Below are 72089 nucleotides of genomic sequence, written 5' to 3' on the forward strand. Positions count from 1 at the left end.
TAACACTTTTGTGCTGTTTTGTTGACCTCATCACTTTCTAGCTGTGCAGCCTTGAAAAACTTACTCCCTTTGCTTTAATGTCTATCTTTTAAAAATAGAGATCATAATATTTGATAGGATTGTTTTTGAGGAAAAAATGACCACATCTATGGAGTACACTGGTGAACTGGCTTTTAAATGGGAATAACATCTTTAAGTGAAGTGCTCAGCCCACTGTCTTGGTGTGTATTAGGTACTTGAATCAGCAGCTCCTCAATTTACTGCCTTTTGTCAATATACAAAAATACTTAGTAATTGTTCATCAAAATATTTATACTATAACAGCTTTTCTTAGAAAACTCAGAAGTTAAAAAAAAAAAAGCAACAAGGAATTCTCAATAACAGGTAATGGTTATAATCTACATTTTAAAGCTTTTGTCATCCCTATAGGATTTTACCAATACCTTAAGTATTTTATTTTTTTTGTTTGTATATTGTTTGGTTGTTGGACCTAGTTAGAATTTTTAACTGGGGAGTAGAGGATGTGATGGAGTCAAGGAGTACAAATCAACTTTAGTGTAGATTTATGGGTCTAAAAGCAATACATCTTGGTTCAACCATCTTTACTCAAATTCCACGGCAATAGTTGCTTCTTCACCAAATTCATATGTTGAACTCTTAGTTCCCAATGTGTTAGTATTAGGAGGTAAAGAATTTGGGAGATGATTGGCTCAGGAAGGTAGAGCCCTCATGAACTGTAGTAGTGCTCTTAGACCCTAGAGAGCTCACTTGGTCTTTATACCATGTGATCATACAATAAGGAGATGTCCATGAACTAGGAAGTAGGCTCTTACCAGACACCAAATCTGTTGGTGCTTTGGTCTTAGACTTTCCAGCCGCCAGAACTGTGGGAGACAAATATTTGCAGTTTAAACCACCCAGTCTATGGTATTTTGTTATAGCAGCTCAAGTGAACTTAAACTATAGTTTAAGGATTTTTGATAATTCACTCACATATTTTTCCCAAATAGTTCCTCTTATTTCTCAAGGTACCTCTTTGTGGGAAGGCTGGCCCATAACAAGGTTATAATCTGCAGTTAACTAAGAGAACAAGTTATACAGCCAGCCCAGAACATATTAAATTCATAACTCTCAACTATGATCATATTTTTCTAAATGAAGATTTTTTAAAAACCAGCATCCAGTTACTCCTCTCCTTGTGATTTTCTACAGTACTTTGGCATTCATTAAGTACTTCAACATTTTGCATTTTATTTACCTTCACTTTTGACATAAATTTCTAGGTTGCCTTGTTCCCTGCCCATCCCCATTCCCAGCTCTTAACTTTGCCTTTAAGTTTTTGTGTTCTGATTGATTTTATTGAGAAGTCATCTTTGACTGTCTTTAATTTATAGCAATCTGATTATGATATACTAAAAGTGTGGTTTCATGTATATTGATCCTGCTTGGACATTCTTGAATCTGTGCCTTGTTGATGCTGGACAGTTTTGGAAAATTTTGGCTATTACCTCATTCAGTATTGCTTTTGTTCCATTCTCTTTCTTTCTTTCTTCTCCTGAGATTCCAAATACATTTCTTACATGTGCTATATGTACTTTTCTGTATTTCTCACCTTTTGTTTTTCCCCTTTTTGTTTTAACCTTGATATTTTCCAAAAACTTATTTTTTTAAAGACTTTATCTCTTGAGAACAGCTTTAGGTTTACAATAAAACTGAGAAGAAGGTACAGAGGTTTCCCCAACACTTGAACCACCCCCCCAACACACACATGCATGCTTCTCCCATTATCAGTGTCATTCACCAGAGAGGTACATTTTTTACCAAGAATGAACCTACATAGACACCATAATTATTCGAAGTCAATAGCTTACCTTAGGGTTTACCCTTGGTGTTGTTCTGTGGGTTGAACAAATGTACAATGACTCATATCCATCATTAAAATATCTTTGAGTATTTTCACAGCCCTAAAAATCCTTTCTGTTCTGTCTCTTCATCTCCCTCCCCTAACCCTGGCCACCATTGATCTTTACACTGTCTCCAGAGTTTTGCCTTTTTCAGAATGTCATGCATTGTGGATTTCTTAGATTAGCTCCTTTCAAGTAATATTATGCATTTAAGTTTCTTCATCTTTTCATGGCTTGATAGCACATTTCTTTTTAGTATTGAATAATATTACATTGTTTGGATGACAACAATTTATCAAATAACTTACTGAAGGACACTTTGGTTGCTTCCACGTTTTGGCAGTTATGAATAAAGCTGCTATATCCATCTACACACAGGGTTTGTGTGGACGTAACTTTTCAGTTCCTTTGGGTAAATATTAAAGAACACAATTGTTGGGTTGTGTGGTAAGAATATGCTTATTTTTGCAGTTCCTGGGTGGTTCAGTCAGTTCAGTGTCTGCCTTCGGCTCAGATCATGATCCCAGGATCCTGAGATAGAGCCCCGAATCAGAATCAGAATCTTCCTCTTCCTCTACCTGCCGTTTCTCCTGCTTGGGCTCACTCTTTCTCTCTGTGAAATGAATAAAAAAATCTTAAAAAAAAAGAATGTACTTATTTTTGTAAAAACTTTTAAGGTGGCTTTATCATTTTACATTTCCATCAGCAATGAATGTTTCTGTTGCTTTATGTCCTCACCAACATTGGGTGTTGTCAGTGTTTAGATTTTGACATTCTAATAGATGTATAGTGATATCTCATTGTTGTCTTAACTTGTAGTTCATTGTTTACATAATATGGATCACTTTTTGTATTCTTACTTTCCATCTGTATAGCATCTTTGGTGAGGAGTCTGTTAAGGTCTTTGGCCCTCTTTAAAATAAGGTTATTTTCGTCTGCTTAAGTTTTAGGAGTTCTTTGTATACTTTGGATACTAGTCTTTCGTTAGATGTGTCTTTTGCAAATATTTCTCCTGGTCTATGGCTTGCCTTCTCATTTTCTTGCTATGTCTTCTGCATAGCAGTTTTTCATTTTAACCAAGTCCAACTTATAAATAATCTCTTTCATGGATTCTGTCTCGGGTGTTTTAGCTAAAAAGTTATTGTTAAACTCAAGGTCACCTAGATTGTCTCCTATGTTATCTTCTAGGAGTTTTATTGTTTCATGTTTTACTTTCCATCCTGAGTTAATTTTTGTAATGGGTGTAAGGTCTGTGTCTAGACTGATTTTTTTTTTTTTTGCTTGTGGATGTCTAGTTGTTCCTACACCATTTGTTGAAGAGACTGTCTTTGTTCCATTTTATTGTCTTTTTTCCTTTAGCAAAGATCAGTTGACTATTTATGTGGGTCTATTTCTGGGCTCTCTGTTCTGTTTCATTGATCTATTTGTTCTTTTGCCAATACAATATTGTCTTGAATAGTGTAGCTTTATAGTAATTCTTGAAATAAGGGAGCATCAGTCTCCCAACTTTGTTCTTTCCCTTCAATACTGTATATTGGCTTTTCAGGGTCTTTTGCTTCTCCATGTAAACTTTTAGAATCAATTTGTTATCCATAAAATAACTTGGTGAGTTTTGATTGGGGATAACCTATTTTTTCATTTACTCTTTCCTTTGGCCACTCTTTTATTAAACCCAATGATTGAATTCTTAATCTCAGTTATCTCATTTTTCAGTTCAGTATGACCACTTTTTTTTTTTTTTTTTTAAAAGATTTTATTTGTCAGAGTGAGAAAGCGTGTGCACAAGCAGGGGAGCAGCAGGCAGAGGGAGAAGCAGGCTCCTCACTGAGCAGAGACCCCGATGTGGGGCTCCATCCCAAGACCTGGGATCATGATCTGAGCAGAAGGCAGGTGTTTAACTGACTGAGTCATCTAGGAGTCCTTCAGTATGTCCATTTTTAAAAAATAAATTCTAATTATCCTGTGAAGTTTCCTGTATTTTACTTACTTTCTTTTTAGTTATAGCTATTTCAAAATCTCTGTGTGATAATTGTAATATTGGAATATCCAATGAGTTGATCTTTTGGTTATTTTTTATCTTAGTTTTGACCTTTTGGACCTGTTTTGTAGCATATTTGATGGTTTGTATTGATTGTATATGAAATATTGTAGAAACCCTGGATGATGTTACCTGCTTCCAGAAAGAAATTACTTTTTTTTTTTCCCCTGACAGGTAGATGAAGTATAAACAGATAGGCTCTTAGTCAATACTGGGTTTTAGACTTTGTTAGAACTGATCTATTTTTTGTTTGCCTTTACTCCTTGGATGCAGTTATTATGCTTTCTAGAGTAGAGATAGCGCTTTTGGAGTCTCAGTAGAAATACTGGATTATTTATCTGAACTTCTACCTATATTAACTTGAGATAATTGACACATTTGCTCAGCATTTTGGTTTCCTAGGTGTTGTTTTCCACTTGATTTCTTAGTGTGTCAGCTTGGAACATGCACAGTTTGGGAATTGGCAAATATCTGAAGAAGAAATTAGACACAGAAATTTGGGCTCACTTCTCTTGAATCTTGTCCTTCAAATCTCAGGTTACTTGGATGTTCAGAACTCCAGTCTCTATGTTCCCAACTCATTGAAATTGTTGCAAACTCTAGCCCATTTCATTCCACTCAGCTTCCATTTCCAGTACACAAAGAACCGGCAAATTCCTAAGTAAACTGCAGACAAGTATGGAACTCACCTCTCTGTGTTTCTTCCTCTTTCTGAGAAGGTGATCCCTCAAGTCCCAGCTGCCTTGACTACTTACCTTGGAGTTCAGATAAATACTCCTTAAAAAGGGTTGTTTTTCATCTTATTCATATTGTGTAATTGTCCCTCTAAGACATTACGGTAGAAGCTATTGCATCCTGGCTGGAGGCAGTAGCCCTAAGATCTTGCATTTCATTTGATCCTCATCAAATTTGTGAAATGATCCTGGCATGAAATGGAGTCTTAGGAAGTTTAGGTAACCTGCCATGGCACAAACCAAGTAAGATAAATAGGTGGTCCTAGAGTTCAGGTCAAGGTATTTTTACTCTTTACTCTTATACTCTTACTATCAGCTAAAGCCTGAAATACATTTTGTACTCAGTTTTGGATTCTGAGAGCCACTAAACTACTTCTTTTTCATTCTGTTGGCTGAAACATTCATTTTATTTCCTTGTTAGTATGGTCTGTGCTAAAAAGGAAATTCTGAGCACTTAATGATGTAACAGCAGTACTTATGTTCCTTAAATTGACACAAATTTGATTATAGCTTGTACCTTTTTCCATTTTATTTCATTTGAATAACATAAAAACCTGCTGATTCATTTTTTATAGGTATGTTGAGCATAAGCTTCCTTCCTAAATAGATGTTAAATAATCATTTATCTAGTAGCCTGGGACTCTGCTCTGTACCTGTATTGTCACACTCTTTCTATATTCTGGAATTTTATAGTCACAGTGTTGTAGCTATGAAAGAAGATTTTCAACCTATACATTTATAATGTTCTATGTTTCTAAAATCTTAAACTCATCTTCAAGGAAGCCATTTTTGAAGATGCATTGAAGGACGATCCACGTAAGGCACCTTATTCTCCAGTAAATTCTAGCAATATTCTTTAGGAATACTCTCTTTAGGAAATATATGGTATTTGGATACGATGAAAACAGAAGGCAACAGAAGGGTCCAACTTCGTGAATGCCACAAAATTCCACTATGTGTGTTAGCATAATGTTGTAAACCCATGACCTCTATGGGGTGGGGCAATGATAATTTTATATCATCAGACTTCGAAAGATTGTTTCCACCGGTGGATTTTATTAGCACACTATTCCTTAGAAAATATTTGTCAATCTCTTAATGTTCTCAAAATACTTTTACACTCATTATCCCACTGAATTCCCTTAAGTACCCTAACAAGTAAGCAGAACACGTCTTATTCTCTATTTTACAGATGAAGCTGAAGACGTTGTTCCCTTCTAGTGTAACACTGCTAGGAACTGAGTAAACTGGGACTTGAACACAGGTCTTGTGACTTTTTTACCCCAGACTTTTCTATTAGACCCAGTCTGCGATATGTATGGGAACTGAGCAAGGGCTCTCTAGAAGCTGTACTTTGGTCTAGGTTCTAAAAGACCAACAAGAGAGATGACTTTGGTCATGGAATCTTTTCCATGTACTACACACCTGACGTTTTACCTCTCCCCCTACTTCCATTCCCTGTTTTAGTAATGGGAGATCCTGGAAAAATTCCTGTTTGGCCAAAGTGCTAGTAAGTCTCTCTCTGACTTTTCATTTCAATAAGTCTTTCCCTGAGGGAAATTCAGAACAATCATTTGCCCTCTTGGAGCAAGTAGCAGTAAGATTCTTAACAATTCTTGTTTTCCTCCGAGACAATGCCCTGCAACTACCTTAAAGAAACCCAGTGTTCTGTGGGAGAATAATATTGAACAGGGCGAGGGAAGTACAGCTTGTGAGTCATAAATATTTACATTTCGTGGAGGCTTTGGGTAAGATTAAGAGGGTTGAGCAGCACGACTTTCTGTGAGGAGGTGGCAGCACATTCTCTGAAATAGCCGAGGTGATACTGCTCAGGCCTCCAGCAATAATATAAATAAAGTTTCTGAAAGGTACTTTTTCCATTGTTCAAGGCTCTGTGGGTTCATTTAAATCTCTACTTTTCCAACTTTGATTGATTCTGCTTTTGTCATTTAAGGGCTGTGGCTTGACCCACTCTCATCATTTGGGGAAATTTGCACAAAGAATGCATACACCACATACATGGAAATCAGAAATCTCAAGACACACATTAACTCTTCTACTTCTCTTAAGCTGAATTGCTCAAAAACTGATAGCAAACACAACATAGGATGCTTTGCAACATAGCATTCTGCCATTTAAGAATGCTTTTTGGGGGGTTACTTTGATTTATTAGGGTTTGACTAGAATTCTAATATCTTTGTTTTATTTGCATAACAAGGTTATGAATGATGAGGCAGCTAGAGCCAGACGTGTTGGCTCCAAGGTTTGCAATTTAAGTAGGAGTATTTTGCAAGGGAGGGCCAGAGGGAGGGAGAATTCACCCTTATAATATGCATAGCTTGCTGAAACCTGAGTTTCCCAGATTGTCTTCTTTGAGCTCCCATATCTGTAAGAATAAAGGAAAAGCAGGAGGGGGCCCAGCAGACTTGGAGAGTGGATTAGCTTTCTTAAGTGGGGTGAATACATCCCAAAGCAGGAACATTCCCATGATCCCCAGCTGCTGGCTAGTATTTCCCGTTGCTGCATGCTCTCTGCAAGAAAAATATATACCGATGCCGGAGAACACCGTAGGATAATATTTTCTAACATTCTCTTCGTTCGAAAATGGATAATAGCTAGAAATTGTTCTCTGTTACCATGACTATTGCCTCAAATATAGAGACAAGTTTGTATAAAGTAGGGGAAATTTCTCCTCAGAAATCTCTTATTCCCACTTAGGTCTCCTGGCCACATCCTCATGAGAGATCTCTGACCCAACAGTGGTAACCTGTTGGCTGTCTTCACAGGTCTATGGAGGCAGAATATCTGGGCTTGGGTATTGGGCATGTATATTAAAACAAACAAACAAAAAAACCACAACAATTTGTAGGGGATTTTGATATGATCCTTATAGTTTACTGTTGTCCACATTTACTCGTCTGAACCCCCTAGCTTTAAGCCCTAGCTCTAAGTGACTGAATGTCTAATTCGAACATTTAATGTGTAGTTGCCGCTTTGAACTCACCCTGCTTTAATGGGTTGCCCTTTTGGATCAGCATTTGCTCTTTATCAGTGACCTTCATAGCTTTGATTCCAAAGAAGTAGCCAGGAGTTTCAAGGACATGGAGGACCATATGGGGACTAAATTTGGGATGAAGGATCATTTGAGGAGTATTCTAAAACCTCATATAGAGGCGATCACCTATTCTAACTAAGTATAGGATTGTCTTTGTGCATAAACTTTGTGATGCTTAATGTATTGATAAAATTATTGAACGAGCAAACTGAAATGTGATTGCCTTGTTTTAGCCCAGCCTAAGGCAAGGGACCTATCTGGAAATTGCCATTTGGTTTTCCAATCCATTAAAGGCCTCCAGATTTGCCCTTTGCTGCCAGTTTCACTTTCAATTTCACCTTGACACTTGAATTAATTTTGTTTAGGAAACCCAGTTACCACACTGCAGATGAGATGGGGTTAGAAGTAGATGTGCTTAAGCTATATTGAACCTTAGAAAAGGAAAAAACTGATGCTCATCAGGGACTCTCTGGGGGATGACAGACCTGACTTTTTCTGTTGTTTTCCAATCAGCAGCCACAGTGAAGAGTCACGGTGGTTCTGACTTCTGCTCTCAGCACCACCTCCCCTCCCCCCTCCCCCAGTGGCTGAGGCAGGCCTCTTACAAAGCATCTCAGATACCAACCGAGATAGCTCAGGTATCAGCAGGAAAGGAAAAGGGGAACAATTCCTCTGGGCTATCAGAGTACTGTTTTCTTTTTCACCTTGGTGAGCATCTGAAAGACATGCCTAAGCTTTCACTCTCGGGAAAAGTGATCCTTTATGCTGATCTCACTTGAGATAAGGGAAGACGCTCTCCCTTGCCCATCTGTGCTCTCCTGTTTGCTGGGGGTAGTTCTGGGGAAACAAGGAGAGGCATGGATGAAAATCCAGTTTATTGAAGAATGATACACAAGCAACTGGTGGCATGCAAGAGGACTTTAGATGGTACAAAAGAAACTCATATATAATGTTTAAACAGATATGCATTATTTTTATAGCAATCTCTAATATCTGGCAAATTAAGTGAATTTGTCATTATAATTGCACTGGAAAATTCTTTTTAAAAACAGATTTATTTAGTTTATAAAAGCAATCACTTTAAGGAAAAGGATTAAAGATTTAATAGTGCAGTTGGTTTGCAGATAGTCTAACTTTCATGGTTTAGTATGGGAATGACTGCAGTTTAGGAAATGTCGGCTCACACGGGCCATGCCAGACTGTACCTAGTGCTAGAAGAGTAGGGAACTTCTTAATTAAAATTTTTAAAAATCTGTAGGCCATGACTATTATGTGGAGGTTAGCAGTTTGATCCTTCATGGTCTCTCAAAATTTTAGCTCTTGAAAAATGCCATTATTAGACATAGTATTATAAACTTAAAGCATACAATGTGGATTTTAAAAGGAACAAGAGGTCCTGCCCAACTCTGAGCTTTTAACGTTCATTCTTGATTTGTTTGTTGAGTCCTGAAAGCTAATTCTAAAACACTGAACTGTGAGAGCCCATTGGTTTCCTCATTTAGTGCCTCTAAATCCTTTCATCTCCATGCCTAGTGCTAATACTGCTTTCCTACCCTGAATTCAGCTAATTCCCTGGGAGCTCTTCTGAAATCACAAAGAATAAAATGTAAATGCTATTATTAATTGATTAGAAAAGATTTGTAAAGAAGAAAATAGAAATTTAAGATCTCAAGATCTGTATTTATTTATTTATTCACTTAAAAATAGTTCTAAAAGATTTTTACTTTTTTGGAAGATACTCAGATTGAGGAAGACATTAGGGTTGATGCACTAAAGCATCTCATTTCCACTATAGAGTATGTTACTAACAGGATCCAAAATACAATGTTATCATGGTTTTGTGAGAAGAGCTTTGGAGTTAGATGTAAGTGTGATTTTTAGTTTTTCTTCCTTCTAGTTATAATCTTGTATATGTCCCCTCTAAACCACAATTTCCTAAGGTACTAAATGGGGAAAAACAGTATTTATTTTATGAGACTGTTGTGGGATTAATTTAGAAAAGTATAAAAAGGGCCTGGCATGTAAGCAGTATGCTTTTTTATCTTTATCTTTTCCTATAAGTAGAATCACCCCATTTAGCACTTTATTTTAAACTGATCTATTATATGCTTTTATTTAATTGATTCTTAGTTCTGTCTCCATAAATCCATTATCATAGGGGCAATGTCTTCCTGTTTGTATTATCTGGAGTACTTAGGTCAGAGTCCATGCTTAGTATTCACAGATTAGAGAAGGGTAAGATGACAGGTTAGGAAGCAGCATGCTCATAGCTTCATGGACTGAAGGAGACCTCTGAGTTGAGCAGTGTTCTGTCTCTGGAATGCATCACAGTGGCAGACAGTGAAACTTTCTAATGGAGATGACCTCACCAGGCAAGGAAATTCACCAATGTTTCTTATGGTGCGCAGTGTTTTCCTGCCCCCAGGCAACTGGTGACTTCTAGATATCTACCTTCAGTCACATCTGTTGCAATCTGAAGCCTTCTCTCATTCTTCCATGGAGATAGGGAGCTTTAATTTGCAAAATGTTTCCTCTTCTTGAAACCTATTATTGTTACCTCACCTTCTCTCATTTTCCATGCATTGGAATTCTCGAGAAATAAAGAGTATTGTATCTGTTTTCTGGAAACTCAATATCTGATTCAGGATTTATTTCTTCTTGAAAAAGGCTACAATAAAATCAGCAGTTCCAGTACAAGGACATAATCACAACTGTGGATCTTTTGAGCATTACTTGAGTGAGGGAGGTATTGTCACTAGGCACTTGGAATAGTTCGTTTTTGCTATAGATCTGAAATTCCAAAGTCCTCTTGTAATTAAACTTCAGTTTGCTGAGATTTTACAAATATGAAATATTTACTAGAATGGACTTTCTAGATTTGCTAATTTCATATGAATTTAAAGTCCTATAACTGATTTTAATCTGGTAGTTCTGAGTAGTCCTGTAACTTGTTCTAAAATCTCCAGTCTCTTCTTTTAGAATTTAGAAAATGATTTAGACAAATCATTTTAGCCTCTAGAGTGGCTTATCTACCAGATGTATCTGGAACAGGTATAGCTTTTCTAATTTCACAAATAAATTATCCTAGAACCCTTCTTGCATTCTGTAAATTGATGTAAATAACTTAAAATAAGTGTTTACAAAAATTACAAATCTAAAGTTCCATTTCCACCTGTCACTGTTTTTCCTGATGGCCCATACTCTCCATAAGGGTAAGAACTGTGGCAGCTATTTTAAATCACTGCTGTATACAATACTTGGCTCTAGTAGGCACTGAATATTGTTGAGTGAATAAAAGAATGAAGTAAGAGATGTTGAAGCATCTGAAATGAGTGGCTCCTGGTGGAGAGATTCCTCTGAGTATTGGCTAGTTATGTATGTGTCCAGAGTTTGGAGATATGAGTTGATTCTGAGTCAGGGTGCTTAGATTAAGGGAAGTAATACAAGTTTAAGATTAATCAATTGTCTTTCATTCATGAAATCTTTGCAAATAGTTAGAACTTTGGGAGGAATTATGAAATTGATTGGACTCCTCAAATAACCAGATCCAATAAGGCCTACAGTGTTTCTAACAGTGGGTCAGATATTAGCACCAATTGGGATATGGACTGTCTGTGACCATCCTAGTCCTAAATTGTTCACTTCACAAATGAAGTATATTTCTACGGGTCCAACTATCCTGACATAGGTTTCTATGCAAGATCTGGTTCAAATGGATCATGCCTTAAACAGTAGATTCTAGATGGAAGAATCTTCAACCACCTAAACTCAAATTTTGGCTTTACCACTCTTCAGAAAACAATCTTGGTCAATTTAATACACTTTTTGGTGTTTCTTGTGCTGTATTTTGAAAAATTGTGAAAATTTCTTTTTTTAATCTACATCATAAAATTTTTAAAGGTAGTATTAATCCATAGAAAACATTTATTGGTCTATATGGCACATAACACTTCAGTAAGTATTAGAAGCTATTGTTATTATTTTTACTGCATCATTGAGTTATGAGTTATGAAAATAACCAAGTTGTTATTAGTTGCATAGAAAGTGAAGAGTTTCAATACACTTTGAAAACCAGCAAATCTTATACTATTCCATAATCAATGTATTGATGGTCACTCTCTTCCGTCAGAGTATATGTTTCTTAAAGACCTGCCAGATGTTATATTATTTACTTATTTGTATTATGTTTGATTAGCCAGCATATAGTACATCATTAGTTTCTGATGTAGTGTTCAATGATTGTGTATAACACCCAGTGCTCATCACCACACATGCCCTCCTTTATACCCATCACTTGGTTACCCCATTCCCCCATCCCAGGATGTTGTTGTGTATAACATCCAGTGCCCATCACCACATGTGCCCTCCTTAATACCCATCACCTGGCACCTCCCGCCTCCCTCTCTTCTGTAACTCTCAGTTTGGTTCCCAGATTCCAGAGTCTCTCATGGTTTGTCTCTCTTTCTCTGATTTCTTCCCATTGTTTTCCCTCCCTTCTGCTGTTGTCTTGCTATTTCTTATGTTCTACACATGAGTGAAAGCATATGATCATGGTCTTTCTCTGCCTGACTAATTTCACTTAGGAGGAGATTATTCTCCTCCAGTTCCATCCATGTCTGTGCAAATGGTGGATATTTGTCCTTTCTGATGCCTGAGTAATATTCCATTATATATATGAACCACATCTTTATCCATTCATTTGTTGAAGGGCATCTTGACTCCTTCCATGGTTTGGTCATTTTGGACATTGCTGCTATGAACATTGGGGTAGAAGTGCACCTTCTTTTCACTATGTCTGTATCTTTGGAGTAAATACCTAGTAGTACAATTGCTGGATCATAGGGTAATTCTATTTTTAACTTCTTGGGGGAACCTCCATACTGTTTTTCAGAGTGGTTCTACCAGCTTGCATTCCTGCCAACAGAGGTTTCCCCTTTCTCCACATCCATGCCAACATTTGTTGTTTCCTATCTTGTTAATTCGGGCCATTCTAACTGGTGTAAGGTGGTATCTCACTGTGGTTTTGATTTGTATTTCCCTGGTGGCTAGGGATGTTAGACATTTTTTCATGTGTCCATTAGTCATTTGAATATCTTCTTTGGTAAATGTCTGTTCATGTCTTCTGCCCATTTCTTGACTGGATTGTTTTTTTGGGTGTTGAGTTTGAGAAGTTCCCTATTGATCTTAGATGCCAGACCTTTATCTGTAATTAGACTTGCCAGATTTTGATGTCCTTCTATTGCCCCTTACCTGATATAGTGATAATTTTCAGACGAGATCGGGCGCGTTCAGGGTGGTATGGCCGTAGACTATAGTGATAATTTTCAATAAATACATGGTGAGTAAAGATTAAAACTTACAGAGCTATAGACTGTTACTGTACCAGCAAAAATACCCATGGTCCTATTTAGCGTTGGATTTTGTTCTATAAGATTCAGAACTTTTAAAAACATTTTTAAAAATTTTTTTGAAAGTAAGACAAAGGAAAATCTTCCCCAAATATAATTGGCCATATTTATTTTTAGAATAGAGACTACTACTGTGTTTGGAATAGGGACAATCTGTACTTTTCCATAAATATGTCACATTTTTAAACTATAAGGAAAAAACAAAAGAACAAAAAATTCAATCTCCTATTATTTCAAACTTCATTAAATCAAAATGTTTGTTTTAATTTTATTACCCCTGGTAAGTGTCATTTGGAACTGTGATACTTGGTGTGGTGGCAGCTGGAGGAAAGGATTAGATTCATGCATCCATCTGTAGTTAGTGTGCAGTACCTGGCAGGTGCTCAGTGCATTTAACTCTCCATCCTTAACAATTCCACTTCTTCCTGGTGGGTTCAATGTGAGAAACTCTGGAACAAAACATTTTAATTCCCCTGGGCTACCTACTTTTAATAGAGAGTTCACATATAGCTGCATATATTTTCTCCAAATTCTCAGGGATAATAATTTCAGACACTCCTTTAGCATATCTTTCTTAAGTTTCTGTCATAAGCGGAACCACCTGATTCCAAACCTCTTTTCAGGGCTTAGATAGATTTTTATCTCTTCTGTCCTATCCAATTGCTCTCCCCATTGCTCAAAGTCTCCTTTCTTATTCTGCGCTCCTACAGCTGCCATTTTTTGGTTTGGTTTCTCTGTTTCTGCTCTTTCTCAGACCTTAATTTCAGATTTGGAGAAGTGGTCACAATGAACTCCCTAGACTCCTCTGACTGGCATTGGAGATTATTTTCTATCCTCTGTAATATAAAAGGAAAAATCACAAAGAAAATTCCCATATGCTGATAAAAGTTGAAATGAATACAGGAAAAATAGTACATTACATGCAAATAAACAGATAAAATAGGAGAGAAAAAAAGAACAGCTTCATGGTTTCTGCTTTTCCTGAGTATGCAGACACTCCAAACACATGTGATATAAACATATTTGAAAGCTTTCATTCATTGATAGAGTTAGCTCCCATGTTATTTAGCATTCAGAAAACACTAACCTTAGGATAAACCCCAAGATTTTAGTGATTAAAACAACAGAATTTCTTTCTCACTCATTATCAGTCCTATGTGGGTGTTAGTGGTCAAAGAATTTGAGAGCTAAGGCTCTACGGAAAGATGTCAACCATGAAACCCTAACAAAACCCATGCAAGACTATCATCTTTCGTGTGTGTTTTCCATTAATTAAGAGCATGGAGGAAATTGCATTGGGGATTTTTCTGGATCTATTTGGGAAATAGTGACTATCAGGGCCTTCTATTTACATTCCATTGGATGGTACTCACTGAAACAAAAACTGAGATGTATGGGAAGAACAATAAGCAAATACCTGTTTGCTTCCAAGTTAATTCCAGGTATCATTTACTATCCTCAAAGTTCCTTTTTAAACATAAATCTCAAATCCAGTTTATTTCTTTATCATTTTAATGGTAAGCTAAGAAATGCAGGACACATTTTGATAAATAGCATTCTGATTCTGTTTTCTATGCAAAATCTATACTTAGCCCCTTTCCAAAGGAGAAAATTGATAGTACTATTTATTGTCCACAGACCAAAGTCCATAATCCTGAATGACAAATTCCTCTAATCAGGTACAGATAAGGCTCCATGAATTCCAGGCAGTTCTATAAAAAAGGGGAAAAAAAAATCTCTCAGCCCTCCCATCCCCACCAGCAGATATACAATACTTAGTCAAGAACTGGATAGTTGCAAGATGCAAGAAAAGGAAAAAAATAAGAAATTCACTGAGTGGACATGTCCATTTCAAGAATGGACTCTTGAAAGCATTGTGAGGACCCCTCCACCTCCTCAGAGGAGGACATCATGTCTCAGCAGACCCTGGATTTACTCTCATTCCCATTTTTACTATTTTTCTTCTGCTGCTCTTGATCTGCCTTGGAGGTGGTCTCTTTTGACTTGAGATTACTACCTTTTCTGTTGATGTGAAGTCCTCACTGGTAAGGCTTGCTTCCTTGGAAACAGCACACCTTTTGCAACCTGTTCTCTGCTGGTGAAAATTAGGGGTGCCAAGACTTCTACAGTCATAGGACTATAAACTAAAAACTAGTTCCTTATTTTAACCAAGTCCATGATTTATTTTTATTTTTTATTTTTATTTTTTTTTTTTTTAGTAATACAACTCTTTAAAAAGCTCACTAGATCTATGTGTTTCAAAGCTGGTTTTATGTGCCCATAATCATGAACCAAAGTTCTTTCTTGGATATTTCTCAAACGTGCTATATTTCATTGCAACCTCCTCCTAGTGCCTCTTTCTCTCAGATTAATAGAGGCTGTTTCGAGGTCTCTGTAACAATTTGAGTCTTTTGTTCATTTCCACTTAAGGTCCTTTTTCCATTTATTTCATATTTTTGGGGGAGTTCAGAAGCTGTTGATTTTTCTAACCCTGTGAGCCTTCAAATTTCTAGACTGATTTTAATCCTGGGATTTTACTCGATAGTTGTTATTTCTTGCCTTAGCTGCAATCTTCCCCATAATAACTTGCAATAAACAGCATACAACAGCTAAACACACTAACATAGCCTGTCTTTTCAACTACTTTCCCTGTTGCTAGTCTCAGTAGATACCTGGTTTCCCTTCTAGACTGCTGCAGGCAGCCCTTTTTGTCAACCATTTTGCCACAACAAAACAGCATTCTCCAACCTTCTAGGAATCTACCACCAGAGTGCTACCAAATGCCAAATATTTGGGGTTTTGTTCTAACAGTATTTTAGTTCAAATAGGATAATGTTAGTATTTAGAACAATGTTAGTTGTTGTAACAAATCAGTCACAAATTTCACTGACTTACTGTATCCTAAATTTATTTTTTCTTACGTAGGGTCCAAAGTAGTTGTTCTGCTGGTGTGGGTGGGTTCTGACCCACAGAGTCTGTCAGGGACCTATGCTGATGGAGACTTTAATATCACTTACCTTCATTATATGTCTTTCAAGTTTGCTTTGGACATTGGCATTGAGCAGAAGTAGGAAGAGCATGTAGCATGTAAGCATACGCAAGGAAATTTATGTGGACCAGGTCTGTAGTAGTGCTTGTCCCTCTCACGATATTCCTATAACCACATTTAACTTAAGGGAGGCTGGGAAAAGTAATCTAGCTGTGTTCTCAGGAAGAAGAGAAAATGGTTTTGATAAATAGCCCTAGCAATCTCTGCTATAGTGTTTTGAACAAATAGGAATTTGTTCTTCTTATGTATGAGAAGTCTCAAGGTAGGTTTTCCAAATTTGATGCACTGACCCTATAGTGACAATAGAGACTGTGTTTTTCTGCCTTTTGTTCAAGAAAAATATGCCTTCACCTGAGATTTCTGGCAATAATTTATTAACCAGACTTGAGTTAAGTGACTATTGTTAGTAGCAAGGAAGGTTGGGAAATAAGATATTTTAGCTAGGAACATTTCTATTCTGTTTTAAATCAGTTTAATTAGTAGGGAAGAAGGGGAGAATGGACATTGGGTAGGTAATTAGTAGTGTCTGACTCAAAGGACAATATGATTCCCATATTCTAGGGTAAAATCCTTCCTTGATACAGACCTCTATTTCTCTCAGGAGGTAGCATATACAACAATCCTGTATTCTAGAAACATTCAGAAACAGCTATTTGAAATAAGTCCTTCAATACCTTGACCATGCCTAGAACATAGTAGGTAAGTAATTTTTTATCGAATAATTAAATGAATGAGCAAATATATCTATACCTGTGTGATTTGGAGGAGTCAAAGGAGATGTCCTTTGACAACTGTGAGTAGCAAATGTGCAAGTTTAGATAAATAATGAACAGAGTGAAATAGTTACTGTTGATATGTGAATCCTTTAAACAAGAATTATTTATGGGGTAGATTATGCCCTCTAAGTCCTTAATAATACAAGTTTCTTTTCTTTTGCACTTCAAGAGAAAAAGTAAAAAAAAAATTTAAACTCAAAGGAAGACCATAAGAAAGTCACCCCCAGGAATGAAAAATATAGCTAGTAAAGGATTTTAAATTTGCATGCAGGGACTATAATGTCTTTTTTGAGGGTGGGGAGAGGAATGTTACTGTTTAGAAACCAGTAAAATGAAAAGCTCACTTATTTCGGGGGGCCTAAATAGATCGCTTGTGCAAACATTGACTACTACTATGCCTGGAAAGATCAGTCTAGTCCAAAATAGCAGATGCCATGACTACAGATGCACAAGTCCCTCTCTTTCTAACTTGCTTTGTCTGATGGTTAAAACAGGGAGGGATAGACATGGGAGGGGTACTTGCGATATGCCACTGCTGCCGAGGCAGCCACTGTTGAAATAATGGGGCCAACACCATTTCACAGTTTTGCTTTGGAAGGCACAAAACCCTTCCTGTGATGTCAAGGCAGCCTGCAATAACCCAAATGGTGGCCCAGAAATGCACATCTGACATAAGCTGCCATTATCCAGCAATAATTATTTCTTCTTTTGAAGAGTCAGCTTGCCAATCATTCTGACATGCTTTCAGTTTGTTTCAATAGGACACGTTTTTCTTTTGCTTTTCCACGAAGAGTCTTTGACAGACTTAGTTACTTTCAGTGCCAGTCACTGCCTTGCTGGAAGTCTGTCTGGATGTCCCTTACTGCAAAGCAACTAAGTCCCTGCAGCATCAAAGTGAGAATAAAAATATCCTGACAAGCTCATCTCTCTTTTTGAATCCCTTGGACACTTGGGCACTGGTGTGCTCCGAATCCAGGATCGTGCTGGGAAGCAGTAAGCTGATGGCTGTGGAATGAGCCCTTGGAAATGGGATGGCCTGGAGGTGGGGGATTTCAGCCAGGTGCTGGCATCGAAGCAGATTTTAAGCAAATTATGCTCGGATATGTGCATAGAGATATGTTTTTTCCTAAAATTACAAACTTGCATTGTGAAAATTCTTGTAAGAAAACAGGAAAACATTTTGACTTAGCTTGTCAGGAAACATAGAACTTATTTCAGGTTATTTCTTTTTGAAGACTCATATTTTAAAAATATAACAGGAACATAATCAAGACTAATCTTAACACTTTCTGAATAGGGGAGTGAGAGTGTTGTTTTGAGAATGGACTTAGCTCGGGGTTCTTAGGTTTCTCTGGGTTTAACAGCCCTGGCTCCACAGTCTAATCCAGAGCAACACGTATATTAAAAACTTTGTTCTGCTTGATAGAAAACTAGCATTCTCTATTACACATTGTGTTTTTGGGGTGCCCTATGTATCCTTCACGGATATAAGTTTTGATCCTCTGGTTCCTTTAAAAAATCACTATTATAGTGGACATGGCCTGCCTTCTGTCTCCAGGGAATTCTGTAGATCTCATATTTCCTTTCGTTTTGTCCCAAACTGCTGATATTGTGAAGAAAACATTTAAAACTTGGTGATATATATTTCAATATACTTCCATCATCCAGGACATTGTTCAAAAATATCTACATTTTCTTGCTTTGTGTTATTCCTTATTAATGGAGCAACACGATGCCAGGTACATGCTATTTTGACTCTTTTCTGCAGCTTACTGAGAAAATTACCTGTATGAACAAACTGTACTCCATTCATACTACTGACAATAACACCTGACAAGTGGGAGGGACACCGCCATCTCTCTCATTCTCCATATCCACTCAGTTATCAAGACCTGTGGATTTTTACTCCTCAAATGCTTTTCTAATCTGTTCCTTTTCTTCCATTCCTGCTGCCATGATCTTGGTCCAATCTAACAAATCTCAGCTAGACATGGCAGTAACCTTATTACCAATCCTTGTTCACACTGGCTTCCCTCATTGCATTCCCTGCATTCCAACAGAGAGGTCTTCTCCAAATGTAAATTGAGAACGTAATTCTTATGCATGAAATCTTTCAATGGCTTTGTCTACTGACATAGACCAAAATCCTTGACATAGTCTAACGGTCCTGTATGAACTGACCTTATTCTCCTTCTGAATGTCTGTCTTTCTTAAAGACACCCTGCTCCTTTACCCCTCAAGTCTTCTTGTTTGCTACTCCAAGTTTTTCGGTCTTTGCTTCACTGAGTTGATGGGAGTTTAAGTCATTGCATTATGAACTTAAAAAATTAAGTTCGTAGTCATAGAGTTATAGGACTCCGCGTCTTTGGAATACAAATATTTCTGGACTTTTTTGCTTTTTGTCTGCCAGGTTTCCTGCAACAAACTGACAGTTCAGTCCTTTGGATGAGTCAATGCAAGTTATTTTGATTACTTTCTTTAAATCTTGCATGTTGCACAAGCCCATCTGCCCTGGCCTGAGAAACCAGAGCACTTTACTCCAGCTGATGAATGCTAATTGGAACAATCCAGCAAATGAGTCTCTGGAAGTGTCATTTTGGGGACTGTGTAACGTGTCTGCTGGAGCTGAGTTTGTTTACACTTTGCCAGTGTCATCATTTACAAACTTCAAAAAACACATTGACAAATTCCCTAGCTGTTTTGGCAGCGCTTCCATCAATCACCCAACTAATAGTACCAACATTTCTCCTGGGCTATTATAGTCACTTCAATCGCTGCTGCTGCAGCTTTGGGAGAAGATAAATCAGAAGGGGTTCTTTTAGATGGCCTCAAGTACAACACCAGTTTTTATTAAGCAGTGCTTCCCTCCTCACTCTTCTCTCACTGTCCTTCCTCCAAACTTCCATAAACAATACTTTCTCCTTTGTATCGCCTTAGACAAAGTAATTCAGATCTGTGGCTTTCCTCTAGAGGCTCTTTTGCAACGTCATTGGGTAACAGGTCCATTTATTATTTTGGATTTTTGTATGTCCTCTGTAGTTACCCTGTGCAACCCTCTCAAATCAATAAGTGTATTGTGTTTCTGCCGGCAACAGGTGCCTTGCTTCCCAGGCCCAACACACCCTCAGAGAGCGGCTCACATGTCTAATGACCACAGCATGAAAACCTGAAACCATTTTGCCTTTCAACCAGGTTCTTTGTGAAGCAGCGTCAGGCAGCAGCTGTATCCCTAAGACTGGGTGGTTAGAGTATCCCTGCTCTTGCATGTTTGTGGTTCCCTTCTATTGCTGAAGCCTCACACCCCTTTTCATTAGGAAAAAGTACTGCACAAACTCAGCTGCTATATATCACCTATGCAGATTTGTTTTTCTTAGGGCTGCAGCCTCTCCCTTTTTTCTGTATTCAAAGCTTGACTTTTCCTCCCCCTCACAAACTGACCTATCTTAAACAAGAGTGTATTTAAAAAAAAAAAAAAACAAACAAGCCACCAACCTCTTCCAACTTCCTCACCATTAAGAAGCACGACCACATCTTCTCCCTTCAGTGCACACACATTCAGAATCTGGATAGTGAAAGGGGAACGCCTGCCAAACTTGGCAGATCAGGTGAGAAGGGCTGGCTGGGGTTCTGCTGCCCAGCTGAAGTGTTTGCTGGCTGCAGTGCCAACTGCAGGGCCAAACAAACCCTAAGACTGCATTTCAAGTTGCTGCCTGAGAAATGCTGTTAACTCCATTACTGAGGGCTCTATTCATCCTAAACGATCCATGGTCGCGGACAAAGCACCAACGGCAGCCCGTTGCAAATCTTGGCTCTACCTGACCAACCTATTAATCAGAATTTTAACTGGGCCTTGGAAGCGTTTTCTTTCATGTGTAAGTCAGAGAGCTGATCGCAATGGAGACTTCATGTAAATGATGACATCAACTTGATGCATGGGCCTTCGATGTCTGAATCTGTGGTCACAGGAAGTATTATTGACCCTCAAAAAGTAATCCTCCTCCTGGATGCTTTAACTGCTGGAGGCTGTCTTCACCATTAGCAGTATCTTTGATTGTCAGCTCTATCTTGGTGCTGAAATGACCAAATGGCAATAATCATTTTTATGTTTGAAAGGACTTTTCTCTCTTTAGCTGAAAGAGAAATACCCTTGATGTTTCACATTTTTTTAAAAAGCACTTCCTTTTTTTCAAGGTGGATTTTTTGTTTAAATGGTAGTCAGCCTCAAGAAGCTTTTAGTTGACAAACAATAATTAAATACTTGTATAAGTGAAAGTATTCAAAGAGACAACTGGCTGATTAGAATTCACTGACCTCATAAGAAAGGAATATTTTTGAGTTCCCTTTTAGCCTCAGTAACCTGAGAAATCCTTAGTACAGAGAAAGAATCAGCATTTGTTCTTTGTGTATATTGATGATTTTATTTATATCAGATCTAAAACTGGGATAATAAATGTAAATATTCTAACACACTTACAGTAGGCTGTTATGAGTTGATATTTTAAATTGTACAGTATTTGTCAAGAGTATTGCCCAGATTCCAATTACTTGTTTTTTTTTTAATTGAACTATAGTTCACATACAGTTTTACATTAGTTTTGGATGTACAACGTAGTGACTTGAGAATTCTATATATTATGCTGTGTTTACCACGATATGTGTAGTTACTGTCTGTCGCTATATAATGTTATTGAAATTTTATTGATTCCCTGAGTTGTCTTTCTATCCCTGTGGCTTATTTACTTTATAATTGGAAGTTTGTAACTCAGTCTCCACCTATTTTGTCCATGCCTCTCAAACCCTCTCCTCTGTGGCAATCACCAGTTTGCACTCTGTATTTATGATTTGATTTGTTTATTGGATTTCATGTGCAAGTGAAATCATATTTATCTTTCTCTGACTTACTTCACTTACTATAATACCTTCTAGTCCATCCATGTTGTCACAAGTGACAGGATCTCCTTTTTTATGGCTGAGTAACATTCTGTTTTGTATATATGCCACATCTGCTTTATCTATTCACCTACTGAACACTTAAGTGGCTTCTTTAACTTGACTATTGTAAACAGTGCTGCAATGACCGTAAGGGTTCATATATCCTTTGAAGGAATGTTTTTGTTATCTTTGGGTAAATATCCAGTAGTGGAGTTAGTGGATCATATTGTATTTCTATTTTTAAATTTTTAAGATACTTCTATGCTGTTTTCCACAGTGGTTGCATCAGTTTACATTCCCCCCCAACAGTGTACAAGGGTTTTCTTTTCTCCACACTCTTGCCACCATTTGTTATTTCTTATCTGTTTGATACTAGCCATTCTAACTGGTGTGAGGTGACAACTCTTTGTGGTTCTGATTTGCATTTCCCTGATCAGTGTTGTTGAACATGTTTTCACATGTCTGTTGCCCATGTGTATATCTTGTTGGGGAAATGCCTGTTCAGGTGCTCTGCCTCTTTTTAAATCAAATTATGAGTGTGTGTGTGTGTTGAGTTATATAAATTCTTTACATATTTTAGATATTAACCCCTTATCAGGTATATCACTTGCAAATACTCCTTCCTCATTCAGTAGGTGGCCTTTTCATTTTGCTGGTAGTTTCCTTTACTATGCAAAAGGTTGTTGTTTTGTCGTAGTCCCAATGGTTTATTTTTGCTTTTTTTTTTTTTTTCAATTTATTTATTTTCAGAAAAACAGTATTCATTATTTTTTCACCACACCCAGTGCTCCATGCAAGCCGTGCCCTCTATAATACCCACCACCTGGTACCCCAACCTCCCACCCCCCCGCCACTTCAAACCCCTCAGATTGTTTTTCAGAGTCCATAGTCTCATGGTTCACCTCCCCTTCCCATTTACCCAAATTCCCTTCTCCTCTCTAATGCCCCTTGTCCTTCATGCTATTTGTTATGCTCCACAAATAAGTGAAACCATATGATAATTGACTCTCTCTGCTTGACTTATTTCACTCAGCATAATCTCTTCCAGTCCCGTCCATGTTGCTACAAAAGTTGGGTATTCATCTTTTCTGATGGAGGCATAATACTCCATAGTGTATATGGACCACATCTTCCTTATCCATTCATCCGTTGAAGGGCATCTTGGTTCTTTCCATAGTTTGGCGACTGTGGCCATTGCTGCTATAAACAATGGGGTACAGATGGCCCTTCTTTTCACGACATCTGTGTCTTTGGGGTAAATACCCAGGAGTGCAATTGCAGGGTCATAGGGAAGCTCTATTTTTAATTTCTTGAGGAATCTCCACACTGTTCTCCAAAGAGGCTGCACCAACTTGCATTCCCACCAACAGTATAAGAGGGTTCCCCTTTCTCCACATCCTCTCCAACACATGTTGTTTCCTGTTTTGTTAATTTTGGCCATTCTAACTGGTGTAAGGTGATATCTCAATGTGGTTTTAATTTGAATCTCCCTGAGGGCTAATAATGATGAACATTTTTTCATGTGTCTGATAGCCATTTGTATGTCTTGATTGGAGAAGTGTCTGTTCATATCTTCTGCCCATTTTTTGATGTGTTTGCCTGTTTCATGTGTGTTGAGTTTGAGGAGTTCATTATAGATCCTGGATATCAACCTTTTGTCTGTACTGTCATTTGCAAATATCTTCTCCCATTCCGTGGGTTGCCTCTTTGTTTTTTTGACTGTTTCCTTTGCTGTGCAGAAGCTTTTGATTTTGCTTTTGTTTCTCTTGCCTGAAGAGACATGTCTGTAAATATGTCACTAAGGCCAATATCCAAGAGATTACTATGTTTTCTTTTAGAAGTTTTATAGTTTCAAGTCTCACATTTAGGTCTTTAATCCATTTGGAATTTTTTTGGTTATGGTGTAAGAAAGTGATCCAGTTTCATTGTTTTGCATGTAACTGTCTAGTTTTCCCTGTACTGTTTGTTGAAAAGACTGTCTTTTCCCCATTGTGTATTCTTGCCTCCTTTGTTATAGATTAATGGCCATAGAAGTGTGGGTATATTTCTGGGGTCTCTGTCCCGTTCTAACGAACTGTGTGTTTATTTTTGTTCTAGTACCATATTTTGATTACTGTAATTTTATATATATATATAAATATATATATATATAATTTTATTTTTTTTTAGATTTATTACTGGTTCACCTGGGTGGCTCAGTCAGTGATGTGTCTGCCTTAGGCTCAGGTCATTATCCCAGGAGCCCCACATTGGGCTCCCTGCTCAGTGGGGAGCCTGCTTCTCCCTTTCCCTCTGCTGCTCTCCCTACTTGTGCTCTCTCTGTCAAATAAATAGAGTGTTTTACAAATTTTTTAAATTAAAAAATAAAGATGTAGTTTATTTACAGAGAGAGGGATGAAGCTCAGTCTCATGACCCTGAGAGCATGACCTGAGCTGAAATCAAGGGTCAGATGCTTAAGGGACTGAGCCACCCAGGCACTCTGGTAGTATATCTTAAAATGTGGTATTGTGATCTCTCCAGATTTGTTCTTGTTCAAGATTGTTCTTGCTACACAGATTCCATTTAAAAGACACAATTTGTATGACCCTCTTGTTTTGATTATGTCTATTAAGCTAGCAATAGTCCTTTTATGAATGTAACTTTTTCTATCTATAAAACCTAAACAAATTAACAAATTAAAAACAAAAACCACAAAATCAATCAAATGTAAATGAACATTAATTAAATGTAAAAGAAAATGTTGATTGCTAAAAATAAGTGGGAAACTCACAGTAAAATCATGGTACTAAATCATGCACTAATTTAGTAGAGTGTGGCATGCCAATGCTAATGTGTCTTTTGATTACTAGTGCATTGTGATGCTGTTTGGCCTTCCCTGGTGTGAATACATAATTTATGCCATTTTAAGCCAATTTATGCTTCTCTTCTTGTCCCATCGGCTCATGACAGTTAATGAGGGACTGGTCGGCCTCACTGTGACCATGAGATATATGCAATATATATTTGATTCTCAAATCAATGGGCAAATATCAGTTAGAAGACAGTCTTCCAGAAAATTCAGAATATGTTCACATAACTTTTAAAATTATCATGAAAATGAAGACAGAATTTTAAAAGTCTCATAAATAACTTGTTGAATTCTGAAAATATATCCTATAACTGTAATTTTAGAAATACTTGTTTAAAAGAGAGCATGTCTGAGAGTGTTCCAGTCTTCATTTGATCCACTAGTCAAAATCCAATGAGATGTTCATTTAACCTTCTCAGAATTTAGTTGCTACTTTTGGTAGCATAAGAACAACCAAAAATGACACAAATTCAGTTCCATGCTAGGTGACTGTTGTGTGCCAGTCATGGGGAAAAATGTAGAACAGATCAGAGAAGGAAGAATGAAGATTGTAGAAGAATATGGTGATAATTCATGATATCATATTATGATAATTCCTAATACGAACAATCCTAGTAGAATCTCTCTGAAAGTTTTGATAATTCATCTTAAATTTGGTTAAAGTTTAACTTGACCTTATATAAACTGCTTTTGAGAACTTTAGATTTTTATTTATAAGGATAAGACACTAATTTCAGCAGGTAACATTTTAGAAAATCTATTTTAAATAATTGGAAAAAAATACGTATTTAAAAGTAATAAGGGGCGCTTGGGTGGCTCAGTTGGTTAAGCAACTGCCTTTGGCTCAGGTCATGATCCTAGAGTCCCAGAATCTAGTCCTACATGGGGCTCCTGTTCGGCGGGGGGTCTTCTTCTCCCTCTGACCTCTCCCCTGTCATGCTTTCTCCTTTCATTCTCTCTCTCAAATAAATAGATAAAATCTTTAAAAAAAATTATAAGCAATTCCTTTTTCTAAAAGGAGACAATAATTTCGAAATTTTATCAAGTTAAAAACAATCTATTCCAATTAGTCATAATTATGGAAGTTTGATTTAGCATCTCTTGAATTCAGTACGATGTTCTTTCCTTTTGTTTAATGTAATAAGCAAGAGTTGACTGCATGCAATATGTATATATTATGACAATTAATAATGCATTTAAAATCCTAAACAGAATGGCCATCAGTTTAATTGTTAGGTTCTGGCAACATGGTCAAATTAGTTAACATTGTAAGGCTTCCTCCCCCTAGAAAGCAATGGGGATGCTAATGACCAGGACAATTTGAATAAGTACCTGAATTTAAGTTAAATATCAATCAGGATTTTTTTTTTTTTATAATCTGGGAAAGAAAGGGATCCCACAGAGGTGTTAGCTATGATGAAGATAAGCTAATTAGGTCAGGTAAACTAGTTTAATCTGACTCACATTGCATATCCAGCTCTGGTTGGCAGGGAACTATGTTATGATAGACCCCCTCGTACTCACAGGGCCCTAGACTGACTGAGGATCCAACTTGCCCCACATGATTTCCAAGGCAGGAACCAAGGGACCATGATGAATAAAGTTCTGCTTTAAAAATTCTATAAATTAACAAGATAAGTTAATTCTATTTACATTTTACTGTCTAATGAGAACCATTTGAACACAACTAAGTTCAGTGCATGCAGGGAAATATAGTCCCTGTGTCTAGAAAGAGTATGGACATCCTTAGTAAACTGAGGATGAAGAAACATATAAGCCCCACAAAGGAGTTGAACTATGGCAAGAAAGTGTTATCTGGTATAAGAGAAACCCCAGAAAAATTAGTATTCTTAATCACAGTCCACACTATGTAAATGTGTAAGCAAATATTTAAGGTGTTTTTACTATCATTAAAGAGGGAAGGGGAAACTGAAACCATGGGAGAATAAGAAAAGATAAAGCAGAAAGACAAACTTGAGCAAAGAACCAAATCAAACTGGAAGATAGATCTGAGGAAATCAACCAAAATGCATTATAGAATGATAAGCAGATGGAAGATATGAGGTAAACAGATGGGAGATATCAAGGGAGGTAATAGAAAAAAAGTGGAGGCTCTAATGAAATGGTCCAACAGAAGTTTAACAAGAATGACAAAAGCGAAGAGAGAGAATCAGGGACAGACAACATTAGAAGAGATAATGGCTGAAAAATTTCAATAGTTGAAAGATCTGAGCCCTTTGCATATATATATATATATATATATATATATATACACATACACTCACACATACATACATACATATCAAGAACATCACAGCAGGATAAATAAAACAAATCCTCATCTAATTCTGTCACAGAAAAACTGTAGAATATGAAATAGAGAAAATAATAAATGCAAACAACAGCAGGGCAATACAATGACAGCAGAGATTTTATCAACTCTTCTGGATGGCCCAAACATATTCTCAGGTTCTAAAAACCACTCTAGGCCAGCAATGAAAATACTGTCACAGGTTCTTGCACTGGAACTCTGGACTCCAGAAAATTGTAGTAATGGGAGACCGAACAAATATTTATGGGATATATACCGTCTTTAAGTATGAAATGTTACAAAAATGTTGTCTTAAATATCTTATATATCTTGAGATTCTTATATAGAAGAAAACTTTAAAAATGATATGTCTTTTGATCCCATATTCATTGTAATTGCCTCCTATAGACAAGGCAATAATTGTTAGTTCCATTTTAAAGATAACACTGAGGATCTTGCAGGTTAAGCAAAATTTACCAGTCATAAAGCTGATAGGTTTAAAAAGAGGGTTAGAGAGTCAGGTGCCCAGATTCTTGATTAATTTTTTAAGTCAGGGTTTACATAAACCAAATATTTGGTAATTGTATTTGCAAACTATGCCATATTGAAATGGGACATTATTAAAACAGAGATTCTGTCAGTTCCAAACACAGTTGCCTCAGAGAGTAACATGAGAAATGCTACTTAGTCTTTTTACAGCAATCATATTTGAGTACAGATATTCTTTTAAGAATGCAATATGTTTCTCTAAATATTGTGCAGATACTTTTTTTAAAAATGGTTTTTGCTAAGAATATGTTTGGCCCAGACTTGCTCACATTAGTAGGGACTTCTTAAATGTAAGTTCTAGAGTTAACTTGGGATAGAAGCTCATGAATAGTTTGGATTGTTTTGTGCATAATAAAATCTAAACCAAGACAGTGATTACGTTGTGTTGGGTGTCCTTGCCATATAAGATATTGTCTACACAGAAAACTGGAAAGAACTGATGACAAATTATTAGAAATAAAAAGAATTCATGAAGGTAAACAAAGAAACAGACTTTTAATTGTAGAGAACAAAGTGATGATTACCAGAAGGGTGGTGGACTGGGTGGGCTGGGTGGGGGGGAGGGTTGGGTGAAATAGTTGATAGGGATGAGGGAGTGCCCTTGTGACAGGCACTGGGTGTTGTATGGAATTGTTGAATCACTATATTGTATACCTAAATCTAATATAACCCTGATAGCCATACTGGAATTAAAATAAAATTTTATTTTTTAAAGATTGTATTCATTTATTTGAGAGAGCGAGACAGAGATAGTGGGAGAGAGCACAAGCAGGAAGGAGAGGGGGAAGCAGGCTCCTCCCTGAACAGGGAGCACGATATGGGGCTCAATCCCAGGACCCTGGAATCGTGACCTGAGCTGAAGGCAGAAGCTTAACTGAAAGAACCATCTATGTGCCCCTAAATTAAATTTTAAAAGACTTATTAAGGTAGATTATTGACACAGAAAGTTAAAAGGAATTGGTAGACAACCTTCAGAAATTCTTTTTATTTCTAATATTTTTTTCTGATGTAACAGTGAAAGTTGTTTTATTTTCATGTATCAACTTTTAAAGAATAAGAAGATTTTAATCGTGTTAGTTTCCAAATGTGGTCACTGTCAATATGCTTGCTACTCCTCACAGTAAAAGATAGTCTATTTCTTTTTCCTTTGAATCTGGAATCAAAGATTCCTTTGAAACTCGTGGTAGAATGTGGTAAAAGTGATGCTATGCCATTTCCAGACTTAGCATTTAAGAAGGCTGGCAGCTTATTCTCTTTCTCTTAGAAGCCAGTCACCATGTAAGAAGTCAAACTGCTCTGTTAACACCAGGCTTGAGAAAACACAATATAGACATATGGAGATAGAGATGTTTAGCCAGACCCCAGCTCTTCCATTCATCCCATCTGAGGAACAAACATGAAAGAAGGAGCTAGCCATCTTGGATATTCTAGATCTGGAGGACATCACATAAGGTAGAGAAACTGCCTCGCTGGGCCCAATCTAGATGGGAGAATCATAATAAATAAAACTTTTTTTTTTAAAGGGAAAAATATATTTGTGTTTTCACCACTAAGTTTTGGGGTAGTTTGTTATGCAGCAATAAATAACTGTAACATAACATCCATCTAGATGGAGGGTACTTCCAAAACAGAAAACTAAAATGTGAAATTGGCTTTATGACTAAGCAGTGAGTGGGAGACTAAAAGGCAGTGAGGGAATTGTTGTTGGAAGATAGTGAAAAAGACAACCTGTGTTATGTAGTGGTGGGATGTTTGGCAGCACCATTGTCTGTAACTACATAAAAGAAAGAAAATGTACCTAATAAACTTGTAGATTTGGCTGAGGAGATTTCTAGGCAGAATTTTGTAAGCTGTCTATGATAAAGTACATAAACTGAGAGAGAAAATAGAAAAGGAACTGCTCAGTTTACACCAGAATTCAGGGGGGAGAAAATCCAATCCAGAGCATTTTGAAATTATGCTATTTCTTATTACAAGTTTCTCCAGCTGGCAAATGTTCTCTGAACAAAAAATGCTCTTATGGTATAGACCAAACATAGGGAGATGTCAGTAAAATTTGTACCTTAGGGTTGAGATCAGATCAAATGTATGGCTGTGAGATGTTTCTAGAAATATCCAAAAGATTGGGAATCAGTGTCTTTAAGAATTTCTAGGTCAGTTAAGAAGGTTTCTAAGAACTTGAAGTGTGTTGTTCTGAAGCATCATGGCATGCAGAGTACACTCTGTCTAGACAATATCTGTGGGTGCAAATCTTGCCTGATGGAGTTTACTGAAATAAAATTCTTAGAAAACCCACCAAGTTTCTAAGAAAACTGATGGAAGAGAGCACTGCCAATTTGAACAACAATAACAAAAGTACAAAAATAAAAAGAGGTCTTAGGATCCCCATCCTTACAAAGGCAACACATATGGTGAGAAAGCCATTCAGCCACAAACATGGAATGTTTCTTATGGAAAATGAATGATGACTCAGGGCGGAGCCATGAACCATGGAGAAATAGTCCAAGAAAACAGAACTGGGGCCATAACCAGAAATATTGTTTGTTCTTGGAGCAGAGGGAACTGGAAATAGGGGACTGGGTGTGTTTCAGAATTGCTATGGGACAGGTAAATTTCTATATGCATATCTTTTTCTACTTTTGAATAATAGTGTCTAATGACATTATCCTGTTCTTACCCCATTATTTGTTAGGTACTTGTGAGGCCAATACTATGCAATTTTTGGTTCACAAGTCTCTGTACCTAAAGGATTCTAGCTGAAGAGCCTTTTTTCTGGATATAAACCATATTTAGATAAAAATATTCTACATGAAAAACTGGAGTCTAATGCCCATAATGGAATGAAATATTGGGGTCCTGAGTGAGGGTGGGCATACTTAGCATGTGGAGAGGATATGAATTGTGGCATAAAACCATTATTAATTCCGTCTTTCTTATATACATATCATTCTTCATATCAAGAAGTAGAGTCCTTTTCTCTTTCCATTGAGATTGGGCTAACTTCATGATGGGATTTGTCCAATATAGTGGGACAGTATTTATGATGTGTTAATTCCAGTATCCTTTAAGAGGTCTGGGGACTTCTAATTCTTTCTTATGAGAACCAGTCATTAGAAGTCCAACCACCCTGAAGCCATCTTGCCAAGCAAAACTAAAGCATGCTACACATAGAGGGAGACATGTTTATTCAACCCCCAGTAATTCTATACATCTCAGTAGAGGCAATATCATATGGTGAAAGAGCCATCTGGACTTTCCAGTTCTAGAAGACACCATGTAGAGCAAAGAAATTACCTAGCCTGGTTCAGCCCAGAAGGTAGAATCATGAGAAACAATACATTGTTTCTAAATAACTAAGTTTGGGGGTAGTTTGTTTCATAATAATAGATAACTAAAACATTAAAAGTATACTACTTATATTAGTAATAAAAATAAGGCTTTAAATGACTCATATAGAAAGTATTAAGAATAATCAAATGTCATTAAAAGTCATGCAAGAAGACCTGAATAAATGGAGACAATATCTTTATAATGTTAATTCTTCACAAATTAACCTATAAATTCAAAGTAATGACAATAAAAATCACAATAGTTTTTTTTTAAGTATAAGAAAATTTCCCAACTTAAGTTTATTTGAAAGTAAAAGTTTCAATCCTGAAGAATAATCTTCTGAGTTTGTATTTTGGATATCCAGAAATAGAATACAGTATGAAGAAAGTTTAGTATCTGTGTAGAGATAAACAAACTGAATGGCAAAAATGATGAACTTTGAAACAGACTCACATACTTGAAAGCTTAATTTATGACAGAGCTGGCACTAAAAAGATGGAGAATTAATTTAATTAAATAATGCCTGGAAAACTCATTATTTGGGAAAAATATATTTAAATGGATCTGTACCTCACATCACACACACAGATTCCACACAGATTGAACTTTAATGTGGGTCACAATATAATATAATATAATATAATATAATATAATATATAGTATAATATAAGAGGATATCTTCATGACTTGTGGTAGTAAATATTTCTTGAGATTCAAAGTACAGGAAAAAATGAATAAATTCATCTAGTTAAAATTAAGAAAATACATTTACCAAAGATCCCATATAATAGTGAAAGGCAAGGCACAAGGAAGAGATCTAAATACATTTAGCTAACATGCCATCCTAGATATAGAGAAATCAGTTATTGATCATTTAGAAAAATGGCTGAGCAAAGGGACCTGAATAGGTCTTTCACAGAGAGAAAAGATGATGGCAAAGAGAGAGAGGAACATATTCTCAAACTTCTACATTACAAGGGAAATAAGAATTAAAATTATAAGATACCAATCCATACACTCTGGAGTGGTAGTAAAGTGCTGACAAGATTGTAAAGCAATGGGAGTACTCATATTATTACTGAGTTTAAGGATGATAAGACTATATGTCACTAACTAGCAAAAATCACTAGTAACTAAATATATACACCATACGCCAAAGAGAAACTCATATTTAGTACCAGGAGATTTACATAGGTACAAATTGTGCATCCAGTTCCAATTAAATGGATACATGATTTGTGCTTTCTACAGTAGAATTCTCTAAGTGGAAATTAATAAACTACAGCTATACACAGCAATGTAGATGAATCTCAAAAACAAAATTTTGAAAAAAGTCTTAAAATGATACATATAATTGATTATATGATGAGCCCAAACCAGACAAAATGAAATAATGTATTAAAAAAGCATATATATGTGTGTGTATTTATGTGTGTGTATGTGTGTGTGTGTGTCTGTGTGTGTATATATGTCTATGTGTGACAAAACTATAAGAAAAGGCAAGGAATAAAATCAGGTTTGGGCATAAATGAGTAATGACATAGATTTTTTTCATCTCTATTAAAATGTGTCTTAAAATCATTCATCTTATATATAGTATATATTACACAGCTTAAAAAATGGGGGGGGGAGCCTCACTGAGAAATTCAAGGTATGAAAGAAAATGTACAATATATCAAATAGTTTTAAAGTCTTACAGTGATGTCCGGTTAAATTTAGCAATTTTGTTACCAAGATGAAGGTAATTGTATTTTTAAAGTAAGAGCTACATTTTAAAATAATAACATTTTGATAATGATGTTCTGGCATGAAAATTCTAGAAGGAGCCAACTAAAATGCTAGTGGGAAGAGAAGATAGAAAGACAACTAATATTTCAGGTTTCAAATTACAAAGTGTCAAAGAAAAGGGTTTTTATGGACTAGAATAAATAGCAAAGCAAAATGAAAAAAACAATAACATGGCACCTATTAAAAGATAAAACAAATGAGTTACAAAGTTAAATGGTAGAAGTAAATCCAAAATTATCTGTTAAAATGACCATGAGGATTTGAATATAAACTTGTCCAGTTAAAAGAAAAAAAAAAAAAGAGTAGACCACCAGATCTATTTAAAACAAAACAAAACTGAAACCCTATAAGAGGTCTATTAAAAAGGGACTATATAAAGATGAAGAAGAAGAGAAAGTGTACTCAAATCAAAGGAAACAAAAATTGCAGTGTTAGCAAAATTCATACCCTACAAAATTCAATGCAGGGGAAACATTACATGGAAAAAAACTTTTTTTGAACAGAGTGATTTGACAATTCTGTACATTACACTATGCTCACCGCAATTTGTATAGTCACCGTCTGTGACCATATAATATTACTACAATATTATTGATTGTATTCCCTATGCTGTAATTTTTCCCCCATGACATCCCCCCCCACCAAATAACTGGGAGTTTGTACCTCTTGATCTCATCTATTTCAGCCATCTTTTCAAACCTTTCCCCTCTGGAAAGTTTGTTCTTTATGTTTGATTCCATTTGTCATTTTTTTGATTCCAAATATAAGTGAAAATAATATTTGATTAATTTAGCATAATGCCTTCTAGGTCCATCCACATTGTTGCAAATTGCAATTTATTTTTTTTATAGCTGAATGGTAGTTCATTGTATTTATATACTACATCTTTATCTATTCACCTATTGGTAGACAGGTTGCTTCCATAACTTGGCTGTTATAAGTAATGCTGCAATAAACAAGGGGTGCATGTATCTACTTAAATTCATGTTTTTGTTTTCTTTGGGTAAATATCCAGTAGTAGAATTACTGGATTGTATGGTATTTTCTATCTTTAAATTTTTGAGAATCTCCATACCGTTTCCTATAGTGGTTGTACCAGTTTACCTTCCCACCAACAGTACTGAGGCTTAACATTTCTCCCTATCCTCACCAACACTTGTCTTTTTGATACTAGCCATCAAAAAGTGAGGTGATATTTCATTTTGGTTTTGATTTGCTTCCCCCTGATGATTAAGGATTTTGAGCATTTTTCATCTGTTTGTTGGCCATCTGTATATCTTCTTTGGAAAAAATGTCTAGGTCCTCTCATTTTAAAATCAGATTATTTGGGGTTTTGTTTGTTTGTTTTGATATGGAGTTTATAAGTTCTTAATATTTTTTTGAAATTTAACCTATTATTAGATATATCATTTGCAAATCTCCTCTCCCATTCAGTAGGTTACCTGGAATGGAGAGTCTTTAAGGAAATCACCACAATAAAGATATAACAGTCATGACCTTTTAGTATAAATAGTAAAACAATGTAATTTTTTTGTAAATGGGTAGGGGAAAATCAACATATTAATGCATTGGATCCTGTGTAGAATTAGAAATTTATCAAATGGGTTAAATTATAAAACTATCTCATTTGGAGACTTTATATGAAGGTTGATTCAGTCAACTCTAAAATTTATAACCTAGAGACAATGAAAATACCTTATTTCATGACTTAGATATTAAAGGATTATCTTTCAAGTTCAGTACAGTCATGACTGCTGCCATTTTGATCTTAGTCTTTTCTTTACCAAGCATATGCTACATTGTAAATGATCTTTTTGTGTGTTTTTGTTTTTGTTTTTGTATGGTGCAAATGAATTTTCATTGTTTCTATCACTTGCAGTAAAAGGAGTCCTAACTAACATGTATGGCATCTGGATATCATTAATCAACTGGGCATGAAATCACTGGGGAAAATACCCCAGGGCATTGCTGTATCTACAACAGTTCTCATCAAAGGTTAAAAATGTGAAATATAACTAGTAAGTAGACTCAAGCAATAAGGACATATTTTGGTTCAAGGATTTTGCCAGATTTGTTGAAGCCACTAACAATGATTACCCAGTTAATGTTTCAGGAACTCCATTATGCATCATTTTGTCACCAAATGAGTCTTTTTGGAAAAAATTAAGCAAATAATTCATGGAAGACAATTGCTTTACAAAAAGAACTTGAACCATATTTTTGGATTTATACTGTTAGAATAACCAGACTTTAGAAGCTTGCCCTAGATTTATCAAATGTTCACCAAGGAAGCAAGAATTAATGAAGGAGAGCTAATGTGAATGTATTTGGATTTGGTAATTTCAAGATTAACCTGAAAGGAAAAATTGTATGTAGAAAAGTGAAGATCTTATTGGCTATTAAATTAACTGAGCTGTTTTTCATCTAGCCACTTACAGCTGGATATTCCAGCTATAAGATATATATACGTGTATATATACATAGATGTATTTACACATACCAATTGTGCAGAAACTCATCTTTAATAGTATAACGTGACATGGAATCTTTGAGACACTTCTGTAGAGTCTGTGATAGAAATCTAGTCAGTTTTTACCTTATAGCTTGTAAAACTTGAGTTCATTTATTGTAGTAATAGTATATACTCATAAATCCTGAGGATGCTCAAGCTATCCCATTTACTGAAGTAAAATTCTTATTTAACTGCCTTTATTGAGAACAACAGTTCTTATCTATCCCATAATGACAGGAAACACTTATGAAGTTATTCTTCCTGCATTCTCAACTCTGTGCATTATCTTAGAAGGCCTTTACCCAAGTATTGCAATCTACTAGGTGCCAGAGGGCAGGATCTACGTTTAGCTTTGCTACTCTAAAGCTATCATCATTTTATTCCTGATCATCATTGTGGTTAATAGGCGACATCTTTTCTCCTCTAGTCCTCTAATTTACCTAGTTCCAAAGTCTGGGTTTCTTCAGGACTTCTATAGAACCACTTAGCCTTTACTATCTGTGTAGTCTTTTTTTTCCCCCCCTTTCCTTTTCCTTTTCTTCTGAGGAACCAGGTTCCTCAGAGTTCCTGTTAATTTTCCATTCCTATTTCAATGGGCATGAATGGACTCCTTTCCTCTGGTAACAAGATTATCCTTTCCATTGAATATGGGTTACATTTGTCAGAACCTACTGCCATGTGCTAGACTATCTGCTTGGACTCTCGATATTTACCGCAATCAAGTTCAGACTTGAGCTTGTTTGGCATTTGCAATTTGTGAGTCTGGATACTTAAAAACAGTTGGTCATCAGTTTGAACTGCCTTCACTTCCTACAGTTCTCTCTTGCTGACTTTTTTAAAAAGACATGTTTTGAGGCCAATGGGTTATGACATTTGATTTTTTCTTCTAATTCCAAATCTATACCATGTATCCATGTTATCCTAACTATGAGAGTAACAGAAAGGTAAGTTTGGGGAAATATTTAAGATATTTGATAATCTTTTGGCACATTAATAATTTATTTCACAAAAAACTTAGAATTTGCAGTATTACCTTTTAAGAAAATTGAATCAAAACAGCTGACCCTAAGCTTCCCCAAGGTATAATTTATGCAATCCATAAAACATTTACTGAGAAATAAGAGATTAAATTTGCTGAAACTAGACCATTTTTATTACGTTTTGCTTCCACAAATGTAAAGTGAATGATCAATTTCATTGCCTTTTGAAGAAAAATCCTCCTCTAGATCTGGAAGTTAAATAGTGCTTGCCTTTGAATTTAGTAATGTTTTCAGGACTTTCAAAGTCTAGATTCATGTTGTAGTGAATATAGATCATAGTATCTTATCACTGCTTGTTCCCCTAAATTTGTCAGTGTGATTTGGTTTTGACATAATCAATCAAAAAGGCACTGAGACTCTAGTTTCTTATTATTCACAAATAATTGATTATAAGAACACAATCAGTCACAAACTGATTAAAGGATTGTGGTGCTATCAGGGGACTCAAGAATTCTGTGGCTTAGCATTTACAATTGGTACTAATTACAAACTTCTTTTGACATTTAAAAATAATCTCCGCTTTTAATTATGATTCTATATACTATACTAGAGCCCTAGCATTCCTTGTCCAATTGCTATTAAATACTTGTCTGACAAGCTTAGAGGAGTTATTGAAAACTCTGAGTTTCCTTTATTATATATATTTAGTATCATCTCCCTACAAAATTTTTGATACTGATTTTCCTGATTTACTGCTTCATAATGAAAAAAATATATACAATAGAAAGTATGAGATCTATATTACCTAAGGTCTTAAATTGTGTATCGTACCAGTGAGAAGTATATCCAGCTGTAAGTAATTACTGTTTATAGTGCCTTGGAAGAATTGGGGCTTATACTTGTTATGTAACGAAAGGCCTGGAAGTAGATGGCAGCTAGTTTTTATTTAGTGATTGAATGGTGAAAGGGCCAGAATCTCTTGGCTTTTCCCTTATAGTTTTTACCTTTTGATTACAAGAAGGGGACTAGCAGCTCCAAACACTACATACATATGTGTTCAGGACAGAAAGAAAGTAGAAGTTGAGCTCTTTCTGAGCCCTTTTGTCAGGAGAGGAAGAGTTTCCTAGGAACGTCTCTGTACATCTTATTTGGCGTTAGTAAGTCCTATGTCCAACACTGACTGCAAAGGAAGGTGGAAAGTTGTTAACAAATGGCCAGGATTGGCTTACTCCGATCATGATCAATCACTCTGGTTGGGTAAGGCAAAAAAGGAGGATATTGCATAAGATGGTCTAATGACTAACACAGTGAAGTAACTATCTGAAAAATTTCATCTGCTGATTATTGAAAAAAAAGCTATACACTTTATGCAATAATCACCATTACAGGGGTCATCAGTATAGGGGGTGATCATCTAATGTTAGCCTCATTGTGACATATATTTGAAATGTCATATATTTTGTGTCATATATTTGAAAAATCCTCACATGAAAGCATGTTTATCAGCTTGAAGCAGGGTTTGACAGAAAAATAAATAGTAAAGATAAAAAATAAAACATAATCTCTCAAAAGAATCCATTTTCTTGTGAAAAGAACAAAAACTATCTTGCTTGATAATGTACCTTTGCTTTGCAAGATAATTTCAGGGACTACATCTCAGAATGTTTCAAATACTTTTAGTTGAGGTATTCTGTTTCAAACATCTGCTACTACATTTACGGTTCTGTGACACATACAAAACAGACTTTTCATTTCACTATAAATTCTAATGGGTGTGCTTTGTTTATATTTATTTTAATGAATTGTGAAAAGAAAATGTCTTTACCTTCACAGACACAGTCTTTGCTTCCTAAATTTTAACATAGAATATAATAATAATAGCTAATATTTTAAATAATCTATATTGGACATGGTATTCACTTATTTTTATACTCATAATAATCACATGTGGTACACCCTTTTGATGCCCATTTTGTTAGGTAGCTAAGTAACTAAGGTGCCAGTTAGTTAACTGAGTCACAAAGTTTGAATAACTTATCTTTATACAGATGCTGAAAGGTGAAACTAGAATTCAAATCTGAGAACTCTGGCTCTAGACCCCAACTTCTTCACCACCACCTGAAAGAGATTATATTTATTCTACTTCCTTGAAAGCACTACACGTTGTTTTTTTGTTGTTGTTGTTAGGGTCAAGATTTTTATTTTTATTTATTTTTAATTGAAATATAATTAACATACAATAGTAGATTAGTTTCAGGTACCCAAAATAATGATTCAGCAATTCTATATTTTCCAGTGCTTATTAACATAAGTGTACTCTTACTCTTCTTTATTTATTTCACCCATCTATTCTCCACCCTCCACACACCAACTTTCTGGCAACTACTAGTTTGTTCTCTGTATTTAAGAATATTTTTTTCTCTTTTTTTTTTCCTTTGTTCATTTGTTTTGCTTCTTAAAATCCACATATGAGTAAAACTATGTGGTATTTGTTTTTCTTCCAACTTATTTCACTTAACATCTACTAGCTTTTGTGTGTTGTTAAAAATGACAAGATTTCATTCTTTTTTTTATGGCTGAGTAATATTGTATTGTGTTTGCATATATATATAATATTTATTATATATATATACATTACCATTATAACCTATTTTATATATATATATATATATATACACATACATCATCTTTATCATTCATCTGTTCATAGACATTTGGTTACTTCTATATCTTGGCTATTATAAATAATGCCACAATAAACATAAGGATGCTCGGATCTTTTTGAATACGTGTTTTCATTTTCTTTGGATAAATAGCCAATAGTGGAATTACTGGATCATATGTAATTATATATGAATTACTTAGCAAGCCAAAAGTCAAGTCAATCCATACATAAATAGATAAAGATTATATATATATATATATATATAAGATTTATACTTTTATTTATTTTTAATTGAAGTATAATTAACATACAATGTTAGATTAGTTTCAGGTACCCATTTTGATGCCCTTTTATATATATCTATATCTCTCTCTGTATATAGAAATAAAATTTATATCGAATATTTCTCAGTCATAAAAAAGAATGAAATCTTGCCTTTTGCAATGACATGGACAGGCCCAGAAGGTATAATGGTAAGAGAAATAGGTCAGTCAGAGAAAGGCAAATAAATATGTTATGAGTTTACTTTTGTGTATCATGTGAGAAGGTGTTCCAAATTCCTTCTTTTGCATGTAGCCATCCAGTTTTCCCAGTACCATTTGCTGAAGAGACTTGTCTTTTCCCCATTGTATAGTCTTGCCTCCTTTGTCATAGATTAATTGACCATAGAAATCTGAGTTTATTTCTGAGCTCTTTTTTCAACTCCATTGATTTATGTGTCTATTTTTGTGCTTGTACCATACTGTTTTGATTACTATTGCAGCTTTGTAGTATAACTTGAAATCTGGGATTATGATATTTACAGCTTTGTTCTTCTGTTTTAAGATTGTTTTGGCTATTTGGGGTCTTTTGTGGTTCCAACAATGAATTAGTTAATTATTGTTCCAGCAATTTTAATATTATTTGTTCTGTGAAAAATGTTTTTGGTATTTTTATAGAAATTGCATTAAAACTGTAGATTGCTTGGGTGGTGTGGACATTTTAACAATTATCGTTCTCTTAATATATGAGCATGGAGTATCTTCCATTTGCATTATCTTCAATTTCTTCTGTCAACAGTTTATAGTTTTCAGAGTTTAGATCTTTCACCTCCTTGGTTAAAGTCATACCTGGATATTTTATTCTTTTTGGTGAAATTATAAATAGGATTATTTTAATTTCTCTTCCTGCTACTTTATTATTAGTATATAGAAATGTATCAGATTTCTGCATATTAATTTTTTTAACCTGTGACTGTACTGAATTCATTTATCAATTCTAGTAGGTTTTTGATGAAGTCTTTAGGGTTTTCTGTATATAGTATGTTATCTGCAAATAATGAGAATTTTACTTTTTTTCTTACCAATATGAATGCATTTCTTTTACTTGTCTGATTGCTGTGGCAAAAACTTAGTAGTATGTTGAATAAAAATAGTGAGAGTGGGCATTCTTGTATTGTGCCTGATATTAGAAGTAAAGCTCTCAGTTTTTCACTATTGAGTATGATGTTAGCGGTAGTTTTTCATATGTAGTGTTCATTATATTGAGGTACATTCCCTCTAAACCTAGTTTGTTGTGAATTTTTTTCATGAGTGGATGTTGTGCTTTATCAAATGGTTTCTGCGTATATTTTGAGATGATCATATGATTTTTACCCTTATTATTATTGGGATGTATCATGTTGATTGATTTGAGAATATTGAACCCTTGAATCGCTGGAATACCCACTTATGGTGAATGATTTTTTTTTTAAATGTATTGTTGAATTTGATTTGCTAATACTTTGTTGAGGATTTTTGCATTTGTGTTCATCAGAAACATTGGCCTGTAGTTTTTGTTGTTTCTTTCCTAGTGTCTTTGTCCAGTTTTGGTAGCAGGTAATGCTGGCCTTGTAGAATTAAAACTGGAAGCTTTTATTCCTCTTCTAATTTTTGGAATAGTTTGAGAAGAGTTTTTAACTCTTCTTTCTTTTTTTCTTTTCTTCTTCTTCTTTTTTTTTTTTTTTTTTTGAGAGAGCGAGCATGAGCAGAGGGAGAGTGAGAAAGAGAGAAGCAGAATCCTCACTAATCAGGGAGCTTGATGTGCGGCTCAATCCCAGGATGCTGGGATCATGACCTGAGCCAAAGGCAGATGCTTTACCAACTGAGTCACCAGTTCAACTCTTCTTGAAATATTTGGTAGAATTCACCTCTGAAGCCATTTGGCTATGGACTTTTGTTTGTTGGGAGACTTTTTTTTTATTATGGACTCTAATCAGTCTGTTCAGATTTTTTATTTATTTCTGATTCAATTTTGAATGATTGTATATTTATAGTAATTTATTCATTTATTCTAGGTTATCCAATTTGTTGGCATATAATTTTTCAATCTTATAATCCTTTGTTTTTCTGTGGTGTTTGTTATTTCTCTTTCATTTGATTTTGAGTCTTTTTTGTTTTTGTTCGTGATGTGTCTGGCTAAATATCAATTTTGTTTGCCTTTTCAAGGAATGAGCTCTAGGTTTCATTGATTTTTTTTTTTAAGATTTTATTTGTTTTTTTGACAGAGATCACAAGTAGGCAGAGAGGCAGACAGAGAGAGAGGAGGGAAGTAGGCTCCCTGCTGAGCAGAGAGCCCAATGCGGGGCTTGACCCCAGGACCCTGGGATCATGACCTGATCCAAAGGCAGAGGCTTAACCAACTGAGCCACCCAGGTGCCCCTCATTGATCTTTTATATTATTAAGTTTCTATTTCATTTATTTCTGCTCTAATCTTTATTATGTCCTTCCTTCTACTGGATGGCATTTTTTTTTCTAGCTCCTTTATGTATAAAAATAGGTTGTTTTTTCACTACATCTGTATTTTTGGGGTAAATACCCAGTAGTGCAATTGCAGGGTCATAGGAAAGCTCTATTTTTAAGTTCTTGAGGAATTTCCACACTGTTCTACAAAGTGGCTATATCAACTTGCATTCCCACCAACAGTGTAAGAGGGTTCCCCTTTCTCCACATCCTCTCCAACACATGTTGTTTCCTGTCTTGCTAATTTTGGCCAATCTAACTGGTGTAAGGTGGTATCTCAATGTGGTTTTCATTTGCATCTCCCTGATGGCTAGTGATGATGAACATTTTTTGATATGTCTGATAGAAATTTGTATGTCTTCATTGGAGAAGTGTCTATTCATATCTTCTGCCCATTTTTTTGATATGATTATCTGTTTTGTGTGTGTTGAGTTTGAGGAGTTCTTCATAGATCCTGGATAGATGCCCTTCAACAGATGAATGGATAAGGAAGATGTGGTCCATATACACTATGGAGTATTATGCCTCCATCAGAAAGGATGAATATCCAACTTTTGTAGCAACATGGACAGGACTGGAAGAGATTATGCTGAGTGAAATAAGTCAAGCAGAGAGAGTCAATTATCATATGGTTTCACTTATTTGTGGAGCATAACAAATAACATGGAGGACATGGGGAGTTGGAGAGGAGAAGGGAGTTGAGGGAAATTGGAAAGGGAGGTGAGCCATGAGAGACTATGGACTCTGAAAAACAACCTGAGGGTCTTAAAGGGACAGGGGGTGGGAGGTTGGGGTAAGAAGGTGGTGGGTATTAGGGAGGGCACGTATTACATGGAGTGCTGGGTGTGGCGCAAAAACAATGAATACTGTTACGCTGAAAAGAAATAAAAAAAAATAGGTTGTTTATTTGAGATTGATAGATTGCTATACTCTTCTCTCTTAAAACAATTTTCACGGGCACCTGGGTGGCTCAGTCGGTTGAGTGACTGCCTTCTGCTCAGGTCATGATCCTGGACTTCCAGGATGGAGTCCCACATTGGGCTCCCAGCTCCTTAGGGAGTCTGCTTCTCCCTCTGACCTTCTCCTCTCTCATGCTCTCTCTCACTCATTCTCTCTCATATAAATAAATAAAATCTTTAAAAAACAAAAAACAAAAAACAATTTTCACTGTCCCAGAGATTTTGAACCATTGTGTTTTCATTTCATTTGTCCAATGTATTTTTTTATTTTCTCTTTGATTTCTTGGTTGACCAATTGATTGTTTAGTAACATGTAATTTAGCTTCTATGTATTTTTGTTCTATTGAGATTTATTTCCCCTGTGGGTGATTTCTAGTTTCATACCGTTGCAGTCAGAAAGAAAAAATGCAAGATATGATTTCAGTCTTCTTACACTTAATAAGATGTTTTTTTTTTTGTGGCCTGACATGTGATCTCTTCTGGAGAATTTTCCCTGTTCTCTTAAAAAAAAAAAAAAAAAAAAGTGCTTTCTGCTGTTCTTGGATGGAATGTTCTAAATATATCTGTTAGATCCATCTGGTGCAATGTGTCCTTCTGAGAACCTGGTCTCTTATGACTTTCTGTCTGGACGACCTATCCATTGATGTAAATGGGGTGTTAAAGTTCCCTACTATTATTGTATTCCTGCCAATTTCTTCCTTTTTGTCTGTTAATAGTTGCTGTATGTGTTTAGGTGCTTCTGTATTGGATACGTGAATACTTAATAGTTGTTATATCCTGTTGGATTTTTCCCTTTATTATTATGTGGTGTCCCTTTTTGTCTCTTGATAAAGTCTTTGTTTTAAAGTCTATTTTGTCTGATAGAAGCCTTCCTACCCCTGCTTTCTTTTTGCTTCTGTTTGCATGGTAAATGTTTTTTCATCCCCTTTCCTTTAATATGCTTCTATCTTTAGGTCTGAAGTGAGTCTCTTGTAGGGAGAACTTGGTTTTTTATCTATTATTCCACCCTATGTCTTTTGATTGAAGCATTTACTCTATTTGCATTCAAAAGTAATTCTTGATAGGTATGTACTTCTGTTTTATTCATTGTTTTATGGTTGTTTTTGTACTTCCCTATTCCTTTCTTTTGCTCTTTCTCTCTTCCTTTGTGGCTTAATAGCCTACTTTTGTGATAAACTTGGCTTTCTTTCTCTTTATTTTTTGAGTAACTGTTACATGTTTTTGATGTGTGGTTACCATTAGGTTATATCATTATGCCATATGCCATATGCCATAATATCCTATGCATATGGCAATTTATATTAAGTTGATGGTCACTTAAGATTGAACCCATTCTAAAGCACTGAATTTTTACTCCTCACCCCCACATTTTATGTATATAATGTTATACTTTACATTCTTTTGTGTATTCCTTGACTGATTTTTATAGATAAAATTGGTTTTGCTGTTTTTGTGCTTTAAACTCCATACTGGTTTTATAAATACTTAATTTATTATTATTATATATTTATATTACCTGTGAAATTTTTCCTTTTCACAATTTCCTTATTCCTGATAATGGCATTTCCTTTCCACTTGTAGAATTTCCTTAACTTTTCTCATAAGTCTGGTTTTGTGGTGATAAATTCCTTTAACTTTTGTTTGTCTGGGAAACACTATTTCTCTTTCTATTCTTAGTGTTAACTGTGTTGGGTAGAGTATGCTTGGTTGCAGATTTTTTTGTTTTTAGTGCTTTGCCTGTCAGAAGAGAGTGGCATGGGTTGCCTGGTGGCTCAGTGGGTTAAGCCTCTGCCTTCAGCTCAGGTCATAGTCTCAGGGTTCTGGGATCGATCCCCACATGGGGCTCTCTGCTCAGCAGGGAGCCTGCTTCCGCATCCGTCTCTGCCTGTCTCTCTGCCTATTTGTGATCTCTCTCTCTCTGTCAAATAAAAAAATAAAATCTTAAAAAGAGAGAGAGAGAGAGAGAGAGAGTAGCATGGTATGTTCAAAATTTCTGCTGAAAAATCATCTAATATCCTTATGCTGTTCCTTTCATATTAATTGTTTGCTTTTCTCTAGCTGCTTTTAAAATTTTATCTTTACCACTACTATTTGCCATGTTAACTATTTATGTGTCTTGGTGTGGACCTCCTGAGATTAATTTCTTTGGGAGCTCTCAGTCCTATCTGGATCTAGATGTCTGTTACCTTCCCCAGATGTGGAAAGGTTTCAGTTATTATTCCTTCAAATAAATTTTCTGCCCTCTTTTTCTCTCTCTTGTTTTTCTTTTAGGATTCCTATAATGCAAAATTATTATACTTGATGATGTCATTGAGTATCCTTAACCTCTTCTCATTTTTTATTTTTAATTCTTTTTGCTGTTCAGTTTGGTTACTTTCTGTTACCCCATTTTCCAGGTTGCTAATTCTTCTTCTTGTAGTCCCCTCCTTTTTTTTAAACCTCTAGTATATATTTTATTTCAGTTGTTGAGTTATCCCTGACTGATTCTTTTTTTTTATATTTTCTGTATCTTTGTTAAATGTCTCACTGAGATCTTCTACTCTTTTCTTAAATCCATTGAGTATCTTTATGACCACTACTTGGAATTCTTAACCAGGTATATTTCTTATTTCTTATCTCTGATTCATTTGCCTCTTTTGCTGTGATTTTGTCCTTCTTTTACATCTGGGGCGTACTCCTTTGTCTCTTCATTTTGTCTAACTCTCAAGTGGTGTTTTTTTTTTTTTTTCTGTGTATTAGGAACATAAATTAAGTCTCCTGATTTTTAAAGTAGTGGCCTATAAAGAAGAGGTCCTATGGTGTATGATATCATTTTTAAAGTGTCCAACAATATTAGCTTGTTTTTAGAAGTGATTGGCTTATAGCTGGAATGTTTATTTTTTATAAAAAATGTTTATTTGATAAAACTTCAGAACTTTATTCTTGAAAAGGATAAAATCATAGTGTAAAGAATTCTCGTATACCCATCATCCAGACCCCCAAAATAGTAACAATTTGTTACAGTTCTTTTTTTCTTATTTTCTTTCTTCTTTTTGCCTTCTTTCTTTTCATCACTCCATCCATCCATCCATCATTTCTGTATATACTTACCTATATGCCTATCCATTATCCCATTGGCTTGGACTTTATCTCATGACCAAGGCACTAAAGTGGAGAAATTAAGTCTCCATTCTGGATGACCATGTGCCCTGCTAAATTTTGGATGTTCTGTTATTGACAGGAAGAGAAGAGGGAGAGAAGCTATTTGAAGTTTAGTCATAGAAATAATATCTATATCATAGGTTTGTCTTTTGGATTAGAGGAGTGATATGACCCAGGCACTGTGGTATTAATATATACACAAATATATTTCTGGTTATTATTAACTTCATCTTAATAAATCACTTTTTAAAAAATATGCTGTCTTGTTCTGCTTTATCTTATAACTGATCTCTACCTATCATTTTGGGGCATGGTGTGGATATTTAAGGGCCAGAGAAATGTCCTTTATAGGTTCTATGTCAGAATAGTCACCATCTACCTTAACATGACCCATAGTTGAAAAGACTGAAGATTTTGGGTGTCACTGATCTTCATAAAGTAGTAGCTTTTAAAGCTTAATAGAACAGTCTGATTGTAAATAAATGTTACAAATTCCCTGTTGCTTTTACTCATATATCAGTTTCTACTTTGCAGAAGGAGACCTTTACTTAACTTATACATTTCATTTATAATACACATTGGCTGAGGTAGATTTCTCTCTCCAAAAGTAGAACTTCTGGATTGTGCAATGCAATTGAGTGTTGACCTCCAAATATTGAGTGGCATGAAAATTTCTTTTAAATATACTGATGGATAGCACAATTTCAACATTATGAGGTTTACTTTTTGGTAGTTTAAGAGATGAGGATCAAGATGTGTGACTACTTGAAAGAAAGGGTTCATGGTTCATAAATGTGAATAATTCATTGGTCTTCTGGGATACCTGTTGACATCTAGTCTCTAAACTTCAACTAAATGGATGTTAGCAGTTGGTTTCAAATAAATTTCCGATTGTCATATGTACAGTGGTGTAATTGCAGATATCAGTCATGAGAGTAAAGAAAAATTTATATATTTCTGTTATATGTGTGTATGCATACAATTTCTAACTTTAAATATTAGAAAGAATGACTAAAACTTGTGTGCTTTATCTGATTAAGGGCTTAAATTCCTAGGGAATGTTCTGTACTTTCAGGGGCTTTTGATGTGTTGAGAATCTTTTGCAGATAATTGCCTAAGGACAGAACTGTTTGTAAACATAGAAGAGATAAAATCTTTTTTGTTGTTGTTGTTTTAAACAAAACTGTAGCTTTTATCATTGAATGCATATTTTCATGAAATAGATGGGTTATTCTCCTCTTTGGAAATTTTAAAGATATGAAAGTTATAAAAAGGTGTTTTTCTTTTGTTTTGTTTCTGAAGAACCAGGGAGAAAGTAGTGGTGGAGGGGGAAAAAATGTAACTTTGTCCTTAAATTGAGAGGACTTAAATTTCAGCTTAGTCATTTGTGAAGTAGACAGTCTTGGACACTTTTTTCTTAGTCTCATGGAGCCTTGATTTCTCTCCTCTCTATAAAACTTGAGATATATATTAAAAAATTATATATCTCTCTATATAATTTGTTATCTGTTGTTGTGTAAGAAAACATCCCAAAACTTAGTCAACTAAAGGAACAGCAATATTTATATTGCTCATGAATTTAAATTTTAGAAAGACTCAGAAGAGATAGCTTTTCTCTACTAGGTATTAGAAATATAGGATAGAATTATCTGATTGCTCATTCATTCATGTATCTGAAAGGATATTTGCTATCAGCTGGGACTTCAGCTGTGACTGTGGTTGGAACACCTATATGTTCCTTCTCCATATGGATTGAGATTTTTTGTTTTTTGTTTTTTGTTTTTAACAACATAATGGCTTTGTTTCAATGTGAGAATTGACAAAGAATCAGGCAGAAACTGAGTTGCCTTGAAAGCTGAAGTGCCTATGACACTATCTGTCATGATTAGAAGAACATTATCCCTTTTGCCTCATTCTGTTTGTTATATACACACACACACACACCCACACACATATCAGCAAATGAAATGAACTGAAATAACCTAGTTAAGATTGTACAGATAGTATAAAACACACAAAGGAGAGAAGAATTTCTGGTTGGGGCTAAATCATAAAAAAGTCTTAAATGCCCAGACAGAGGAGCTGAGACATCATCTGGTAACTAAAGCAGGTTTGTTGGCAGCAGAGACATATAAACAGGACAGTGTACTGGGAAATTTTTTTGGCAATCAGTATCAAAAATAAGTTCAAATCCGATTTCTTGAAGCATGGAGTCTTGTTATAATAGCAGCTTATGCCAGAGCTAATGAACCACTGATGTGGTGGTGGTTTTCATAAGGACAGAGAAAAGGATGTATTTAGAAACATGGTAGGGGTAGAATGGACCAAATTTAGGAAACAGAGAAATGTCAAACCTGAAGACAAGATTTTAAGTCCAAATAATTATGACATCGACACTGATATTGGAGATAGAGCACCATAGCAAAAAACGGGAGGAGTTTTTTGTTTTGTTTATTCTTGTTTTGTTTGCTTTGGTTTTGAGGAATCAGGGTGATGTGGCAGGTTCATTTTTATATATAAGGTTTGAGGTATCAGTGAGCAATTCGGGTAGGTAGGCAAAATGACAGATAAAAATATGGGATAGTATAGCTCAGGGAATGATGTTGGAGTTCATGGGCAGGGGATTTGCAAATTAAAATTAGAGCAAATGATTGCAGCCCCCTGAGGGAGCACAGGAGAAAAATGAGACACAAACAAGTCCTCTGCAAGAGAATGGGAGCAGGGTCACCCCCTGCATGAGGGCAACTTGTTTGTGAGACTTATTTGTGCCTCATTCTTCTCCCTTGAACCATCAGGAGGTGGCAAATGATGATTTTGATATTGTGAAAGAGGAGAGATTTGAAAAGAAAGAAAATGCAAACATAGGACAGAATATTGAAAAATTATTCACAATAATTAAAATCTGGGCCAATTGGCCTCATTTTATTCTGCCTGTCTTAGTCTGCTCAGGCTGCTATAACAAAATATCATACACTGGGTAGCTTATGAAAGAAAAATTTATTTCTCACAGTTCGTAGGCTGGAAATCTGAGATAAGGATGCCAACTATATTGAGTGAGGGCTCTTTTCCAGGTCAGTCCTCTTGCTGTGTCTTCTCATAAGGAAAGAGTGAGCTAGGTCTTTGGGGTCCGTTTTATAAGGGCACTCATCCTCTTCAGAAGTGTTCTACCCTCATGCCCTTCTCACTTCTCAGTAACCCCACCTCTAAGTACCGTCACCTGGGGCATTAGGTTTTCAACATACAGCCTATAGCACTCTCTAAAGATGACATGAAAATAAAAACTTATTCACTTATTTTTTGTAATCTTATAATCCCCTTCCCTTTCCTACTAAAATTTGTGGAAGATGAACAAATAAATGAAGATGTCTCAGTATGTTGGTAAGGAGGGTAGAGGAAGATGGGGTGATGAGTAAGAAAGGCATCTCAGTATTCGGACAGGAGGAAAAATATTTCTCACATAGAGTTTTAAGAGGTATGACACTATCTGTCATGATTAGAAGAACAGTCTTAGCCCTTATGTTTGGGGACTTGGAAATCTGAGCATGTATAAATTAATTACTTTAAGTTGAATGTTTTGTCTCTTGGTTTAGAGGCACCATTGCATTATGAGGAAAGCATGACTTTAAAGTCAAGATTAGAATTTAAATCTAAACTCTGTCCTATGTGAGCTAAATTAATTTAGACAAGTTACCTTAATGCTGAACTTTGTGTTCCTCACCTACAAAATGAGGTTGGCTAATATCTCCTGTGACAGAATGAGAGAAATACATAATGTATGCAGAGCACAAAGTAGAGTGCCAGCACATAGTAGATGGCAGTAAATTGTAATTCTGATGATTGCATTGATAATGTCTGGTTGAAAATATCTTTACTGTAATCTTATCTCAGAGATTAAAAATTAGAAGATCCAAGCTAGGTAGAGAATTATGAAATAGGGTTCACTCCTTAAAGGAGCCTGGCATCTGGAAACCCCAAATACCCAGAGGCTGTGTGTGACTTTATTTGATGGTTAAGTACCAGCAATGATACCAAGAAACTCGGCAGGTACAAAAATTGTTACTGTATTTTATCATCACTGTTATTTGAATAGCACTAAATAATAATAAAAATATAATAATAATAATTAATAATAAAATAATAAAAAAATAATAAAATAATAATTGTATTTTATTTTGTTTCTATACATACATATATGTATGTTTCTATACATACATATATATATGTATATGTATGTATAGGTGTATGTGTGTAACCGGATGTGATTACAGTAAAAATAGTAGAAGCACTGGATTTGTAAACAAATTTATAATTTCATGTCCTGCCTCTTCCACTTACTAGCTGTATGACTTTATCTCTGAACATTCATTTCTCTGAACTTCATTTCTAAAGCCCATCTTGGGGGTTATTATGAATTATGATATAAAGTATGTGAAAGCCCTTTGTACACGCTAAACTACATTTTATATGTGGGTATGACTATTTAATCATAAAAGAAATTTGTATTTTTGTCATGGTATCAAATAGGATTTTACATAGAGTTGCCTATAATATACAGCCTGGAATTCTGCTGACAGAAGAAATCCAGAGCTGAGTCTACTTAGTAGAAAAAGGTACTATGTTGCTTACTAATGCTTGAGGTGGTGTGGGAGGAAGCAAGACCACATATTTTCTAGTCTTAATTTGTAAATTGGCATGTTCCTTTTTTTTTTTTTTTTTGCTTCTTTTGCTTCTCACCAAGTATAGCTCTAGGAGGCATGTATAAAATACTCTGGATCCTTATCTGAGTATGAAGTTACATGACTCACATACTGAAGTTCCATTCTTCTGGTAGGACCATTTGAGGTTGGTAAGGTAATGACAATATGGGTAGCTCTTTGAAACAAAAGTCTGAAATTATACAAGACTGAGATAATGATATGTTTGGCCACAAACTGCTCTTTATCTGTGCCTTATATATATAAGATGTTGCAAAAGAGCCTAGAAATGAAGTCCATGTTTCCTCTCATCTATGAACTCATTTTCAGTAATGAACTTTGGTCTGGAGAATAATCTTGAAAAAAATAAAATTGACTATTTTGACCATAATTTCATTTCATTTTGATTGCTAAGATCATTAAAACTGTCATTGTAAACTCAATCATATTTAATATCGACTTTACCCTACCCTTTCCTTTTTCTTCACTTCTTTCCTTATCTTTGTATTTGGAGCACTAGTGAGCCCTGTACTTGCCTTGCACTAAATTCTTCATTGAGTATCTTCTGGTCAGGCTCCTTACATTATGTGTCCCTTGCTATTCCTCTTATATCTTTAGAGGCTCTCACTGATTTTTTTTCAGAGTGTGACTCATTTATGTCATTTTAGAAACCATTATACAGACTTAGATCTGTATTAGGGTCAGAATCTGTATATTTTCTTTCCTGCCATTTCATTGATTTTCCTAAGTGGATGCTAATAAGTGTACAGAGTTTCTTTGATAGAATTTCCCCCACTTCTTTCTAGCAAGTCAAATTCCAATACAGATTCACTCCCCCCTCCTTTTTAAAAAATTTTCAGACTCCTATAATGTCAGTATAAGCCATGAATTGAGAACCATGGGATCCCAATATAGGTAATTTGGACAATTTTTTGTTTATTCTTTAGTTTTTTAAGATTTTTTTCTTTATTTTAGAGCACACATAAGGTGGAGGGCCAGAGGGAGAGACAGAATCTCAAGCAGGCTCCCTTTTGAGCACAGAGATCAGTGCAGGGCTCAATTCCATAACCTTGAGATCATAACCAGAGCTGAAATCAAGAGTCAGACACTTAGCCAACTGAGCCATTCAGACACCCCTTGATAGTTCTCTTTTAAATGTAAAACCCACCCCAAATTTATAATCTTTGAGGCACAGCTATTAATTCAAAGATTATAATGTTATTAAAAGGTAGTCAGTTTGTATTATTTATAGGAGCTTTTTATTACTCAACATTTTGTCATGAGTCAAACTTTTTAAAGATGTTTTAAAAATTTAAGTAATCATCATAACTTAATACTGGTTTAATATTTTTAGTTAAATTATTGTAAGAGGAAGTAGAATGCTTCTTAAAATTTGTCTTAACCTTAGCCTCTACTCAATTAATTGAAGTGTATTGAAAAATCTGTCCTTTCAGCCATGGAGAGGAAGTAAATTTTTCTCAGATAAACCCCTAATCAGTAGCTCACATTAAAAAAAAAAAAAAGTATAATGAAGCTGATGAACTAAATGCATGTGTCTTCCTTCCCATTGTGAAAAAGATATATAGGGTCTGTAAAATGAATTTTCTATGTGTATCTACCTATCTATCTGTATATTTTAAGTTTTAATGAAAATCAGGAAAAGATATAATAAATTGGTCAAAGTCTTTGATGAATTGTTTGGAAGCTAGAAAACAGATGAGGTCAGATTGATAGAAGACTCATGAAAATACATCTCAGAACAAGCACAAGAAAAAAAAAACACAGAAGTAAGTGTATCTAGAGATGCTGAAAGGTGAGATAATAAACTAAAGAACAGACTGGGTTCTAAGCAGGGCTGTTATTTAGAACTACAAAGGTACAGGTATCCCAGTTTTTAAATAATGAAAATGCATTCTATAAACTGATAAATAGCTCCTGCCATGAGCCCAGAGTACCCAGGGCTCTTGCCCAGAAACCACTTAATCTCTCATTGACCCAGCATCCAAGGGATTAATACTTGGCCAGCAGGTGGCCTTCAGAATCTTGCTCCTGTTCTGATTTTTAGCTACCTAACTTCCTGTATTAAATATTTTATATTCTTATTTTATTTTTCCTAATGAAGTAAACCTGATATACAATATCATATTAGTTTCATTTGCACAACATAATGATTGGATAGTTCTATGCATTATTCAATCTCATAATGATAAGTGCAGTCACCGTCTGTCATGAGAAAAGTTATTATAATATTATTGACTATATTCCTTATGCTGTACTTCTCATCTCCGTAATTTATTTGATAACTGTAAGTTTGCACCTCTTAATCCCTTTCATCCATTTCACCCATACCCACCCCTCTGACAACTATTAGTTCTCTGTATTTATGAGGGTTTTTTTTTTTTTTTTTTAAGATTTTATTTATTTATTTGACAGACAGATCGCAAGTAGGCAGAGAGGCAGGCAGAGAGAGAGAGGAGGAAGCAAGCTCCCCACTGAGCAGACAGCCCGATGCGGGGCTCGATCCCAGGACCCTGAGATCATGACCTGAGCCGAAGGCAGAGGCTTTAACCCACTGAGCCACCCAGGCGCCCCTATGAGTTTGTTTTTGGTTTTTGTTTACTTGTTTGATTTTTTTTTTTAGGTTCCACATATAAGTGAAATATATTGCCTTTCTTTGGCTTATTTCACTTAGCATAGTATCCACTATATCCATCCACGTTGCCACAAATGCCTAGATAATTCTTTTTTATAGTGGAGTAATACCCTATTTTGTGTGTGTGTGTGTGTGTGTTTGCATGTGTGTACTCCTTCCTTCTTATCCATTTTTCTGTTGATGGACACATAGGTTGTTTCCATATCTTCGCTATTGTAAACAGTGATGCAAGAAACATAGAAGTGCACATATCTTCTCAAATTAGTGTTTCTATTTTCTTTGGGTAAATACCCAGTAATGGAATTACTGGATCCCAGGATATTTCTATTTTAATTTTTTAGGAACCTTCATACTGTTTTCCACAGTGGTTACACCAGTTTACATTTCTACAAATAAATCACTGGGTTCCTTTTCTCCACATTCTCATCAATCCTTGTTATTTCTTGTGTTTTAGATACTAGCCATTCTAACTGGTGTGATGTGATATCTCATTGTGGTTTTGATGTGCATTTCCTGGTAATAAATTATATTGAGTATATCTTTAAGGTGTCTGTTAGCCATTTGGATGTCTTTGATATCTTTAGATGTCTATTCAGGTCCTCTCCCCATTTTTAATCAGATTATTTGGGATTTTTTTGATGTTGAGTTGTATTGCTTATTTTAGATATTAGCAGCTTATCAGGTATATCATTTATGAATATCTTCTCCTATTCAATAGATTGCCTTTTTGGTTTGTTGATGGTTTCCTTCACTGTGCAAAGCCTTTCATTTTGGTATAGTTTCAATAGTTTGTTTTTGTTTTTGTTTCCCTTCAGTGAGGAGACATGTTTATAAATAAATTAAAGCATATGTCCAAAAGATTACTGTTTGTTTTCTTCTAAGAGTGTTACGGTTTCAGGTCTCATTTTTAGATCTTTATTTTGTGTTTATTTTTGTATATGGTATTAAGAAAGTGGTCCCATTTAATTCTTTTTCATATAGTTGTCCAGTCTTTCCAATGCCATTAAAGAAAATGTCTTCTTTCCTTTGTGTATTCAAGTCTCCTTTGTTGAAGATTAATTGGCCATATAAGCATGGCTTTATTTCTAGGCTCTTTCCTGTTCCATTGATCTGATGTGCCAGTTTTTGTGCCATTACTAAACTGTTTTGATGACTACAACTTTGTGTAGTTGAAATCCGGAATTGTGATACCTGGAATGTTTGAAACATATTCTTGTTTTGCTCTTCTTTGTCAAGATTGCTTTGGCTATTTGGGGTCTTTTGTGGTTCCATACCAATTTTAGGATGGTTCTTTTTCTTCTTTTTTTTTTTTTTTTTTTAGTTCCATGAAAAATACTGTTGGCTTCTTGATAGGGATTGCGGGATTGCTTGATATAGGTTGATTTGAGTAGTACAGTTAAATGATATTAATACTTTAAATCCATGAATATGGTATACCTTTCCATTTATGTCACCTTCAATTTCTTTCATCAATGTGTTACAGTTTTCAGAGGATAGGTCTTTCACCTCTTTGATTAAATTTATTTTGAGATATTTTATTATTTTTGGTGCAATTATAAATGAGTTTGATTTTTTTTTTAAGATTATTTATTTATTTTTTTATTTGAGAGAGAGAGACAGTGAGAGAGAGCATGAGAGGGGAGAAGGTCAGAGAGCGAAGCAGACTCCCCATGGAGCTGGGAGCCTGATGTGGGACTTGATCCCGGGACTCCAGGATCACGCCCTGAGCCGAAGGCAGTCGTCCAACCAACTGAGCCACCCAGGCGTCCCATGAGTTTGATTTCTTAATTCCCCTTTCTAGTACTTTGTTATTAGTGTATAGAAATGCAACTGATTTCTTTATATAAATTTTGTGTCCTGCAAATTTACAGAATTCATCTATTAGTTCCAATAGATTTTTTGGTGGAGTCTTTAGGATTTTCTTTTTTTTTTTTAAATAACATTTAATAAATTTAATTTTTTATGTAAAATTTTAATTGAATACATATAAATTTCCAAGTCCTAGATTAAACTGATGGAATACGAAATAAAATGAACTCTTATCAAGGAGTTCAAGTAGTAAATCATTTTAGACATATATTATCATTAAGATATGATAATGTAAGTGTATAGTACAATGAAAATTCAAATATAGTTTAAGTATTAAGTCCAAGAGTGAAGTCAAGGAGGGCTTCTTAGTAAAGATAACACCTCTATCGTAATTCACATTTTTGTGTTGCCAGTCCTTACAGAAGGACTTACAGTCCTTCTTACAGTGCTTATTTACAGTCCTTCTCTTTATTTTATTTTTTAAAATTTTATTTATTTATTTTTAATTTCTTTTCAGTGTTCTAAAATTCATTATTTATGCACCGCACCCAGTGCTCCATGTAATACGTGCCCTCCATAATACCCACCACCAGGCTTACCCAGCCTCCCACCCCTCATCCTCTCCAAAACCCTCAGTATGTTTCTCAGAGTCCACAGTCTCTCATGGTTTTTCTCTCCCTCCAATTTCCCCCAACTCACTTCTCTCCATCTCCCCATGTCCTCCGTGTTATTCCTTATGCTCCACAAATAAGCAAAACTATATGATAATTGACTCTCTCTGCTTGACTTATTTCACTCAGAATAATCTTCAGGATTTTCTAAGCATAGTAACATGTCCTCTGCTAATAGTGACAATTTAACTTCTTCCTTATCAATTTGAATGGTTTTTATTTCTTTTTTCTTGCCTGATTGCTGTGGCTAGGATTTTTAGTCTATGTTAATAAAAGTACTGAGAATAGATATCCTTATATTGTTCCTGATCTTAGAGGGTAAAGCTTTCAGTTTTTCACTATTGAGTATGATAGTTGTGGGGTTATCATGTATGATCTCCATTAAGTTGAAGTGTATTCCCTCTAAACTCACTTTAATGAGTTAGAGATTTTATCATGAATCTATGTTATTTTATGAGATACTTTTCCCATCTACTGAGATGATCTATGTTTTTTATTCTTAATATGTTGTATCATGCTGATTGATTTGCAAATTGACTGATTTGCAAGTGTTGAAATATCCTGCATTTATGCAATAAACCCACTTGATCTTGGTGAATGATCCTTTTAAGGTATTATTGAATTTGATTCACTAATATTTTGTTAGTGATTTTTGCATCTATGTTCATTATAGACATTGACCTACAGTTTCCTTGCTTTCTCCCTCCCTCTCTTCTTCCCTCTCTTTCTTTCTTTTCTTTTTTCTTTTCCTTTCTTCTCTTCTCTCTTCCTCTTCCTCCTTCTCCTTCTTCTTCTCTTTCTTCTTCTCCTTCTTCTTCTTCTTCTTCTCCTTCTTCTTGTTCTCCAACTTTTCCTTCTCCATCTTCTCCATTTTCTTCTTTGTAGTGTCTTTATGTGACTTTGATATCAGGGTAAAATTGTGAGGTTTACATTCCTTTTCTATTTGAGGGAATAGTTTGAGAATAAGTATTAACTTTTCTTTAAATTCATATTAGATTTCATTTGTGGAAAAAACTGGCCCTGGACTTTTGTTTGGAATATTTTGATTACCAATTCAATTTTTTTACTAGTAATTGGTCTGTTCAAATTTTCAATTCTTTTCCTGAATCAGTTTTTGAAAGTCTTATGGTTTTATTTTATCCAATTCTTCTATGTTGATGTATAATTTTTCATAGTTTCCTTTTATAATCCTTTGTAGTGTTGCTTTCACTTCTTTCATTTCTGATTTTATTTGAGTTTTCTCTTTTTTTCTTGAAGAGTCTGGCTAAACATTTACAACTTTCATTACCTTTGTAAAGAACCAACTCTTGGTTTCCTTGATCTGGCTAATTTTTTTTACACTTGATTTATGTATTTGTGTTCTATTCTTTATTATTTTCTTCCCTGAATGAGCACTGGCTTTGTTCTTCCTTTTCTAGTTCCTTTAAGTCTGAGGTTAGATTGTTCATTTGAGATTTTTGTTGTTTGAAGTAGGCCTGTACCACTATAAAATTCCTTCTTAGAACTGCTTTTGCTGTGTACCAAAGATTTTTGGACTGCTATGTCTCCAATTTCATTTGTCTCTGTATTTTTTTTTTTTTATTTCTTCTTTGGTTTCTTTATTCATGCATTGGTTGTTTAATACCATGGTGTTTAGCCTCCATGGTTTTTTTTCCAGTATTTTTTTTTTCTTAATTTGATTTCTAGTTTCAGATTGTTGTGGTAGGGAAAAGATCCTTGATATGATTTCAGTCTTCTCAAATGTATCAAGACTTGTTTTATGACATGTGATCTATCCTGGAGAATGTTTAATGTGCACTTGAAAACAATGTGTATTCTGCTGTTTTGGGATGGAATATTCTCTTTCTATTATATATCTGTTGATTCCATCTGCTCTAATGTGTCATTCAAAGCCACTACTTCCCTATGATTTTCTGTGTGGATGAACTAACCATTGATATAAGTGGGGTGTTAAAGTTCCCTACTAATATATTATGATCAGTTTCTCCCTTTGTTAATATTTGCTTAATATATTTAGGTGCTCCAATATTAGGTGCATAGATACTTGTTTTTCCTCTTTTTTGTTATATCCTCTTATTGAATAGATCCCTTTATTGTTATGTAATGACCTTTGTTTCTTTCTACACAGTTTTTGTTTAAAAGTCTATTTTGGGGGCACCTGGGTGGCTCAGTGGTTAAAGCCTCTGCTTTCGGCTCAGGTCATGATCCCAGGGTCCTGGGATGGAGCCTCACATCGGGCTCTCTGCTTGGCAGGGAGCCTGCCTCCTCCTCCTCCTCTCTCTCTCTCTCTCTGCCTGCCTCTCTGCCTACTTGTGATCTGTCTGTCAAATAAATAAAAATCTTTTTTTTTTTTAAAGATTTTATTTATTTATTTGACAGAGAGAAATCACAAGCAGACGGAGAGGCAGGCAGAGAGAGAGAGAGGGAAGCAGACTCCCTGCTGAGCAGAGAGCCCAATGCGGGACTCGATCCCAGGACCCTGAGATCATGACCTGAGCCGAAGGCAGCGGCTTAACCCACTGAGCCACCCAGGCGCCCCCAAATAAATAAAAATCTTAAAAAAAAAAAAAAGTCTATTTTGTCAGACATAAGTATTGCTATCCCAGCTTTCTTTTCACTTCCATGACATGGAATATCTATCTTCATCTTTTAACTTTCTGTGGCAAGTATGTGGAGAAAACGGAACTCTTTTGCACTATTGGTTGAAATGCAATTTGGCACAGCCACTGTCGAAAACAGTATGAAATTTCCTCAAAAAAATAAAAATAGAATACCCTGTGATCTTGTAATCTCATTACTGCATATTTTCCCAAAACACAAAAACACTAATTTGAAAGGAGAAATGTTTATCACATCATTATTTACAATAGGCAGACTACAGAAGTAACCCAAGTGTCCATCAATAGAAGAATGGAAATAAAAGAAATTATATAATATGTATGTAAAATTTTATATATATATATATATATACACACACACACACACACACACACACTGAATATTTTTGAGCCATAAAAAGAATAAAATCTTGCCATTTACACCAACATGCATGGGTCTAAAGAGTATAATCCTAAGGAAAATAAGCCAGTTAGAGAAAGGCAAATACCATATGATTTCAGTCATATGTGGAATTTAAGAAGCAAAATTAACAACTAAAAAAAAATAAAATACAAAACAAAAAAAACAGGCTCTTTAACTAGAGAGAACAAACAGATCAGAGGAAAGATGGCTGAAACTGGTAACATGGATTGAGAATACACTTATCTAGATGAGCACTGAGTAATGTATAGAATTATTTAATCACTATATTATACTTGTGAAACTAATAACACTGCATATCAACTATACTAGAATTTAAATAAAATGAATGAAATATAAAGAGGACTTTAAAAGCAATAAGAGAAAAACAATCAGTTACATACAAGGGAATCCCCTTAAGGATATCAGCTAATTTTTCAGTAAAAACTTTGTAGAACAGAAAGTAGTGCCATGATATATTCAAAGTGCTGAAGGAAAAAAAAATCCTACAACTAAGAATACTCTGCTTGGTAAGAGTATTCCATGCCAACAGTATCATTCAAGATTGAAGTAGAGATAGAAATAATTTCCCAGAAAAACAAAAGCTAAAGGAGTTTATCATCACAAAGTCAGTCTTATAAGATTGGAAAGGAAAGGAAAGATCATAACTAGAAGAAGTTATGAAAGGAAAAAATTTCAGTGATAAAAGCAAACATATAGTACTGGAAGTAAACTAATCACTTATAAAGCCAGAATGGAGGTAAAAACACAATATAGTAAAATCAATTGCATCTACCAAATTAGTCATGAGATACACAAATATAAAGATGTAAAATAAGACATCATAAACATAAAATATGAAAGGTGGAGTAAAAATCTAGTGCTTTTAAAATGTGTTGTTTCCCAGGACGCCTGGGTGGCTCAGTTGGTTAAGCAGCTGCCTTCGGCTCAGGTCATGATCCCAGCGTCCTGGGATCGAGTCCCACATCGGGCTCCTTGCTCGGCAGGGAGCCTGCTTCTCCCTCTGCCTCTGCCTGCCTCTCTGTCTGCCTGTGCTCGCTCTCTCTCCCTCTCTCTCTGACAAATAAATAAATAAAATCTTTAAAAAAAAATAAAAAAAATGTATTGTTTCCCTTACCTCAGGAGACCTATTTAGGAAAATAGTGCTATTGTCTATGTCAGAGAAATTAGTAACTGTGCTCTCTTCTAGGGTTTTATGGATTCAGATCTCATATTTGGGTCTTTAATCCATTTTGAGTTTGTGAGAAAGTGTTCCAGTTTCATTCTTTGGCATGGAGCTGTCCAGTTTCCCTAGTATCATTTGTTGAAGGAACTTGTTCCCACTGCATATTCTCCATCCTTTGTTGAGAACTAATAGATGGTATAATCATGGGTTTATTTCTAAGCTCTCTATTCTGTTGGATTGACCTATGTGTCTATTTTCATGCCACTATAATACTGTTTTGATAAATACAGCTTTGTAATACAACTTGAAATCTGGAACTGTGATGCCTCCACTTTTGCTCTTTTTCAAGAATGGTTTGGGTATTCAAGGTCTTTTGTGGTTCCATACAAATTTTAGGATTGTTCTAGTTCCATGAAAAATGCTGTTGGCATTTTGGTAGAGATTGCATTAAATATGTAGATTGCTTTGGGTAGTATGAACATTTTAAGATTTGTTCTTCCAATCCATAAGCATGGAATATCTTTCTATTTGTGTCATCTTCAGTTTGTTTCATCAGTGCTTTATAGTTCTCAGAGTACAGGTCTTTAACCTGTTTGGTTAGGTTTATTCCTAGGTATTTCATTATCTTTGGTGCAATTGTAAATGGGACTGGTTTCTGAATTTCTCTTTCTTCTCCTTTATTATTAGTTTATAGAAATGCAATGATTTTCTATACACTAAGTATTCTAAATTGAATAGTTTATCAGATTTAGTGGATTTTTTTTTTTTTGGTGGAGTCTTTAACATGTTCTATATCTTGACATTTGCAAGTGGTGAGTTTTATTTCTTCCTTACAAATTTGGATGTCTTTTACTCCTTCCTCTTGTCTGATTGCTGTGGCTAGAAATTCCAGTACTAAGCTGAGAAAAGAGATGAGTCTTGTTCTTGATCTTAAGGGAAAGGGTCTCAGTTTTTTATCATTGAGTATGATGTTAGCTGTTGGTTTGTCATATATGGCCTTTATTATGTTGAATTATATTCCCTCTAAACCTACTTTTTTGGTATCTTTTATCAAGAATGGATGTTGTAGTTTGTCAAATGCTTTTTCTGCATGTAATGAAATGATCGTATGGTTTTTGTCCTTTCTCTTATTGATGTGATATATCATATTGATTGATTTAAAAATATTGAGCCACTCTTGCACCCTGGGAATAAAGCCCACTTGCTCATGGTGAATTATTTTTTGTAATGTAGTTTTGTATTTGTTTTCATCAGAGACATTGCTCTTTTTTTTTTTTTTTTTTTGTTTGTTTGTTTTTGTTTGTTTGTTTTTGGTAGTGCCTTTACTGGGTCTTGGCAGCAGGGTAATACTGGCCTTGCATAATTAATTAGGAAGATTTCTTTCCTCCTGCATTTTTGGAATAATTTGAGAAGAAGAAGTATTAACTCTTGTTGAAATGTTTGGTAGAATTCATTTGTGAAACCATCAGGTCCTGGATTTTTGTTTTTTGGGAATTTTTTGATTACTGATTCAGTTTCATTGCTGGTAGTTCATCTGTTCAAATTTCATATTTCTTCCTGCTTCAGTTTTGATAGGTTATATGTTCCTAGGAATTTATCCACTTCTTCTAGATTGTTCAATTTATTGGCATATAACTTTTCAGAATATTCTCTTACATCTTTTGCATTTCTGTGACATCATTTGTTCTTTCTCCTGTTTCACTTTTCATTTTGAGTACTCTCTCTTGTTTTTCAATGAGTGTGGCTAAAGGTTTATTGATTTTGTTGACCTTTTCATACAACCAGCTCAAGACTTCATTGATCTGCTCTATTGTGTTATTTGTTTCTATTTCATTTATTTCTGCTCCAATCTTTATTACTGCCTTCCTTTTACTGGATTTTGTTTTTTCTTTTTTTCCTAGATCCTTTAGGTACAAAGTTAGGTTATTTACTTTGTGATTTTTTATTTATTTATTTTTTTCTTCTTGAGTTAAGCCTGTCTTGCTATAAACTTCCCTCTTAGAACAGCTTTTGCTGTATCCCCATTTTGGATTGTTGTGTTTTCATTTTCATTTGTCTCCATGTATTTTTTTATTTCCTCCCAGATTTTTTCATTGTCCATTCATTGTTCAGTTGCATGTTTTTTAATCTCTGTGTATTTGTATTCTTTCAATATTTTTTCTGTGGTTGATTTCTAGTTTCATAGCATTGTGGTCAGAAAAGATTAATAATATGACTTCAATATTTTTTAATTTATTAAGATTTGTTTTTGTGATCTAATATGTGATCTATTCTGGAGAATGTACCATGTGCAAAGAATGTGTATTCTGCTGCTTTAAGGTGGAATGTTCTGAGATAAATCCATCTTGAAACCAACATTTACTGCTTTCCCCAGCATGTTTTAGGTATATGGTATCATAATTTACATGCTTTCATTTTGTGAATCCATTGACTGATTTTTAAAAAATATTTTATTTATTTATTTATTTGGCAGACAGAGATCACAAGTAGGCAGATAGAGGCAGGCGGAGAGAGAGGAAGGGAAGCAGGCTCCCTACTTAGCAGAGAGCCAATGCGGGGCTTGATCCCAGGACCCTGGGATCATGACCTGAGCCAAAGACAGAGGCTTTAACCCACTGAGCCACCCAGGCACCCCCTTGACTGATTTTTTACAGATGTATTTAGGTTTACTGTTTTTGTGCTTCCAATTTTTTGTACTCTCATATATGGTCTTTCCTTTGTACTCAGAGTCCCCTTAACATTTCTTATAGGGCTGGTTTAGTGGTAATGAACTTCTTTAGTTTTTATTTGTCTGAGAAACTCTCTCTCCTTCTATTCTAAAGTATAGCCTTGCTGGATAGAATATTCTTGGCTGCACTTTTTTTTTTTTTCCTTTCAGAACCTCGAATATATCATGCCAGTCCCCCTGGCCTGCAAAGTTTCTGCTGAAAAATCAACTGATACTTTTATGGGGGTTTCCCTTGTATATAACTGCTTTCTTTTCTCTTTCTGTGTTTAACATTCTTTCTTTATCACTATTTTTTTGACATTGTAACTGCTGTATGCCTTGGTGAAGACCTTGAGTTCATTTTGTTGGGGGCTTTCTATTTCCACTCCAGATTTAGAAAGTTTTCAGCTATTGTTCCTGTAGGTAAATTTTCTGCCCGCTTTCCTTCTCTTCTCCTTCTGGTATCCCTGTAATATGAAAGGTATCACATTTGTGAGTATTGCTGAGTTCCCTAGATCTATTCTCATTTTGTATTATTCTTTTTTTCTCTCAATTGATTAGTTTGATTGCTCTATATTGATCTGTCCTTCAGGTTGCTGATTCATTCTGCTACTTCCTCTAGTCTACTCTTTATTTCATCTAACATATTTTTAATTTAATTTATCAAGTTCTTCATCTGTGATTGGTTCTTTTGGTTTGTTTTTTGTTCTATTTGTTAAGGTCTCACTGATGTCCTCCACTTTTTTTTTTTAATCTAATAAGTATCTTTATAACTATTACTTTAAATTATTAAGCATATCACTTATGTCTGTTTCATTTAGGTCTCTTTCTGTAATTTTGTCCTGTGCTCTCATTTGGGACATATTCCTTTGTTTCCTCATTTTGTCTAATGATTTCTGTTTCTATGTGTTAGGAAAGTCAGCTATGTCTCCTGTTTTTGAAAGTAGTGGTTTTATGAAGAAACAGCCCTGCAGTGCAGTGTCTGTCCCCTGTTCACCAGAACCTGGAACGTCTAGGGTGTCCTTTGTGTGTGTTGTATGTGCCCTGTTGTTGTGGTTGAACCACTTTTTCCTTCATCCTAGTCATCTGAGTGGCCTGTAGGCAGGGTTGTTATTTGGACAGTCTAGGCCAGTCTTGGGTTTGAGTTTAGTCAAACAGACGTTTTTTAGAGATGCAGTAGCACCAAACTGCAGGACACTTTCCCCATGTTGTCCCCTGAGGCCCTTCCATTGGTGGGTTGGACCTGCAGTCAGACAATTTGTCTGTCCCCAGCCTGTTTCTCGGGCCATAGTATTAGTGGTGTGTGTGGTTATCTTTTCCCTATCAGGGCAGGGATCATTTTGGAATGGTGCTGTCCCCTCTTGTGACTATTTGTACAATGCCAGACTTGTGGTACTGCTTTGGCTTGGCTGCAGCCAAGAGTGTATTTACTGGAAGGGTGGATCCACATTGTGTTAGCAAGTTTTGCAGAGGCCCTCAATGGGAGAGGACCTCCAGCAGCAGAGGTTGAGACAGGCCTGGCTATTGGGGGTCTATCTGCCAAAGCACTGGGATACAGGAGGTGAGGTGTTACCAGGTTAGGTAGGGAGTATTGGAGCCATGCTTGTTCCTACAAGTGGCCATGTGTTTTTATGGGGAGGGAGAGATCTGTGCCTGCCACCTCCTTTTTCTCCCCCAAAGTCTCCCAAGGATCTCTCCCCCTCCAGCATGCACTCTGAGATTATTAAACAAATCTCCCACCCATATACCCCCAGCATTTTTCATACTGCTATACTGTATCTCCGAAGGGCCACTTGCTGTGCTCTTTAAGGGCAGGGACTAGATTCCTCTTACCCTACTGGCTCTTTCATGAGTCTGCTGGGTTTTTTTGTTTGTTTATTTGTTTGTTTTACCTTGTTACTAGTAGGTTGGTTCTTTTTTTTTTTTTTTTTTTTTTTTTTGTAATTTTTTATTTTATTTTTTTCAGTGTTCTAAGATTCATTGTTTATGCATCACATCCAGTGCCCCATGCAATGTGTGCCCTCCTTAATAACCACAAACAGGCTGCAGGTTTTTAAAGTTCCAGGTTTTAAGTCCCACTGGTTATAAGGACTCACAAAATTTAGCCCCTCTGGTTTTCAAGGCCAAATAGTATGGGGATTTGTCTTCCCCCTATAGGCTCCCTGGTGTAATAGTTTATTTCTTTCCCCTCTCTGCCCCTAAGGCATCCCTCTCTCCTACAGATAGTTCCATGTATCCATTTAGCTCCTAACTTTGTCTCTGCCCTTCTTACCTTCTTTGATGTGGTCTCTTTTGTCCATTTTGTCTGGAGGTTTTTTCTGCCATTCTTCAAGTCATTTTGTGGGATTATTTAATAGTAATCTGAGTGTTATCTAGTTGTATCCATGCCATAAGGTTAGTGTATGGTCTTTGTACTCTGCCATCTTCCCTGCAAGTCCATTTAATTGTTTTCATTTTAATTACTCTGTGTGTATATGTGTTTAAGATTTTATTTATTTGACAGAGAGTGCAGCAACAGCAGACAGAGAGGGAGAAGTAGGCTCCTTGCTAAGCAAGGAACTTGATGTGGAACCCAATTCCAGGACCCTGAGATCATGACCTGGGCCAAAGGCAGGCACTTAACTGACTGAGCCACCCGGGCACCCCTTAATCACTATGTGTTTTGATATGAACATTCTTGGGTTTCTCTAGTCTGGAGCTTTCTATATATCCTGGAGATGGATGTCTGTTTCCTTCCCCCAGATAATGCAAGTTTCAGCTATTGTTTCTTTAAGTAAATTTTCTTCCCCTTCCCTCTCTCTTCTTTCTGGCATCCCTATAATGCAAATTTTATTATGTTTGATGATGTTGCAGAAATTCCTTAATTTTTTGTGTTTTTTTTTGTTGTTGTTGTTATTTTTTCTTTTTGCTCTTCAGAGTGGGTTGCTTTCTGTTACCTTGTTTCCATATTGCTGATCTGTTATTTTACATTCTCTAATCTTTTGTTGGTTTCCTCTAACACATTGCTTACTTCTGTAATTGTATTATCCAACTCTGACTGGTTGTTTTTCATATTTTCTATCACTTTGTTGAAATTCTCACTGAGTTTATCCACTTTTCTCTTAATTTTGGTATCTTTATGACCATTCCTTTGAATTCTTAATCGGGCATATTGTTTATATGCATTTAATTTATTTTATTATTTTTTAAGATTTTACTTATTTGTCAGAAAAAGAGACAGAGGCAGACTGAGGGAGAAGCCGGCTCCCTGCTGAGCAAGGAGCCTGATACGGGACTTGATCCCAGGACTCTGGGATCACGACTTGAGCTGAAGGCAAAAGCTTAACCAAATGAACTACCCAGACACCCCTATCTCCAACTAATTTAGCTCTTTTTCTAATTTTGTTTTGCACTTTCATTTGGAGTTTTTCTCTATCTCCTTATTTTGTCCAACTCTCTGTATTTGTTCTTTGTATTAGGTTAATCAGCTACATTTCCTGGTCTTGAAAGTAGTGTCTTCTGTAGTTGGGGTCCTGTGGTGTCCTGTAGTGAGTTACCTATGCCCTCCTGTTGTGCTTAAACTTTGATTCCTGTGTGCATGCTGGTGGGTGGGACTGACTGTTAGCTCATTTAGCTGCAGTAACCCACTTTGCCTGTTGAGGTGCTAGGCAGTGTCTGTTCCCCATGCTGTTGAGAGGCCTGACTGTAGTCCCCTTAGTTTGGCTCTCAGGTGGGGCAACCTTCAGCCTGGCTCTACAATTAGCTGCTAAGACAGTTGCAGGTGCATGAAAGGGTGGGGATTTTTTCTCCCTACACAGTTCAGCTGCTGTAATTGTGGATACAGTGGTGCCTAGGATTATCTTCCCCCCACTCCAGGGCAGGAGCTGTTTTTTAAAAGTGCATGCCATGGTGGGCAAGTTGGGTGGAACAAGACCACAAAGAAATGTTAGGGTGCATCATCCTGTGGTAACAAGGTAGGTGGAGATTTTTAGACTTGTCCCCACCCAAGAACTGAGCTATCTAAGCTTGGGGGAAGGCAAAAAATTTGGCACCCACCAGTATATTTTTTCCCCTGGAGAAATCTATAAATCCCTGCCTCTCTGACACAGGTCCTACAATTAGTCAATAAATTTCCTTCATATATAGCCCAGGCACTTTTAAAACTAGTGCTTCTATGCTGTGTCTTGAGTTGAGTTAATGTGCTGACTCTTCAAAAGCAAATAACGGATTTCCAGTAGTCCTCTAGTTGTACCAGACTTATGCTCCACTGCTTTTCAGAGCCAGATATTATGGGGACTCATCTTCTTAAGGTGGGTTCCCATTGCTAGGAGTGCCCAATCTAAGGGGTCTGATATTTTTACTTTTCCATGCTTGTGATGTCTCCTTTATTTGTAATTATGTTGTGTTGGGGATTTCATTACCAACCATGCCCGTGTCCTTTCTACCCATTCCATGTGGCCTTCTGATGACTAGCTATGGAGATCTATTCTGCCAGTCTTTAGGTTGTTTTCAGAATGAGTTGCAATATATTTAGTTTTTGTTTAGTGTGTCTGTTGGAGAGACAAGCTCAAGATCCTCCTACTCAGTCATTGTCCATGTACTCCCTGTATTAAATATTTTAAATACCCACTTGGTACTACATCCAGAGGCATTAAAAATGGCATTTGGGAGAGGGGGGGTGGGGTTATGGACATTGGGGAGGGTATGTGCTTTGGTGAGTGCTGTGAAGTGTGTAAATCTGGCGATTCACAGATCTGTACCCCTGGGGATAAAAATATATGTTTATAAAAAATAAAAAAATTATTAAAAAAAAAAGAAAAAAAAAGACATTTGGAATAGCTGACCTCCATTTCTGACCCCATCTCTTCTTTGGCCCACTTTTTCAGACTACATTCCAGAAACTTCTCTTTTCAGAAAGTGAAAAAAGCCTATGAGGGGTGCCACCTTGCCTACTGAGCCTAAGAAGGAAGCAGAGAAGAGCTTGATTTAGCTTTGGAGACTTCTCAGCAAATATGGAAGAAAATAGTCTTTCAGGAGGATATTACAATATTTATAAAACTTAAATGTATATTCTTGTCCATTCCTTCCAACTACTTTATGAGGAAAATTATGATTATTATCCTCTTTTATAAATGAGGAAATTAAGGGTCAGAAAGATACAGTGACTTGCCCAGGGCCACAGATCCCAGTCAGTGGTAAAGCTAGAGTTTGCACTTTGGCTCTCTAATCTCATTCTTATCTGCTGCACAATCCTACTTCTCTAGTACATTGAACTGCTCCACTCCCAGGTGTAGGGCATCCATATTTCAGCAGTTAACACTGCTTGCTCATTAGCTTCCTAATAGCCATTGATACCTTTTCAATAAATTCCCTGTTGGTGAAGATAGACAGAATTGGTTTCTGTTAACTATGCCTTTAATTGTACTTACTACATAATAAGAAGAGTTGAAAATAAATGAACTGAGATTTCAAGGCAATAACCTAGAGTGAGAAATGAAACTGAATAAAATAACCAAGCAGAATGAAGGAATCAATTAGGCAAGAATTAATGAAATAAAAATTAATAAATTGACAAGAGGCAGGCGTTAATGAAACAAAAGCATAACAAAGTAGACATGACCAATGAAAGCAAAAGATGGTTCTCCGACTACAACATATAAAATAAACAAAAGGTCCAACTACAAATAAGCAACTACCTATATTTTAGGTATAAGTGGGAAAAAACTTAGTTACTGCTATAGAGAAGATTTTGAAAATATTAAAAAATGCATTTCATGACTAATATAGAATGCATTTTACAATCTATATTATTTTATGAAATATATAAATGGTCAAAACTGTCTCAAGAGGGAGACAACTGAACATATAAACATAAAAAAAAGTGGAAAGAATAGTCAATGATCTATATTTGAAACAGTTTTAGGCACACAGAGTTGTGAAAGTGATTTGACAAAACCAAAAAAGAAAAAGAATCTTTAAGTAATATTGTTTCAGAGTATGGACAAAAGACATACAGCATCTCAAATCATTCTGTAAATCAGGATATTTCTGTTAATGAGAGAATTAATAAAAATAGATTTATTATACATATGAATAAGTTTTAAAAACCTAATAAAATATAACCCAATTAAATTCAGTAACATCTTTTTTTTTTTTTTTAAGATCTTACTCATTTATTTGACAGAGAGTGAGATCACAAGTAGGCAGAGAGGCAGGCAGAGAGAGAGGGGGAAATTCAGTAACATCTTAACTTCATGTTATAGTAGGCTTTATCCCAGAACTGCAAGAATGGGTCAACATTAAAAAATGAACACATGTAATTTATTGAATTAAACAATTAAATGCCATTCTCATAGCAGCCAAATTATTTGGCAAAATTTAATACTCTTTTCTAGCCAAAACTCTCATCAACATAGAAATGAAAAGATATCTCTATATTTAATAATAGGCGTATCAGGTAGGGCTCTGTCTATGAAACAAAAGCTATTCTGGATAGTTCCAAGAAAAATAAATATATATTCTATAATAAAGAAATTGATTACTTTAAAGACATTTTAGAACACCTTAGTTGCTAGGGCAAGAGAAATGTAGGCTAGAATGTTCACCCTCAGATCTCAGGTTTGTCAGTAATTTTCAGGAAATTAGGAAGTGCTATTCACATCCTAGTTGGGAACTTCAGGAACCCACTGCTGCTGGTAACAGCTGGCTGCACTGAGTTGATTTGAATCCAGAGAGAATTCTAAGGGTTGCTGTGAGATCTCATATCTGCCAAAGCTCAATAATCTGCCCACTATTGTTGGAGGAGAAATCATGGCTTTGGCTTCCCTCCTACCTTCCAAATCTCACACAAGTGCTTCTCAGTGGTTGAGACTAAACTGGAAATGTGTAAGCAAAGAATTTCAGACTGTGTTATTCCCAGTCTTCTAACCTTATGATATAGGGAGAGCATCAAAGGGAGCTGGGGTTGTACTGGCATAAGTAGAAAATCTGTCACAATGAGGATCCTCAAACTCTATAGCAATCTTTATAACAAATGAAATATTAAAAATCAACCCAGTGAAGTTAACAACAAAAGGAAGATGTCTACCGATACTGATACCTTTAAAATTAAATTCTTAAGAAATGAAATGAGGCAAAAAAATACATTAGAGATGCTAATACTAGAAAGCGAGAGGGAAAGAGTCACACTGAACACAGTGGAAGAGTCCATCTGAAAAATCCAGAAATTTGTAGTCAAAGTATTTCAAGAGTTTCTACTAATCAATAAGAAAATCAAAACCCACAGAAGAAAATCAACATAATATATAAGTTAATAATTTATAGAACAAATGAAAGGAATGAATGAATAAACATTACTTATCAGGGAGTTAAAAATTTAAACAAAAATTTTTGCCTTTAAGATTGACTACTATTAAATATACTGATGATATTCAGGATTTATCATGTGTGAAGAACCACATACTCTCATATATTGTGATAGCAATAGAAGTAAACATGGTGTTTTTTAAGATAAATTTGACTGTCTATGAAAACATATGTATGAAGTCAGCAGTTTTAGTCCATATTTAATCTGTAGGAAATTCATACTCTTCCAAAAATATACATGTAAATGATGGTAATTGAAGCATCACTAAATGGAAATTCCATACATTTCTATCAGTCAAATGATAAATAAATAGTGATTTATGTATATTTTAAAATATTATTCAATCATTAAAAAGAATGAGCTGTGTCTTCATAAACAGACTTGGAAAGATATCAACATATAATTGTTAAATGAAAGTAGTAAGATGCAGAGCAAACCATATAATGTGGTTTCCTTTACATTAAAAAGCATACGTTTGCATATTTGTTTGTACCTTAAGGAAATAACTTGAATAAAGGTGTTAAATGAAGTATTTCAACTATAAAAACTAATTGCCTTTAGGAAAGAATGAGATGAGGAAAGAAAGTGTGTATTGGGGCGAGGGAGAAATAAAATGAAACTACTCTTTTTTTTGAAAGTTTTACAAGTGAGAATGTACTACTCAGGTAATTGTTAGAAATAGGAAAGCTTAAAAAAAAAAAAAAAAGAAATAGGAAAGCTTAGTCAAATTCTCCAGTTCTCTCCACTCTATTCCATTCTGCCTATTGCTTTTTAAATGAGTCCATACCACCAAAACCTGGAGAATAAAATCCAGGGGCAGATGACTTTTTCTCTGTCTGCTACTAACTACTCTTGTCTACCTGGATCCAACTTGTGTTTCATCTTTAGCTCCAGAACTTTTGGATCTCGCTCTATATGCAGTCTCTTTGTACTGGAATTTGGGACTCAGTTTCCTGCTCACTCCTAGGATCTGGGTTAAAAAGGAGCAGTTCTTTCATTATGATATCTATGGTTATATTTTTTATACGATAAAATAGGATTACAGTTTTTCAGATACTGACTTGTCAGTTTGACTGGCAAGTTCATGTAGCCTGGTACGGTTTCTATATTCTTAGACACTTGTTTCCTCAATTGTAAAATGAATAATTTGTAATTAATTATGCCCATACTGTTTTTCAACTTTATCACTTCATGGTATATAATTGAAGACAAAATCTGCTTTAAATAATAGATATTCTTTAGATAAAGGTAGGTGTGTTTTGTTTGATTTTTGTATGTGTTTTTAATCACCAATCATAGTCACAGTTTGTGCTGGATTATGTCAATAGAAGGCCCCAACTAAGCCAGCTTCTGAGGTCTTGAGACAAAATTTAGTATTCTTAGTGAAGTATGAAAACACACAGAAGCAATATTGTTTAATATAGCAAATCAATTTAAAATTAGTAAAATCACAAAGAGGCAACCCACGGAATGGGAGAATATATTTGCAAATGACAGTACAGACAAAAGGTTGATATCCAGGATCTATAAAGAACTCCTCAAACTCAACACACACAAAACAGACAATCATATAAAAAAATGGGCAGAAGATATGAACAGACACTTCTCCAATGAAGATATACAAATGGTTCTCAGACACATTAAAAAATGTTCATCATCACTAGCCATCAGGGAGATTCGAATTAAAACCACATTGAGATATCACCTTATACCAGTTAGAATGGCCAAAATTAGCAAGACAGGGAACAACATGTGTTGGAGAGGATATGGAGAAAGGGGAACCCTCTTATACTGTTGGTGGGAATGCAAGTTGGTGCAGCCACTTTGGAGAACAGTGTGGAGATTCCTCAAGAACTTAAAAATAGAGCTTCCCTATGACCCTGCAATTGCACTACTGGGTATTTACCCCAAAGATAGATGTAGTGAAAAGAAGGGCCATCTCTACCCCACTGTTTATAGCAGCAATGGCCATGGTCGCCAAACTGTGGAAAGAACCAAGATGCCCTTCAATGGACGAATGGATAAGAAAGATGTGGTCCATATACACTATGGAGTATTATGCCTCCATCAGAAAGGATGAATATCCAACTTTTGTAGCAACATGGACAAGACTGGAAGAGATTATGCTGAGTGAAATAAGTCAAGCAGAGAGAGTCAATTATCATATGGTTTCACTTATTTGTGGAGCATAACAAATAACATGGAGGACATGGGGAGACAGAGAGGAGAAGGGAGTTGAGGTAAATTGGAAAGGGAGGTGAACCAT

This window comes from Neovison vison, chromosome 3, assembly GCF_020171115.1.
Source record: "Neovison vison isolate M4711 chromosome 3, ASM_NN_V1, whole genome shotgun sequence".
Taxonomy (NCBI): domain Eukaryota; kingdom Metazoa; phylum Chordata; class Mammalia; order Carnivora; family Mustelidae; genus Neogale; species Neogale vison.